The sequence below is a fragment of the Parasteatoda tepidariorum genome, chromosome 10 (genome assembly GCF_982258835.1).
Source record: "Parasteatoda tepidariorum strain Cologne lab strain chromosome 10, Ptep-v5.0, whole genome shotgun sequence".
NCBI classification, from domain to species: domain Eukaryota; kingdom Metazoa; phylum Arthropoda; class Arachnida; order Araneae; family Theridiidae; genus Parasteatoda; species Parasteatoda tepidariorum.
In genome coordinates, this window is record NC_141764.1 from 62,511,808 (window position 1) to 62,583,896 (window position 72,089).

The window sequence follows — 72,089 nt, forward strand, 5'->3', positions numbered from 1 at the left end:
TCGTTTTTTTAAATTTCTAACATGGAATTTTATTTTGCTTTAATTAAATATATTAAGGTATTTAAAGATACAAACACTATCTCTTCATCCGTAATATTTTAGCTAAAAAAATATTCTCAACTTCAATATTTTTTTTTAATTGTGAAACTTTTCGTAAAATTAAAACTAATGTTGAGTTTATTTGCTGTTTTTGCGTGTATTTTGTGAGTTTAAATAAATATCATTTTTTAGAATTAAAGAATTAGCTTAATTTACTTTAAAATTAAAATTGCAGTAAGCGAAGCTTTGTTTCTTGTTTACGTTATAAATTTTTTTTACTTATTTAATACTTAATGAAACAGAGCATAAATAATTATTTCCGTACACATTAAGAGAAACTGTTTTACAATGTAAGAATAACACGTAGTATATATTAAATATTAAGCGAATTAATATTTAAAATACCTGTTTATGTTTAAAGTAGTTCTCAAAATGAAATATAGATGGCAGCACAAATATTAATTAACAATAATTAATATTTGAAATTTAATTAATATTTAAAATACCTATAATTAAGACTAATATACCGGAAGAAAAAGTAATAAAATTATTCCTCGTTGCATTGTTTTTTGTTTTTTGGACAGGGTTCCCGAGGGCCTTGAAAAATTTAAAAAGTGGTAACGAAAATAAAACAAATCAAATGCTGATATTTTAATTTCTGTGTAAACTCCACCACTAAAAATCGTTTTCCAAAGAAAATATATATGCATGAAAATTCCAATTTACTAAACTACTTAACGATAAAGTGGAATATTAAAATAAGAAAAATATTCCATCATTAACCTAAATTTACTACCACTACTGAAATTTTTCAGGGACCACGGGAACCCTGTTCACGTTTATTTGAAACAAATAGTTTTAAATTTAACAAGAGAAATTCATTTTCAATCGGTAAATTTAGAAGAAAGTGTTATAATTAATTTAATTCACTTCTAAACTACACAAATTCATAATAATTCATAACAATTGAAGAGCTTTGTGGAAGAACCAGCTAAGCGGCAAATTTTGTGAATTTGAGTAAATGAGCGCTAAAGTTTATTCTTTCTTCCATTTTGTTTTTTCGTTTAATCTTCATGTTTTTAGTTTGTTTTGGAACTCACACAATTTTTAGGAGTCTATTTATTTGATTCGAATTTTATTATGAAGGAAGATTTTAATGATTTTTGTAAGGAATGTTTGCTTGTTTTCATCGAATATAATTTTACTTAAAAAGATAAAATAAATATACATATATTTAGGGTTGTATTCATAGAATAAAATGTCTGCAACAAACTGGTATCAAATTTTATCTAGCCTTGTTAGACCGAAAATCGATCGAAAACAATTCAGAGGCAACGTGAGCTCAACTTTCGCGGAATGGATGTTTCACCGGTATGTAACGCTTTAATTGGCGAGAATTTGGTAATTCTTTATTTAGAAAACTTATTCCTTTGAATAGACTGTGGTCAAAGCGTTATGTCATTTCGTTACATCCAAAGATAATTCTGAAAATAAATACAAGTATTTTTTATTGGCTTATTAAATTATTTTTTATTAGTGAAATATTAATTTTTATTAAAAATAATGAAGTTTCATGCAAAAAATGGTGCATTTTAATTTAGAAAAATGTTTAAAAAACAGTTTTTTCTTCTATCGTGGTGAACTAAACGTACATGATTAGTTAAGCGATTCTCATTTTTCATAATTTAGGTTGCAACTTCAAGAATTTCCACCGTTGAACACCAAACCACTTAGTGAATATGCAGCATTTTTAATTTTATTTTCAACTTCTAACCTAGAATATAGGAGAGAAGAAAACACTTCTTTAAAGAACAAAGTCACGTTCACCTTCAAGAACTCTTTTAAGTGAAACTAATCAGCATTTGCTCAAAGTAGAGGAGTAGAGGAAACTAATCAGCATTTGCTTAAAGTAGAGGAAACTAATCAGCATTTGCTCAAAGTAGAGGAGTAGAGGAAACTAATCAGCATTTGCTCAAAATAGAGGAGTAGAGGAAACTAATCAGCATTTGCTTAAAGTAGAGGAAACTAATTAGCATTTGCTCAAAGTAGAGGAGTAGAGGAAACTAATCAGCATTTGCTCAAAGTAAAGGAGTGGAGGAAACTAATCAGCATTTGCTCAAAATAGAGGAGTAGATGAAACTAATCAGCATTTGCTTAAAGTAGAGGAAACTAATCAGCATTTGCTCAAAGTAGAGGAGTAGAGGAAACTAATCAGCATTTGCTCAAAGTAGAGGAGTGGAGGAAACTAATCAGCATTTGCTCAAAGTAGAGGAAACTAATCAGCATTTGCTCAAAGTAGAGGAAACTAATCAGCATTTGCTCAAAGTAGAGGAGTGGAGGAAACTAATCAGCATTTGCTCAAAGTAGAGGAGTGGAGGAAACTAATCAGCATTTGCTTAAAGTAGAAGAAACTAATCAGTATTTGCTCAAAGTAGAGGAGTAGAGGAAACTAATCAGTATTTGCTTAAAGTAGAGGAGTAGAGGAAACTAATCAACATTTGCTAGATCCCGATGGAGCTCTGATATGTTTCCACCAAAGTATAATTTATATCAGCACTGCAAACTCTGTGAACAGGGAGCAGAATAAAGTTTGACTATCTATATCTGTCTTTCAGTCTGTGTCCAGTTCTGTCAAATATATAAGTAGGTATACGCTTATAATTTCGGATTTAACGCTTAATATTTTAAGTAAGCTCACACATCTTAAAGATTGTTGATGAGCCTTTTCCTATTTGCAAATTAATAAAAATAATCCGAAAAACAGAAAACGTTTTGGTAATTGGTATGACTGATATTAGTTAATAGGTGATGTTTTGATATCGACTATATCTACTAATATACGTATCCCTTTACCTACTATGAGTACTGTGGAAATAGGTTTTTTACAGTCTACTGAATGGAATAAGTACCGGAAAAAATTGTTGATTGGGATAATTTTTTATTATTAAGAGTTTATCTCGAGCAATAGAATTATGCCGAATGATTGTGTCCGAATATCTCTTTTTAATTTTGTGCCTGATTTTGCAAGGTGGATGTCATTACCGATTTATTTTTTTATTCAAATTTATTTAAAAGAGAAAAACAAGGATTCAGAAAGTAACAATAATAAGAAACTGAAAAAATTGCCTAAGCAAAAAATAATATTTATTTTCAACGCAACTTTACTTTGAAAATTTTACTCGGGCAGCGTTTTTGAAACATAAACTAACGCGAACCAGAAACAAAAATATTGTATGATGAAGCTGTTTAAGGGTTATTTTTTCTTGTCATTCTTAATTATTGATTCTTAAAAAAATCACAAATTTCTTCTTAATGTATGTAAGCTGCTGTTTCAGGTTTTTCATTTTCACCAATTCCCCCCCCCCGTTCCTTAACTTTGGATGTTAAGCAAGAGATTTTCTACGGTTAGACTATTTGTCGCTAAGTCACTTAACCGCTTTTTCCATCCGCTAAATAATGTACTCAAATAATGTTACTTAGTCGGTTCTTCCACTGAGTATTCGGAATGAAAAGATTTAGAAATATAAATGAATATTATATTTTTAAATAAAGCTAAAATAAAAACTTTCACCGAGAAATCTTAATTTTTTTAAAAATGTCACTTAGCCGGTTCTTCCATTAAGCTCTTCAATTGCATTAATAATTACAATCCACAATTGTTTTTCTTCTTTTTCAGTGGCACGACAGCACTGAGTGGGCTCTAGCCTTCTCTAGGAATCTTTTCTCGGCGCCTCTTCGTTTGACGAATGACCTCACACTTCTGATTTTCAGACTATCCTTGGTATTTTCAAGGCAGTCAATCCATCTAAGGCGATGTCTACCTTTTTTCCAGTTCCAATAGGCTTGGCTAGAAATACTTTTAGGCAATTTACAACCTACTGCTTTTTTTTAAGAATTATAGTTTCTCTTTTGTTTTAAGACATATTTAAAATAATTAATTGTAAATAAAGCGAATAAATATAATGCTCTCAATGAGTATATAAGAATACTATAAATTCTCATATACTCATTGTATTATATTATTAATTATATTATTATTAGAGCAATACTTATTTGTTTTATTAATAATAATGAATAGAAGCAGTAAGTAGTATTATTTTCTGTGTTTAATTTCATAATGCTAGCAGTTTTACAAGCTATAGCAGCTTAAAACCTTTGATCGTACAAACAGAAAATCTATTTTGTTCTACTACAATCTTACCATTTCTATATTTTTGAATGATACCCTGAACTCATAACAGGGCTCGAAAAGTTTTTATATGATCTGTCGGACATGTTAGTCTACCCAAGACATGCCCAATTAATATTTTACATGATCAGAAATTTTTTTTCGAAAGCACATTAATGAAAACGCATGACCATCTGCATTATAAAAATATTTCTAGAAAAAAGTAAACTTATTACCAAATAATCCCCTTACAATCGATAACGCCAGAGCAACTTTGAAAATATGAATATTAAGAAGAAATGTGTTTTAAGCAAACTTTACGAGTAAAAATTCTGAACTGTAAAAATCTAAATTTTATGACGATATGATGTAGATAACTTTTTTGTCTGAGAGCAATGATAAAAAATATACCTGGCGTTTTTTTTTCTTTCACATTTCAAACATGTATTTTTATTTGTAATTTTTTTTACATGCATTATTTAAAGCAAACTTTTTTTAATATATATCAGGTTAAATCTGGTAAAATTATCGTACAGTATGGTGATCACATTTCTGGTAAGAAAACAAAATTCTGGGTAATAAAAACAAATTATACGGTATCTAAACCATTTATTAGGTTTTTTTTTTCATATGGTAAACGTTTAACTGTTTAACGGAAATTCTAGTTTTTATTATCTCATATTTACTGAAATTTAAAATTAAAGCAAATTTAACCGAATAAATGGATTTTATGACACGTTCTAAGGTATCATGATAAACAAATTTTACCACATTTACAAAATTTTATCGCATAGTAAAAAACCTTATTTTATTGTTAGTTTTACCAAAGTCATAATTAAAGTACTTCGGTAAAAATTATCAAGTTTCTTGGTGTCCCCAAAGAGCCAGAATTACGGTAAATTCTACCATATTCTGGTAGTTTTAACGATACTTTATTTCTTAATTTAGATGGAAATGGATAGGGAAAAAATAAGTTAATTGTGTTCATCGCTGCCTTCGTCAATCATTGATTTAATATTTACTTGCGCATCTGGTCAAAAGGATAAAAAGATACATGCCTGAATTTTTACATACCCTGGCCATGTCAGGGTATATAATGTTTGAGCCCTAGCTCATACCTGGTAAAAACTGGGAATAATACTGGTATTAGTAGAAACAATTCTAAAAGAAGCTATAAATTTTTAAATAAAGAATGGTCACTTTAACCTTTCAGACATTGAAGTTGAATATAGTTAATTTTAATATTTAACCTCTGAAACTTCACGGAATAAAAATTATTAATTTCTTTTTCTTTTCTTTTGAAAACAACTTTTATTTTATCACATAAATAGCACATGGGTTTTTACGCCGCGAAAGAAAGATGTGTAGGTGTAGAATGATGGTATTTGAAACTGAGAGTTCGGCAATTTAGTATACAGAGCGCATCCAGAAGTTAGTCTTCTCACAATTTGAAGGAAATTAGTTTGCGAGCCAACCATCGTCAATTTACGAAATTATCGCGATAGTTTCCGATTCATTGAATAACATTCTACCCTTTAATTATTTTATGTCACGCATCTTGATCACAATAAACCGGATTTCCGTAAATGAAGGCAGTTGGTTAAACATTTATGATTATAAATATTAATTCAAGATTAATTCACGAACACAGAGTACTTTTCGCGATGAACTACACTTAATTAAGTTATACTTTGTTAAAATTAAAATTTTTTATTGTTTTTAATGACTTTTTACTCAAATATGCTCGAAGTGTATATTTTTACTTAACAGTAACTCTAATGTTAGTTGTTACTGTAAGTTTAAACTTCTCTCCATGTAGTAAGCTTCTTATTCTTTTTCTAATTATGAATGAAGCAAACATGAGCTTTAAAGGTGCGTTTTGGAAACTAATGGAAAGATATTTACTAAAAAAATACTAACAAAAGTGTTATAAAAATGTAAAAATAAATAAAACTTTTCACTTTAGAACTATATTGTTTCTTACAAATGCGTATTTTTTATGAAAACGCTGATGTCATCTTATCTTTGTTTGTACATTTACTTTCTAAATTTTATTCAATTTAATTTCTACTAGTCCTTCAATTTAGCAATTTAGCACAACAGATGAGTATTCCTTTTCATATAATCATTTTTAATATAATTAATTTATAGCATTGTTCTATATAATAAACAAAGCATATATCATGATAAAGTACTTAAAGACTAACAGCGTTTTGTTTATAGTTTTGAAAATTACATAGACATGCCATAAGTATCATTAGTTTATAAATGAATACCTTTAGTATTACTTAACCCATCTGAACTAACATTTAATTAATGCATTGTCTATACTAGTAAATCAGGGGAGATGATTGCACGATAATAATAATAATTATAATAATAGCAATCGCAATAGTAATATTAATAATAATAGTAATATTAATAATAATAATAATATTAATAATAATAATATTAATAATAATATTATTAATAATAATAACATTAATAACATTAATAATAATAATAGTAATAATAATAAAAGTAATAATAATAAAAATAATAACCATAGCGTTCATTATTATTATAATTTTATTCATAATATTATTATTCTTAATATTATTCTTTTTCCTATTCTAAATAATAATAATAATAATGTCAGCGTTTATTACTATCATTCTTATTCATAATATTATTAATATTCCTTTAATTTTAATATTATCCTTTTTTTCTTTTTCCTCTTCTTATCAACAACAATAATAATAATCTATCATATATTTTAAAGAACATAGTCTTATATATATAGATTGTTTAGGTATGTAGTTTTAGATATGTAGTAGATAGTTTGATAAATTTGGTAAATATACTAGACAATATTGCTCAATACAGGCTTTTGTCGATGATTGAAAGTAGATTGAAATATGGCTGAGGCTAAAAGCTGGTTTACCCGTCGCTATTCGAATTAACAATATAAAATGAAGCTCATCTCTAGTTCATCTCTCACATCTACATCCAGCTGAAGGTTTGAGATACATATTTTGACATGTAAAACTTTATCTAGTAAGAAAATTAGTATTTAAAGATGAATCATTAATTTTTATTGACATAAGCTTACCCTATATGACATTATTAAGCTTACAATTACACTATTTATTTTTAAAATATTAAAAGCTTGAAAGCAGTCTTGAAGGTTTCGCAAAGGTTTTCTCAAAGTAATATTGTTTTCAAGTAATAACATATTTAAAGAATTCGTAAGTAATAATAGGTCTTTCAGAAATCTTGTGAAAAGATTTTACTTTTCTCCTGATTTTATTTTTCTCAAGTAATAACATTTTAATCTTCAAATTAATAGTCTTAAAATTAATGATGATACAAAGTACTTATTTTTATTATTACCTTCGAAGCATCATAGATTTAGCACAATAAGACAGACGTAAACTTTAACAATATAAGTCATTTATTTTTTTTCATGCATGGATTTTCAGAGATTCAATCGGAGGCTTTTGAGATCTGACTTATTCATCATTTCTTGAAGGCTGTCTATGAAATATGATAGATGAATATGCGATATGTCATATACGAAATTGACTACTTCCTCTTTATTCTCTTCTGCTTTTGGCTACTTTTTTGTGTTCAATAGCGTTCCTTAAAAATCTATAAAAAATAACAATAAGAAATTGGGTAAGAGTAACTTGAATGTTTGAATTTTGAGCTCCATATCAGAATGATGTAATATCAATATCGTAAGACATAAAAAATTCAGTTGTAGCGGAAAAGTACACTTATGCTTGCTTGGAAAAGATATCACGCGTTTGTAACGATAGAAATTCCTATAAAGGTAAGCAACTTGAAAAGAGTATAAGTAATACCACATGATCTGACGTACTGTAGTTTGGTTCTACGGGTAAACTTTTTCACAGTTCGAACGAAAAGGAGAAACACAGGAATAGAGATTACAAAAAGTTAGCACAAGGGAAAAAGAGAGTTGACCAAAATAGTATAGGAGAAACTTGATTAAGTCAATGAACCAAAATATAAGAGATAAGGAACAAGTGAGGTGGTTGTAAGGTTAGAACATCACACTGTTAGAAGTTTCATTCTAAAATTACGGTAAAATAACCATTAGCAGCCTGTCCATCCAATTAACAAAAACTTTTATGGTAAGAAACATTATTATATTTTTACGGGTTTGAAACTATTTACAACTGGTATGGTAAAAAATATTAATTCAAAACTATGCGGTTCTGTAGCCATTTACGACTACCATGGTTTCAAAACAGTAAAAATGAAATTAAGATGAACATTGTAGTTTTGTTTTGTTTTGTTAAGCTTTTCGCTTGGTAACAGACATTGGAGTTACGTTGATGTTAAGTTCGATCTGATTCGAGAGTGATTTTCCCTGTGAATTGCGGAATGAGGCTTAATTAGTTTATCTAGTGGTGCCATCTGTCGTGAGCATTGAAGCAACCTAGCAGCTCTGTGGTATAGCGATAACGGGTAACGATTTTTGATTGGCTGAGGGTTAAAATTTATGAAAAAAATTAGACTAAAATTTCAGGACTTATCAAGAAGGAATTTAATTCGAAATTATATGCATTCTCTTATCTTGCTTTAAAAACTATTCTTGATTGTTCAAAGTATGTGCATAGTGAGTAAAAGTAATGATAGATATAACTACCAATTTTATCGAGTTTTCAGGATGTTACATAGAAAATAAACAGCTAATTCTTTTGAATAAATGTTAATTTGCTTTGGAAAAGTTTAGCTATAAAAGAAAAGATGAAAATGATTTAAGAAAGAGATATATTTTTACACTTAAAAAAGCTGAATCAATTAAACAATTACTTTCTCAGATAAGGCATATTTTGTAGTGTTCTTTGGCTGTAAAAATTAAATAAATCGAAGTTTAATGCAGTTAATATGATTTTGAGGCAGAGTGTAACGTCGGAGTTTGAAAGAAATTTTGCCAACTTAGCCGAATCTGATAATTTTCTCTTTTCAAATATTAAAGCTTCAAATAGAATCTCTCTAACTATGTTAGATTTTGGTAATTAAAGGTAAAGTAAATGTATACTGTTTTTTGCATTTTCTACAGTGAAAAAAATTAAATTTTTCATTAATGAATCGCAAGTTACAAAAAGCAAAACTTCCTTTCTGAGTCTTCTTCAAATAATTACAATTTAGTACAATTTGTTAGACAATAAAATAATATACTGCTTGTAATTTAGAACGCCTTTCAGTGATTTTTTTAAAAGTATATTTTTAATTAACAATTGCAAAAAGAAGTTCTCTTTACTTAAAATACAAAGCTAAAAAAAATCTAATTAAATTCATTTGAAAGATTCTAACATATATTTGAATATGTTGCATTACCCACTTATAAAGCTACATATTTAAAAAAAATAAGATTAATTACAGTAATTATAATTAAATGCCTTTATAGTTTAGGTCTTTTCCCAAAACTTGAAACAATTATAAAGCCATTTCATGACACAACCCAATATTGCACTCTATTAAAAATAACGAAACGGCAAATTAAGCTTCATTGTTTCGTCTCACATTATCGTTTAGGAATTTTTTATGTCTAAGCATTTAAATTTGGTTTTGTTTCTTTTAATTTATTTTAAAAAACATTTTGCTTAATTGATAGCTTCCAATTAGAATTGACGATATTGCTTAAATCAAAAAACGGTTCTATATTACAAACGAATCTTTTGTTAGGACTAATTTATTTATTTAAAAATTATGATTAGATGTAATGAGTTTAGGTTTTAAAAAAGCATAATTATTTGATTTAAAGCTTCGCTACTCATTATTAATATGAAATTAGTTGCTCCCAAAAAAACAAATAATTATGATTTATGATAAAAAATAACTTTAATATAATGTAGTAGGGTAGATAACGTAACACAAAATATAGATTTTGAATTTATCTAAGTTGATAGGGAATAAATTTATTTATAATGTTTTTAAATTAAAATAAATGTAGCTATTAAATACATCCGTAAGTAAGTAAAGAAAAAATTTGGTTTATTACGAGTAGGACTGGGCTATAAATCGATGTATCGAGACATATCGATTTAACGCATATATCGGCAAGACGATACAGCGACTTTCATTCAAGGCGATGCATCAGAAATCTGATTTAAGCCGTCGAGTAAAGACAACGAGCGCAAAACGATACAGCGATATAAGACACGCAAGGATATAAGATAACGATATAGCGATATAAGACTCTTCTCTTACGTTCCGATGTCGACTCGCGCTGTGGAAGACGATGTTCGTTTCGTTATGTTGAAATGGCCTTGATTGGTGAGCTGTAGAATCAGAATCAGAGTTTTGAGAACACATATCGTTACATCACATGTTCCTTTTCGCACCTCTTAGCTTTTTTTTTCTTTGTCGCGACTTATCTTGTAGATTATTTTCAGTGGGACTAACTTCGTGATCGCCGATGTTATCTTGTTCTGAAGGCAATCTATTATTGAAAAGAATATATAAAGAAGAGTTTCTTCATTAATTAGATAAGTTTTTTTTAAAAAAAAACTTCCTTTTAATTTTAAATTTGAAAATTATCGGCAATCTAATTCAAGTGCCCATAAAGAATTTAATTTGTTAGGTTAAATTTTTACTTTCTTTTAATTTACTAAAAACTTTTTGGATGAAACTTCTAATAACTTAACGAGTTTTTATTACTGATTTTAAATTTATAAATTTTGTTGTTTTTATTTTTAAAAATTAAGTTAAAACAAAATTTATTTTTGTCATTTGGATTTGGACATAAATCAATCAACTTTGTTTATACAAAAAAATTTGAAAGGTTTGCGTATTTTTTTCATTTTTTTAAATCATTTAGCTCTTCGTTTTATTAGAGAGTATAATAATTTTTTTTAAAAAATATTCTTTTCATATTATTTGTTAATTAGCTAAATATATTATCGAATATCACATTTTTTTTATTTTTAAGAAATTGAATCTTACTTTGTTTTTCGTTTATAATTCGGTTATTATTCAATTTAATTTAATTATTTATCTGAAATGATAAGGTCCCGCAGTGGACTGATCGTTAAGACACGGTTCCGTGCAGATCACCGAAGTCAAGCATCACTGGCTGCGGTCAGTGTGCGGGTGAGTGACCACTTGGATCAGTCTGCGTAGGGACCGAAGGTGTGCGGTATTGGACCTCGTTAAACTGTTCTACCGTAAAGTGCTCGACTTCGCGTACAGGTCGTCGAGCTACCGAAGCGGGGGTGCCTACCCATCTGCAGAGGATTAAAATTATGATGGCATGTCTTCGGATCATCCTCAGGGATGTTTCCCAGACCGTCGCCAATAGCCCATTGTGCAGCTCTAGTGTGACGTAAATGAACTATAATAGAACTATAATAACTGAAATGATAATAATAAAAAATAGAGTTTTAAAAGCGTTTTTTTTTCTAAAATTTATTTAGCACTTTGTTTTAAACATACAAATAATTTTTAACGTTTCATTTAGAAATTGAACATTACGATCGAACTTAATAATTATGTAATTATTTATGCATAATAGTACAAGAAAATATTAATTTGTATAAAACGCTTTAAAAAAAGTTTTTAACACTTTGTTTTACGCGTATTATGAATTTTATGCTACCATTATTATGATCATCATACATCATACTCCTTTTTATTGTAGTTATCATATACATATTTTTAATTATGTAGCCTAGTAAAATGGAATAAACCTTTTTCGTGCTTTGTGTTGTGTACAATAAAATATAGTTCATTTAATTTAATTCTGATAATCTAACATTTCTAATTCATTCTATCTAACTTTAAAATTCAAAATGAAAATGCATACTATTGTTTTGCATATTTTTATTGCATTATTTTGGCAACGTTACAATTTCGTTAGTCATGAAATAACACTGACGAAAACAAAGCGTGGGCAGCTCTGACAAGTTGTCCCCTGTGACGTCATTAGTATTGCTGCGATCGTTTGTGCAGAGATACCTCGTTTGCTCGCCGAAGATAGTAGCGTAGAGACATATTGAAATGTAGTTTATCCCAATTGTTTTCTTTCTTTTTTAATATTTTTTTAGCTTACCCATCGTTTAGTCAGTTGTCCTCGACTAGAGACTCGAGGTGGGCCAATCACAGGTTGATTGTTGCAGAAACTTCGGGGTTCCGAAAAATGTGGTGTCCACTCTGTGGAGACAGTGCACTGAAAGATACAGGGGTCCGCTAACCTGGTCAGGACCGCTAAAAGGCACGAACACCGGCTTCATATTTTTTTAAGACTCCTGACCAAGAGGCATAAGTTCGCAGCAGCGACGTAACTGTCTCATCTCACATCGTAACTGCCTCATTTCAGGAATAACTGTTGTCCAGAGACTTGATACAAGTTGCCTGTATACCAAGAGCTCTGTGGTGTGCATCCCTTGGTTGTGAGCCATGACCAAAAGGATGGTCTGAGAATACCTGTCTTAGACAAAGAATAATCGGGGGCCGATTCTCTTCAATGAGGAGTTATAACACACTCTGGCCCCATCCCTGACCAGCAAACACTTGGCAGGCAGACAGTCAACACAAGCTGTTGTCCGTGAGGCTAATAATAATAATGATAATAAAAAAAAAACCACAAGCTCGATCCACGCAAACAAGAGATGGCTTAACTGTCTATAAACGCACACACAATAATACACTAATCTATATCATGATCCACCAAAACACTTCCTCAACTACTCATAATAAAAATAGGTGGAACACACAACACAACTTAAACAAAACATACGTATCACACAATCAACCACGGACTGGCTCACAATAGCAGCCAACGTGACTGATCACCACACACGCCACACCACTGACCCTGCTCCTAGTCCCCGGGGACAGACAGTGAGTCCGGAGCTTTTCAGCTACCCGTGATGGCCATTTATGTTAAAAAAAATAAATAAGAAAAAAAAATACCTGTGACGTGACTAGCTATTTTATATTGTACTGTTATTGTCGATGTCCATCCTTTGAGTCTGTAATGTAACGCTGCTAGCTTATCTATGTAAAATTAAATTGTCGCTACTAGTCCGGGATAGCCTGGTCAGTGGGGTGCCGGGCCCATGTCCAAGAGTTCGTGGGTTTGGTCCCCTCTGTTCGAAGACTCCCCGTGTAGTAAATGGTGACCGATGCACGTTAAATCTGTCGAGTCTCAAAGTCCTCCATGTTCCCAAAACAAATCAATACCTCTGGGGGTACCGATCCAGGAGTTTCCTTGTCTTCTGGATTGGTTCGAAATTACAAGGCTACGGCGTTGAACATTAGTAGTCGTAAACCCAAAAATTGGGTCGACTGTTCAACGGCGGTCATAAAAAAAAATTAAAAAAAAATGATGAGTTATGATTTTCTGTCTGGACAGCTACTTAAGACGCGTTCTTGACTGGTGAGAACCACAAAGTCGATATCGACCCTCTAACATTGTTTAAAAAAACCAACTATGGTCGAGGTGCTCTGATGGTCTTGACAGTGATCGTGGTGAGCGGGCATACCGACCTTTTTGTGAACGATAGAGGTACTCTGATAGGACAGTGTTACAGTGTTTGAAACCCATGCAAAACTTTTCCGTGGAACATAAGGACAAAATTTTATCTTAATGATAACTGACTTAATGAGGTGGACGAATACCTCCAATCGGAGGGTATTCAACGATTGGATTGGTTTGCAATGTCTCCTGCGCCATTAATCCCATCGAACATGTATGGGACGGTCAAGAGTGGCTTGGTGCAAGAATGGATGGGGTTGTTTCAGGGATTATTAAGGACCCTTGCAAGCAATATGAAACACCGGTGCGAGAGTTGTGTAGCAGCTAGAGATGATCATATATCCTATTTAAAAAATTTCTCTGACTGACAGGGTGTCGGTAATATTTTGGCAAGGTTTGGCTTTATTTGCTTTGTTAGTTTTTTTATTACAAAAAAAATTTGACCCTTTAAGTCTTTTCAACAGTATATACATTCAAAACAATTGCTTCATAAAGTTATATCTTAGGGTAATGGAATGAACTGTTATACAAACGAGATTTTATCCAGTAATAAATATAAACGAGCTCACATATATATAACATAGTCAAATAATCACTTAATCGTTATTCAATAAGTGAAACAGTTTGTAACGTAGGAAGTGATGTTTGCAAATTAAATCATAAATATTTTAAGTTGTTTAGAATTCTCAAGTTGCACAGATTATTAAAATTTGGAATTGAAATATTGTCAGTCCTGGGAAGAAAAGCACGTAAAGTTCAAAAAACAAAAGAATATGAATCATTTAATGATAATATAATTGATAAATTAATTTAGATAAAGAACAACTCATTAATGTTGGAAACAAGGATCAGACTCTGCTGTAAGACAATAGCTAATTTACAACCCAGCTGCTTTTAACTACTAGCTCTCTCTCTTTTTTAATTTCATCGAAATTTTATAACCTTCATTGAATAGCCGACCCAAATTTGAGTTAACGGCTACCAATGTTTAACTTTGTAGCCTTGTAATTTTGAACTCAATCCAAAAGACAAGGGAACTCCTGGATCAAGTGCTAGGAGAAATTCCCCTTCGTAGAGGATTTTTTGATGAAACTAACCCTCATTTGCGTTACATGGAGAAGAAAACTTCCCACAGTTAGTCTGACGGAGAGGGAACTCAAACCCATGATCCGTTTACCACTCAGAATATTTTTACGTCAGCACTGTGGTCGGTGCAAGACGAGTGCGGAATTCGTATCGATCAGCCATCGCTCTATCCCTTGAGCAGCGGATATTTTCCTCTTGGCTGCAGTCGGTCACAATTATAATTCAAGCTTTAATTTCTTTTACAATATGCCGCTGTATTGGAAAAGTGATTGAATCTAGTAAGCTAAAATTTAATATAAAGTTCAACTCCCGGTGGCTGAGTGGTAGCGCTTCCGTGCCACAGGTCCTGGGTTCGATCCTCGGGCCGGGCAAGGTTGACTGAGCCTTTCAGTCCTTCAGTGGGTCGATAAATGAGTATCAAACATGCTTGGGAACTAAACACTGGGGGTTCCGCGTTCGGCTAACCACTGGGTCAAGAAAACTGAGATGGGCATAGTAGGCCTTGGCCCTCTATGGGCTGCCACGTCACTGAGTTTAGTTTAGTTTAGATTTAAAGTTCACAGAATAAACATTCTATAGCCGAAAAAAGTTTTTAAATTTTTAACAATTCTTCATTCATTAAAAAAATATTTTTCAGTTTAATGAAGATCATGCAGACTGACTTCATTTTCCTACACACCGAGCCAGTACAAATTTAATTGTAAAGAAATATTCTCTCTGTGGAATTAAGGGACTTAACCACACCAACATCACATTAAATAAATTATTTTTACTGCAAGGATAATTCTTGTTTTTTCCGGAAAGTCTAAACGTGTCTAATCGGTTAGAGTCTAATCGGTTAAGCCTAATCATGCTTATTAATGCATTCTTATATTATCGTATTCCCATTAATAACTAAATACTGTGAATACTAAATGCTAACTAAGAAGAATTTTTGCAATAATTTTAATTTATAATTAAACAACAGCCATGCTTGAAAGTATTAAACATTTAAGCAGAATTTTAATTAATCATATTTTTCATGCTTTTTTCATTATTTTGTGTGAATTTAGATAAAAATAAGTGGAAAATATTATCTTTAGCATTTTAATAATTTATGACTATGAAGTACAACATAAACCACCGTTGTCTTTTTCTGTGTTAAAGGTTCAAAGCAATATTTTTTTTTAAATTTGCAGTTGTTTAGATATAAAAGAAACAGTTACTCATCAATAAAATTTCTTTAATCTACAAAATAAATTATTGATAAGTTTTTGAATAAGAATGGAAAATTTCTAACCTAATTTCTTAAACTTAATATTCTAATGCAAATATAGTTCAGATAATCGATCAGATTTTTTTTAGTTACCTTTAGACTGTTTCTTTTTATAATTGCAAAAACACCAAAAATTTTTTTGTTTACAATTAAGAGTGTCAGAAAGAAATATATAAAAGGTACACTGATGTCCCGTCTGCGTCAAAGTGTTAATAATACTATTTTTAAGTTACTTGTGGAATGAATTTAACGTTTAAAAGAATTTTTTTCTCAAGCCTAAATATCAGAAAAAATTTCGGTTTTTACCATAATCATGTGGGAAATGAAGTTTCTTAAAACTACCGTTCTATTCAAATTTTCTTCTATAACTTTAGAAAATGAAAACCTAATAGACTTGCAAAATTTATGAAGTCTATTTTTCAAACATTTCACATTTTAAACGAAAAAAAAACTTTCACATCATGGTACTATTATTACCATCAGCGGCATTTTGCCCATCGTCGGTGGTACTGAGGTAATCTTCAGTGTCTGTACAATTAATGTCAATGTCCGTCAAATCTCCAGCAAATTAAATTAATTGATCACTATTTACGCTGGAATCATTTTTGCATCCATGATCATCGTCATTATCTTCATTAACATCATCATCATCACCTACTGCGTCGTTCAATATCTCAATAAATTCTCTGTCATCGCCAGAACTGCTATCACTATCTGAAGTACTGTTACACGCTTTGAAATTATCAAGTAGATGAAGGAAAAACTTATTTTTGTTAGCAGAAGAATAACCAAATCCATCCTCAGAAAATTCCTCATCTTCAAGATCCCGTTTTAAGGAGTCGACTGATTTTCTTGAAAGCGGTGAAAACCATTTCAAAATGTTTTTCACGTTGTTCCAGTTAGGATATTTTCGCTCCATATCATAAAAAATAATTCTACTTCCTTCCTCGGACAGGAACAATTCATTCTTAAATTCCTTGATTTCTTTGGAAGAATCCAAGCACCAGTGTAAAAGATGCATAGCAAATTCGAAGTAATAGCGATCTACTAAACTTGCTATTTGTTCCAGGCATAATTTCTTAAAATTTGCAACTATCTCAGTAGAAAATGAGCTGTATTTTAAAAACTCCTCAAAAAAATCCCACCCGTTTTCACCGGAATAACCTATTCCTTGTAATAATTGTATGCATGCCGTAGAATTACGTATGTATGATTGTTTAAAATTATTACTTTCATCTACACTTTTAAAACATCAATTCATAAATCGGTCAAAAAGTCCAAAATCACCCAAGCATTTTAATGATGTGTATATTGAAAACGTATTAAGTCCATTTTTCTTAAAGCTCTCAATCTCTTCAGGAGTTTCAATAACCCACTTTAACATTTTGTCTACTGCTTGAAACTTCTTGCCAAGAATCCATTCATGGTACAGTCCATCTCCATATTTCTGTTCCAAACTTTCTCTGAAACGCTTGATATCACAATCAGATGGAAGAGTATTTTTTGCCAAAGAATCAAGCAGAGTGAATTTACTTAGATATAGAAGCTTCCGCAGATCTTCACTTCCGATTAGGTTAAATATTAGTTCCTTTTTATCATTGACTGAGAAACTAAGTAGTACTAAATTGATTGTTTCCAAGTCTTCAACAGAAAGCAAGTTACGAATGGCGTGACATCCATTTACAATGACTGGAGACATGCGTTTTTGAGTCTTACTGGGCTTCCACGCCAAATTTTCCTAAACAATTCCACAGTGTTTCTCCCTTCTTTGATTTCTCTAACAATGTATGTCATTGTTTTAGTGTATGTGTCATCTTCAAGATAGTTGAACATTAAATTGATTGTTGATAAGAAGAAGCGTTGATATGGCCAATCGAAAAATAAAGCTTTCAGTATTGTTTCAGAATGAGTTTGAAAAACCTGGTTTTGATCCTTTAAATGAGATAACAAAAAAGCACAAACTATTAGTAAATACGTGATAGTTTTGGTATTCATATCTTCTACTCAATACTCTATTATATTTTTGTATAATTTGTTCTAACCAATTTTCTATATTAGCTTCTTTCTGATCAGCAGTCAATTTGTGCCAAAAATATCGGAGACTAAATTCATTACAAACAAAAATTGATAACGTAACCGTGTTGTGATAAATGCCGAAATTACAGTCATAGATATTACGATGATCAGTCTTCTTAATCTTACTTAATAGGCTAGGTAATTCGTCATTTATATAAGCAGTTCAATAATCTATCATATCATAACCATAATGGTTCTATAAAGTTGCTCTTTCAGATATATGTAATTTTTTTATCGAGTGGTATATTTTCCCATAAAGAAAAAACATATTCCTCTAAGCAGTATTTACACGCTAACTTATACAATTGACAAATACTGTTTTCTTGGTTTTCATTTTTGATCAGTTCTACAAGTGATCTACGTTTATCAATGATGCCTTCAGCTGTCCAATAAACTGTGCAATGCTTTTCAAAAAGATCTTTAACTTTGCAATATTCATCGTCTTTCGAATCGAAACATTTCAGCAACTGCAATCCAATAGGTCTGATGACATCAGATACTTTGATTTTTAGTAGATCAGGCAAGCTAAGATCTGCTAATTTCTCAGTTACTTTTTCTTCCAATTTATGATAAGCCTCTCTCGGTCCGGTGCATATAATTTCAGATCCATAGTGCATAGAATGCTGCTTTACGTCCTCATTTACATCGGGTTCAGTCCATAGTCTTATTGCTATTGACGTAAGAGTTATACTTTCTAAAGTAGGTGGTTGAGATATATAGTCTATATAACATACGTTTCTTGAAGACTCTATTTTCCCTTTCTTACATTGTACCTTATAAGATATCTCTCCACTTCGCTTATGTCCTGAAAGATATAAGTTCTGTATTTAGTTTATAGAAGAAATAACTCAGCAGGTTAGAGTTCGGGAAAAATAGGATATGCTCAGATTTTAGGTTTTAATTTGAACCATTTATGCCGTATTATTGTGATTATCCAGTAAGCTATGTTTAAGAAAATTTACAAAAAAAAAATCAAATTTTCCTGCAGAAATACAATTATTTTTTTTCTCTAGAATGGAACTTATAATTGTTTCAGGTATACAGGTAGTATATAACGAGAAAGTGGCTGTTTCATATAATTCATTTTATTTTATAACTGGCGTTGAATATCCGACACAATTCCGAGTTTACGACTATCAATGTTCAGCTCCGAGGCCATGTAATTTTAATCCAGAAGACAAAGGAACTCCTGACTTAAGTATTGTGACAAACTAGCCTTCGTGGTGGACTTTTCGATGGAACTAACCAGCATTTGCGTGACATGATGAGAAAAAGAACCTAAACCTCCAGGGTTAACCTGACGGTAAGAAAATTATAACCCATCACTGTGGTCGGTGCGAGCTGGAAACAGAATTCGTATCATTAAGCCACCTCTGAGATTCAAACCTGAGCCATCTCATTGGGAGGCGAACGACACCTCTTCTGAGCTACCGCGGCTCCATATAATCCATTTAATGAAACAAAAAAGTATCTTTTAGGTATTTTTCATTTACGATTAAAGACATATATCCCATTGTGAGGATTATCACACAATGCCAAACTCATTAAAAACAATTTCTATTGGGACAAGTTGCGCTAGCACGCTTTGACTTATGCATCCGTTTTGAAACCGATGTCAATGCAATATTTTTAAAAGCTTATTGAAGCCTTTTTGAGGTTAACTTATCTTTCTAAATAACACTAATAGTTTACTCTAAAACTGTAGCTACTGGAGCGATTCGTTACGACTCAGTCTGTAACAATCTGCTCTATTCTACGCACGTTGCCCTCATCCTGAGCCATGTAAAACAACCTTCAGTAAAACAACTTCAAATCGAGATTGGCATACGGTTTTCGTGCTCGAAAAAATCATTACATGACGCTTGTCTTAATGTGAAAAATGCCTTACATCTAGATTAGTATAAGGTTTATTTTTTAAACGCAAGTTTGCTCAGCTTAATTCAATCTTGTGATGAAGTTTTCGTCGACAATGTAATCGCAAATACTTACGAGCTAATAAAATCGCTTACGAGGAAAAAGCTAACAAATCTTTTTTGTCACACCAGAAACTACATTTCGATCCTGTTTTAAATTTTCTTAATATCATACACTGAGGTGACATAAGTCATGGGAGAGCAATATGCAAATATACATATGACAGAAGTATCGCGTGTAAAATATATATATATATAGGTAGTGCTCTGCCTGAAATTATATTTGTTTTCAAGTAATCTGAGAATGTTTCTGATGTAACTATGGCAGCAAGACGAAAATCAACCAACTATTAACAGAGAATAGTACAGTGCACTCCCGATTATCCGGGTTAATCACCGGGACAGGTCGCACGGACAATCGATAAACACGGATAATCCGAAAGCTCCTTTTATTAAAGAAAAATTCAATATCAGTACAAAAAATATAAAAATTACTGACATTTGCATGCGTAACATCAAACTAGGAATTTTCCTTATTAAAAAATGTGTAATGCGTCTTCGCCATATATCGATACACATATTTTACGAACCGCAGTAATGTCAACGTAATCAAATCCTCCCATATAATCTAATAAAGTTTCCACAGAGCATCAGAATGAGAAATTGTATTTCATTCATCTTCTGCATCAGTTACTATCATCACTATTTGATTTAACAACATAAAGATGTCTTCATCCGTCAAATACTGGAAGCCAGGCTCACATGCATCACTTTGAAACCAATCTTCTAAATTTTCTTCATCAAGAATTTCGAAACCTTATATTTCTTTTGCTTGTTCGAGAATCAGGGCCGTTTTATCCATTAGGCACTGTAGGCAACTGCCTAGGGGCCCCGCCACGTTCAGGGGCCCTGTGCTACAGAGAAAAAAATTGACAATGTTTCTTAAACAGTAAAAATTTAATTCAAAATTTCAATGACGATTGTCTTGCTCTGTACATTACATCGACACTATTTTAGTACATTTCTGAACGCATTCCAAATTAGATATTAATATTATGGTAGTTAGTTCATATATAACGCAGTAATATAATCGCAAGCAATTTTATAGCGGTAATTTTAACGCCGACTAATCAGATGACTATACAGCAAGAGCAGCTTTTTAAACACAACACGCTTGAAAAACGCGCAAAATTCTACGTTGTGTATGCACACTTACTGTTCTGGTACGGTACCTACCATAGGTATGTATATTCTATGGCCAAGTTACCAAAGTTGTGCTCAGAGGAAAAGAGAAATTAAAAGTTGATACATATTTGCCAGTACTAGACATGCTGTGTACAGAACTGTCACGGCGCCTAGAAGCTTAACGGGAAATAAATGATCTGTTTGGGTTTCTAACAGATTTCTCGACAAAATCCGACGCAGAAATTAGACAGGCTTGCACAAAGTTTAAGGAACATTATTTCGAGGACATTGAGCCTGAGTTTATAAACGAAATGGTGCAGTATAAATATCTTACAATTAGAAGACGCGGGAAAAAAATTGTGCCTGCCGAAGAGTCTTACAAACTGATTATTGGTAACATGGCACAATCAACTTTCCCGAATGTTGAGGTTTGAGTTCGAGATTAGTTAGATAGTTTGAGTTTCCTGTGCTGGCAACATCTTATTGTTTTTATATTTTTTTTTATGTAAATAAAAGTTAAGTTTTCAGTTTGTTCTACGTGACTTTCAGTCTGATTTGCTCTCAACAAAATCCAACATTTGGTGCCGAAATAACTCGGTAAGTCATACTGAACATTTTATAATTACTTTCGTCAAAAATCTGAATTGGAATGGCTACCGGTAGTGAAAAACTTGTAATATTTAAACGCAAACGAACAACGCTACGTACCGCCATTACGAAACTAACGACGAAATTGAACGATGCTGCTAGTACACAAACTGAAAAAGAATACAACATTGAACGTTTACAAGATAAAATAAAAGAATTAACCTTGGCAGACGATGAAATACATAATTTTTTAAATGATGAAGAATATCAGGAAGACATAATAGAATGCGAAAGATACACAGAATATGCTCATTTGGCGTTATTTAATTTCAAAAGAACAACGAATTCAATTTCTGAAACATCGCCAACAGCTGCCAATATAAATAATTTTTCAGCTTCGCCTTCAAATGTTACAGTAAAGTTGCCTACAATAAAAATAAATACGTTTTACGGCGAAATTGAAGAATTCCATAGTTTTTGGGAGCGTTTTGAAAACTGTATCGACAAAAACGAAAGTTTATCGCTGATTGACAAGCATGTTTTTTTGCGGGGATATTTAGATGGAGAAGCAAAACGAATAGTTGATGGAATTAATATAACTGCAGAAACATATGCAACAACAAAGGATATTTTGAAATCGAAATATGGCGATAAAGATAAAATAATACAGGCTCATCTCGATTATTTAGAAAACCTAAAACCTGTCAAAAATCACTCTCCAGCAGCAATAAATGAGTTATATATTGATTGTAATCGAAGAATACAGGCTTTAGATGCTTTAGGAGAAAAAACTCAATCATACGGAAGAATTTTGGCTCCTAAAATACTTCGTGCTTTTCCTCATGAAATCTGTCGTAACTGGATTGTACATGCCAAACGTGAAAATTTTGGTGAAACCGATATTTCAAAATTAATGAAATTTTTATCAGAAGAGGTCGAGGGATCAATTACTGCAAGTAATATTAAAGGTTCACTTGCTCCAGATTATCCTATTAAATCCTCCTTAGAAAATTTTAACGTGAATTCTAAATCAGTTACCAAAAGTAAAATAATGTCACCATTTTGTCCTTTCTGTGAAACTGTCGGACATTGGCCTCAACAGTGCAATGTTGTAACGGACATAGACGCGCGCATACAGAAATTGAAGACCAGTAATAGATGTTTTTTGTGCACTAACCGAGGACATAACAAAAAAAATTGCCCTCGTAGAGAAAAATTTGTCTGTTCCAAATGCAAGAGAAAACACCATACATCAATATGCAAACCTCTAACCAATGAGCAGCCTGCGGCTACATCTACAAACAAAATTGATGTATCGTCTTCCAGTTTCGTTCATTTGCAAACTGCACGAGTTTTCATTACTGGGCCCACTGGGATTACAAAACTGACACGTTGTCTACTGGATGGTGGAAGTCAATCTAGTTTCGTTTCTTCTAATCTTGTGGATACTTTAAAACTTCCAGTGATTTCAACCAGACATTTGGACATTCAAACCTTTGAATCCCCAGCTAATGTTGGCTACATGCGAAGACAAGTCAAATTTCAGTTATCAAGTATCTGGGACAAATCTAAAGTTAATGTTACTGCATTTGAAAGCTCCAACAAATATGCATCACACATACCTTCATCAACGGATGTTTCACTCTTTGCTAAAAACAAGCGAATGAAACTTGCTGATCCAGATGATTCATTGTCGAACTTACCAATTGAGATTTTAATCGGTGCAGATTACTACTGGATTGTTATGAATTCTGAAGCGCCAGTCAGGTTGTCGGATTCTCTGGCCTTGGTCCCATCAAGTTTTGGTTGGGTACTTAGTGGAACTCGATCACACGCAACAGTTTCCTTCATTTCAACGGTTCATAATGTTGATGTGGATACTTCAACTCAGGAATTAGATAATGTGATACGAAATTTCTGGAACTTAGAGAGCATTGGCATACAACCAACACAAGAAAAAATAAGTCCTCACAACTCTGAACTCTTGACGAACTTTCATCAATCTTTTGAAATCATCGATGGTAGAAGAGTTGTAAAATTGCCTTGGAAACCAGAAGTTCAACTTTCGTCGAACAATTATGAAGTCGCAATTCAACGATTTAAATCTTTAACAAGGAAAATGCATGCAAATTCAGAATTCAAAGAAAAATATATTGAGCACATGCAAGATTACATTGATAAAAAACACGTTGAAGTTGTCTCAGAAACACATAATGAAGAACGTTTATATTACTTGCCCCATCACGCTGTAAAGAAAATCACAAATGGAGAAACTAAGTGGCGTATAGTTTTTGATGCATCTTCACATTCTCCAGGTCACCCATCTTTGAACGACGCTCTTGAAGTAGGACCAAATCTTCTTCCCGATATCTTAGCCACATTGTTGAGATTTCGACTTTCTAAAATAGCAATCACTAGTGATGGGCGACAAGCATTTCTGCAGCTGAGTCTAGCAGAAAAAGACAGAGATGCAACACGATTTATTTGGTACAATACTACATATACTCCTGATGGGAAACTCTGCACTGAAGATAAAATTGTAACCTATCGATTCACACGTCTTCCATTTGGACTCGTCTCTAGTCCATTTTTATTAGCAGCTTCTCTTCGTGAATTGGCTACAAAACACAAACAAGCATATCCTACAGCAACTAGACACATTGAGAATAACACCTATATGGATGATTTTGTTACGGGAACGTCTACGGATACTGAAGCTCTGATTCTTTACCAAGAACTGCAACAACTTACATCACTTATTAGCCTACCATTAGACAAATGGACTACAAATTCTAAGATTTTGAAAGATATGTGGAAACAAGAAAACGTCTCGTTTAAGGACATCACGCAAGTCTTGGGTGTTAAATGGGATACTAACAGTGATGTTTTTCAAATTGATGTGCAGACAAAAATTGTTCAAGCATGTAAAGAACCAGTTACAAAACGCTTGCTACTGAAGTTGATGTCAAAGTTTTACGATCCTCTAGGCTTGTTTGCTCCAGTTACAGTAGTTGTGAAGATATTGTTTCAAGATACATGGCTTAGTGGTATTCAGTGGGATGAACTATTACCTCCATCTGTAGCACAGCAGTGGCACAAGTGGATAAATGAATTACACTATCTGAATGAAATATGCATCCCAAGATGGATTGGCTTTTCCGAAAATTCCGACGTTACCATACATGTGTTTTGCGACGCTTCGGAACGTGCATATGGTGCTTGCTTGTACGCGCGTCAAGCAGATGATATTTATACAGAGATCCATCTCATTTGCAGTCGAAATAAACTAGCCCCAATCAAAAGGGTCACCCTTCCGAGACTTGAATTGTTAGCTGCACTACTAGGAGCACGCCTACTCCGATACTTTTGCAGGGAAACGAACATGAATTCCCACACTGCCATACTATGGAGCGATTCTACTGTAGCTTTAAGTTGGATAAAGGGAAATCCTAACCAGTGGAAAACATTTGTCTGCAACAGAACAACAGAAATCCTTCAAAACACTACTTCAGCACAATGGCGCCACTGTCCCGGTACAGATAACCCAGCGGATCATCTTACTCGTGGTACCTTTCCATCACAATTATCGATTTTAGAATCTTGGTGGCACGGCCCGAAATGGCTAAAACATGATCCAGAAACTTGGCCTATCAAAGTTTTGTCTACACGTACACAACCTTTAGTTGAAGCTGAATCACGAAAAACCAAATTTCAATCCTCCTACGTCGCAACTACAGAACCCATCATAGATATATCTCGTTATAGTTCTTATACGAAACTTCTTCGTGTGACTGCCTGGATTCTACGTTTTGTATACAACTGTAAGACTCAGCAACGCATAACTCATGAACTGAATTGTAATGAAATAGAGAAAGCTAAAAACTATTGGATACAAACTGTACAGAATCAATGTTTCTCAGCTGAAATAAATGCCTTAAAAGCGGAACGTCCTCTGCCGAAAAAATCCAAAATTTCCTGTTTCAATCCCTTTCTCGAAGATAATTATTTACGCCTTGGGGGAAGGCTGCAATTTTCAAACATTTCATCTGACACTCGACACCCTTTATTGCTCGATGGTAAACACTATTTTGTCCATCTTTTGATCCAGCATACCCACATACGACTTCACCATTTAGGTGTGCGTATAATCCTGTCCGAGTTACGTTCAACCTTCTGGATTTTAAGAGGACGTCAAGCTATAAAGCAAGTTATTCGCAAATGCCTACCTTGCAAGCTGTTCAAAGCGAAATGCGGAAAACAAATCGAAGCTCCTTTACCTCCTGAAAGAGTTGTACCTTCTGCTCCATTTACTACCACAGGAATTGATTTTGCTGGACCCGTGAATATTCGATGTTTGAAATCAAGAGACACAGCCTGCATAACACTATTTACTTGCGCAACAACACGTGCATTACACATCGAACTTGTGTCGGATCTTACCACAGACAAATTTCTTTTGGCACTACAACGTTTTGTTGGCCGCAGAGGACTCCCACACACAATCTATACCGACAATGCTACCACTTTTCATGCAGCAAATAAGGACTTAATTCTGCTATGGCAAGTTCTGTCATCAGCTAAAACTCAGCAATATTATGCCCAAAATGGCATAACTTGGAAATTTATCGCCCCACGAGCGGCTTGGTGGGGAGGCTGGTGGGAACGCCTAATCGGAGTTGTCAAGCGATGGGACATTGTCAAGCGGAGCCGCCATTCCATCCAGCCCAAATAACAACACAAAGCTAAGAAAAATCTACAAGCAGCAGCAGGACTTACTCGACTGCTTTTGGAAAAAATGGTCTAAGGAATATTTGCTTCAATTGCGGTCATTTCATCAAGTTCGTAATCAGGACAATATCATTAACATCCGAATTGGCGATATTGTACTTCTACAAGAAGATGTCCGACCACGTTACATGTGGAAGAAAGCTAGAGTGGTGAACTTGCATGAAGGACGAGATGGAAAAATAAGATCCTGTGAGCTGAGAGTTAATGGTCACAATATAACCCGTCCGGTAGCTCTGGTCATCCCCCTCGAGGTCGACCAGGGTGGGGAGGATGTTGAGGTTTGAGTTCGAGATTAGTTAGATAGTTTGAGTTTCCTGTGCTGGCAACATCTTATTGTTTTTATATTTTTTTTTATGTAAATAAAAGTTAAGTTTTCAGTTTGTTCTACGTGACTTTCAGTCTGATTTGCTCTCAACAAAATCCAACACCGAATGTAATGACAGATTTGCAAATATATAGAAGTCTAATGATTACAAACGCCACTGGTGAACGAAACTTTTCCAAATTGAAATTAATTAAAAACTGTCTTCGTTCAACTATGCCTCAAAATCGTTTAAATTCATTGAAACGAACTTTTCCAATACATCAATTGAAAATGATGTATTGGAAAAGGTTAACTTTCAGGATGTCTTGAACGATTTTGTAACAAAAAAAGTTAGAAGAGTTAATATTTAAGCTTATTGTATGATTTTTTTAAATGCATATATTAATTACTTATATTCTTTTCGTTTGATTCAATATTTGTATTGAATAATGTGATAATATACCTATGTAGTAAAAAACAGCGTAATTATAAATAAAGTGTCGTGTTAGCGAAAAAATATATTAGGAAGTTAGAAGACGGTAGGGGGGGGGGTCGAGACGAGCATTGCCTAGGGGCTGCGACATGCATAAGCCGGCCCTGTCGAGAATACTGTTACCATATTTTTCTTGAACATCTAAAGAGGATTGTTCATCAAGCGGTATGATCCTTCTCCAAGATCGTGATAACGTAGACGATTTTACCTTTGACCATACTGCTGATATTCCATATACTGTAATCGAATAGCGAATATTGCTTCCAAAAATTTGGTAGTGTTACAGCTTCATGAATCAAATTTTTTTAATCTTGAAAATGTTTCTCTTTATATTTTTTGTGTGACTCCGGAATGAGCACGGATAATCCGCAAACCGGATAATCCGCGCACGGATAATCGAGAGTGTACTGTAGTTGGAAAAAGACGCATGAGAGATTCCATTTCAGAAATTGAGTGAGAATTCAACACTCATAGATCTATAGTCTCAAGAATACCTTATTTACGGCATGACTTCCCACCATGGACAACGTAGTGACCGACCACCTGTACTTAATGACCGAGTACGCCTACATGTGCGTAGAGCCTTCAATGTTAATACACAAGTAACATTGCGTTAAATAACCGCAAGTATCAATGCGGGACGTGTCTGTTAGAACAGTGCGACGGAATTCGGCTGTAAGGGGACGAGGCAGTAAAAGACCGACTCGAGTGTATCGAAGGTGTTGCAACTGAAACTTTACCATTTTATTAAGAATGATGATTAAAATATACTTTTATATCATAGATTTTAAAATACCAGAAAGGAATAAACAAAAAATTTCATACCGATGTTTTCCATATTTCCGTTGAATTCTTGATGTTTCTTTTTGTTTAACATTAACTTGTATTCCAAATTAAGTTCAAGAGCCCAAACCTAAAAAGTATGAAAAAAATTTACTAAAAAAATACTTTTTTCTTAATTTATCATGCATATTTCTTTTAATTAAAAGAGTTGAAAGTATGTTTAGCGTCATTTATTATTTTGATATGCTGTGTTTCCAACTTTTTCCAGAATTCCATTGAACACAATTAAAATAACACTTAGCTTTAAGCTTGGCCGATGATATGACCCTTTGGACTATACTGTCATTTTCATTCTGCTAACATTCTCACGGATAACACAATTAAGGATTTTCAACTGAGTTTAAATAATAATAAAATTCTAAAATCAGAACGGAATCTTAGAAATTTCCTATAGGCTAAATATTCTAGGAAATTTTATTATAGAAATTGTATATTAATTTAAACATATTTTTACCAATCTTAAGGTTATTTTGAATTTTATAAATTATATTTTCCATCTATATAGCACAAGAGTAGTTTTTAAGTTTCGTCACAAAAATAAATCACTAGTAGTAACTTGAAAGTGTTATTACGAATATTAACCACTATTCTAGATTATGTACTGCCGTATACTTTTAGTACTGTTAGATCGATTCCTCTTCCTGTGCCATAAAAATACGTTCAAATCATTTATACTCTCTGGATAAAATATTATAAAAAATTTATTAATATTATTAAAAATTTTATTTAACTGACAGTAAAAAATAAATTAATTAAGTAAAAACTTAACATAAAAACACCGAAGTGAAATATTATTTTTCATTCTGCATAGTAAAATTATTTACAACGAAAAATTGGAAAATTCATAGAATAAAAATGTAATCACATTAAAGATAGTACGCAGAAATAATATTTTTTTTACATGCATTGTCAAAATTTAACTTAACAAAATATCGAACAAAATAAAACAGACAAGAAAAAAATGAAATATAAGTTCATTTTTTCGTTATTAAAACAAACACGCGGTCTCAATGAGTTTTTATACTATGTGTACATATAAGAGAAAATATAGACGTATTCTCATTATAGATGCGAACATATATTATACATATAATATAAAATATAGAAATATTCGTATTATAAATGCGAATACATAAAAATAACAATCTTTTTAATAATTAAAAATAAACAAAACTCCGAAGAAGAGTAAAATAGTTAAAAAGAAAATAGTATTATGACTTACTTATTTTGACATCAATAAAACAAACATGCGCACACATTTTTCTTTTCTGTGGCCTTCAAACGCATGTATACTTAAATCAATAACAACTGTGTTTTTCTTTTCATATTTGCTCCACTTATGTGGAATATCATTGAAAACAATATTTCTTTTTTTGCTCTCGACATGAATATAATAATAAATATTTTTATGTTGCGCTTTTAATGAAAAATAGCTTTACAATTTCAATCACAAAGATTCATTGTTTTGAAGCAATGCATTTTACTGTAGATATAAATGGTGATAACGGTTATTTATTAGATAACAATTTGTTGAAGATAAAGGGTATTTATTTTCTTTATTTTTTATTATCAAAGAAGTTTTCTCGTAAATTTTTCTCTCCAAATTCTTTTTTACCTCTCAGTTTTATGAATTTCTTAGGAAAGTGGTATTAGACATTTATTTCCCAAAATAAGTTCAGTTGTATATTATTCAACACTTTAACTTTTCCAAAATTAACAGTTTGAATTATCCGAAATATTCGTCGAATGCTTTAAAAAAGGCTGATGGTTTCAAAGTACGGATTAGGTGTTGTTCTATTCTCATCATAAATTAAGAATATTTTCTCGATATTACGTTTTGAAATGAAAACTAATTAAGACTCGATTTTTTTTGTACATTTACAAAAACATAAAGTAATAAAAACCTATTTAAAATGTTAGTGAAATATAAAAGAGGTTTTATTTTTTGAGACTTTTTTATAATTTTATCAACCGAAATTTAAGTCACAGCGAGTTAGATTCAGGGCTGAAGTTGCTAATAACTAAAAAGCCCTTTTTCCTAATTCAGATGTCCAAGTTAGAGGGTCAACTAGATCAGTGTTCCACTATCATTCAATCATTATTCATTTCCACTATTCTATTAGACGATTCGTATTCTTATCCCAATAGAAACGTATTCCAATTGGTTACATCTGTAACTGATTGATCATTAATGAATTTCCAGTAAAGGAAGTGATGCCATCTTACATATATAATTATTATTTGATTTACTGAGATCTAACGGATATCCTATCCACGAAATATAGGAAGCCGCTTTAACAACGAACGTGTTGTCAAAACGAAGGTGCTTCGGCTGCCTTGTAAAACTTTAAAGTTGAAAGACAACTTATGAATTTTCAAATTTATTTATTTAATTAATTGCGTGAAAATGAAGCAAGTTATTGAGTTCACATAAAAGCATTTGAAGTGAATTTAAAGTAAATAGAAAGGTTTTTAGGGCTCTATCAGACAAATTGCAGGCAAAAATTGAGAGTTGCATTTCTATTGACTCCAATCCCGTCATCAACAAAAATTAACAGAGTGCAAGACTATATTCATAATATTGGGAGATGTGATATTCTTTTCACCATTGCCATTTTCGACTGATGATATTGACAAAAACTTCTAAATATCTTCTGCTCACCTGTTTATCTGAGACAGTGTGCGCCATGAATAGAAAACATTCGAGAATTATGTTCTGTCAGTATAAATCGTAATGATGAGACTTGTTCTCTCATGAGCTGATCTATCTTAGAGAGACTAAACATATTAGATGGTGTGATGGATGGAATCCCCTTTTATACGCGAAAAAGGATGAAGAGTTATGACGTGCGGCATTCTGATAGTCCACAAAATGTTATGACATCCTGTTTGGCCATGTGAGAAGAAATGAAATCTTAAAGAATGACAAACAGTATTGAAAAAAAAATAAACCCCAGGGTTTTATTTATTTATATTATGATACAATACATTCAAATTTACAATACAGCACAATACTTTCAATACTATGCGATATTTACATTATATATGCGTTTCCTTTGCTTTTTTATTGATCCAAGGGTTTTCCTGGATTAAATGGATACTGTCCTTTCCAACAGGGTATCACAACTGTTCGTAAATCAAAAGCCTCCAAAGAGTCCGAAAAATTGTATAAAAAGTCTCGGATGTTATCCCATTCTTGATCTTCCTTTGGTGAAATGAGTTAAAAATCCACATTAAAAAACACGTCTTGGGGATCTTTAGATTCAACAAACACTTGAGGCAAATCCAATACTTTTAATTCAATAAACAATTGAGGCTTATCCAACACTTCTGATTCATCTAACGTTTGAGGCATATCCAACACTTCTGTTTCATCACAAGGCACTTGGGCTCCATCCAACATTCCCTTGAGTTCCTCATTCCCTTGAGATTCGTCATTCCCTTGAGGCATAGCCAACACTTGGATACTGGATACTTGTGGAACTTTAAACTCTTCAGGAAGCATTTGCACATAAGACTTCGCTGTGGATGCTCGGCTCAAACGTTACGTAGCCTAGCATAGACTTCAACAGGCTGAGCAAACAACCGCAATCAATGCTAGGCAGCGCAACGTTTGAGCTTAGCATTCACCCCTACCCCACGGATGCAACAGCGTTGCAACGTACGAGCCGAGCTTCTTCTCCGGGCGCAACAGTTACCGTAACTTACAGTTACAGACCAGGCTTCAATCGCAATCGATGCGAGACTACGTAACGTTTCGCTGAGCATACATCCCACCCCCACGGATGCTACAGCTTTGCAACGTAAAAGCCAAGCTTCAGCTATGGAAGCGGTGGATGCTCGACTCAAGCAATACGTAGCCTCGCAAAGACTTCAACAGGCTGAGCAAACAGCAAGCAATCAATGTGAGGCTATGCAACGTTTGAGCTTAGCATTCGCCCCCTCCCCCACGGTCGCAACAGCATTGCAGCGTACAAGCCGAATTTCTTCTCCGGGCGCTACAGTCACCGTAACTTACAGTTAAAGACCAGGCTTCAACCGCAATCGATGCGAGACTACGTAACGTTTAGCTGAGCATACACCCCTCCCCCACGGATGCTACAGCATTGCAACGTAAAAGCCAAGCTTCAGCTATGGGAGCAGCAGCCAGCGTAGCCTCGTATCGACAGCGGTTGAAACTTGGCCTGTAACTGTAAGTTACGGGGGCTGTAGAGCCCAGAGTTGATGATCGGCCTGTACGTTACAATTAAGTAACACCGGTGGTAGAGGTGATGGATGCTCGACTCAAGCATTACGTAGCCTCGCAAAGACTTCAACAGGCTGAGCAAACAGCAAGCAATCAATGCGAGGCTACGCACCGTTTGAGCTTAGTATTCATCCCCTCCCCTACGGAAGCAACAGCGTTGCAACGTACAAACCGAGCTTCTTCTCCTGGAGCTGCAGTCACCGTACCTTACAGCTACAGACCAAGCTTCAACTAAAATCGATGAGAGACTACGTAACGTTTAGCTGAGCATACAGCCCACCCCCACGAATGCTACAGCATTGCAACGTAAAAGCCAAGCTTTAGCTATGGAAGCAACAGCCAGCGTAGCCTCGTATCAACTGCGGTTGAAGCTCGGCCTGTAACTGTAAGTTACGGGGGCTGTAGAGCCCGGAGTTGATGATCGGCCTGTACGTTACAATTAAGTAACACCGGTGGTAGAGGTGGTGGATGCTCGACTCAAGCATTTCGTAGCCTCGCAAAGACTTCAACAGGCTGAGAAAACAGCAAGCAATCAATGCGAGGCTACGCAACGTTTGAGCTTAGCATTTACCCCCTCCCCCACGGACGCAACAGCGTTGCAACGTACAAGCCTAGCTTCTTCTCCGGTTGCTACAGTCACCGTAACTTACAATTACAGACCAGGCTTCAACCGCAATCGATGCGAGACTACGTAACGTTTAGCTGAGCATGCACCCCACCCCCACGGGCGCAACAGCGTTGCAACGTAAAAGCCAAGCTTCAGCTATGAAAGCAACAGCCAGCATAGCCTCGTATCGACTGCGGTTGAAGCTCGGTCTGTAACTGTAAGTTACGGGGGCTGTAGAGCCCGGAGTTGATGATTGGCTTGCACGTTTCAATTAAGTAACACCCGTGGTAGAGGTGGTGGATGCTCGACTCAAGCATTACGTAGCATCGCAAAGACTTCAGCAGGCTGAGCAAACAGCAAGCAATCAATGCGAGGCTACGCAACGTTTGAGCTTAGCATTCACCACCTCCCCCACGGACGCTACAGCGTCGCAACGTACAAGCCGAGCATCTACTCCGGGCGCTACAGTCACCGTAACTTACAGCTACAGACCAGGCTTCAATCGCAATCGATGCGAGACTACGTAACGTTTAGCTGAGCATTCACCCCCTCCCCCACGGGCGCAACAGCGTTGCAACGTACAAGCCGACCTTCTTCTCCGGGCGCTACAGTCACCGTAACTTACAGTTACAGACCAAGCTTCTACCAAAATCGATGGGAGACTACGTAACGTTTAGCTGAGCATACAGCCCACCCCCACAAACGCTACAGCATTGTAACGTAAAAGCCAAGGTGGAAGCTACAGCCAGTGAAGCCTCGTATCGACTGCGGTCGAAGCTCAGCCTGTAACTGTAAGTGAAGGGGGTTGTAGAGCCCGGAGTTGATGATCGGCTTGTACGTTACAATTCTGTAACACCCGTGGTAGAGGTGGTGGATGCTCGACTCAAGCATTACGTTGCCTTGCAAAGACTTCAGCAGGCTGAGCAAACAACCGCAATCAATGCGAGGCTACGTTACGTTTGAGCTGAGCATTCACCACCTCCCACACGGACGCTACAGCGTCGCAACGTACATGCCGAGCATCTACTCCGGGCGCTACAGTCACCGTAACTTACAGCTACAGACCAGGCTTCAACCGCAATCGATGCGAGATTACGTAGCGTTGGAGCTGAGCATCCACCACCTTTACTTCGATCCTCCACCTCTACCTCCCTTGACAGAAACTTCCAATCAGATTTGAACACGCCTACTTGAATGGATTCCAAAGTGAATAGTTGACTTGCTACTTGTGACTGCGACATTATCCTCCTCCTGGCACGGTTGCTCCTTAGACAATATCAAACTCAATGTCTGCCTCTGTGCACTCGACTGCTAACGACAACACTTTCGCTGGAACGACTACGACTGTGAACTTAATGCAGCTCTCGCGATCAACATTCAAAAAAGTCCGGTGATCTAAACATAGCTCTCCCGGTTTCTCCCAAAACAGCAAGGAATCAACTAGTTGCATCCGTTCATCGAATTCTATCACACATATAGTTCTGGCGGGGGAGTACTGTACTGTATCTACCACTACAAAAATATAATTCCATTACACTAGTATATAAGCCGTGTTAACTTGTTTCTATGATGGGGTTAGATGAAGGTTGATATAGTCGAGATGACTCTCCCCTCACTGATACAATTTTTTTCTGTAAAATAAGAAAAGAAGTTTTTTTTTTTATAATTTGAAAGTGTATTAATTTGTCAAAGTTTTTAAATAAAAGTGTTTTAATAGTTATATATTTTTTCTTTAACTCATTTTGTCATGGAAACGAAATTGGTTTCATCTACGGAGCATAAATTCTAAAAATAAATTAAAGAATGTGTTTAGTTCATTGTTACATAAAGCTCGGCTGCTATTTTTTTTACGTATTTGTTTTAAAAATCTAAATTGTTTAATTCGTGTGGTTTTTTCCTACCAGCTGCCGTCTGCAGCTTCTTTCGATAGGCGATATTTTCAAACAAATAATTTTGCTTCCAGTAAAATAGATAATATAATTTTTGAGTTCAAATATGCTTCATTTCATAACATATTAATGATATTAAGTAATTCTGATATGTTTGAAGCGTGCAATTGTTTTAGATACTTATAGAGAGATTATTAAGAAAGGCAACATGGTTGCTATATTTAGAAATACCTTTTTAGCACTTGATGCAGGTTAGAATTGTTAAGCATATAATCTTGCAGACACACAATTTTAGTCAAAACAATACATAGCAGAAACTAGCTCATTCTGTTGCTACTACTGCTATTTCTATCACGGCACTTTTGACTTGGGAAACCTTAAATCTTATTATTATTATTAATTATCCAATTTATGATATGTTATGTTATCTGATTTTAAATTTTAATTCTATTATTTTAAACTCTGTTTACTATGCAATTTAAACTTCATTACCTGATGGTCACTTGATTACCCGATGTCTGCCATATTTTGAAGATAACTGTACTTCGTGTAACTATTTGTAATTGTTACTGCGATATGTCATTTAAATCGACTATGATATTGATATGTGATCTTGATTAACTATAAAACTATGGAGTTTTTGTGAAATTGTAATAATGCCCTCTGTAGAGGAGAGTTGTCAGGGAAATATAAAAATGATCCCAATATAAAACACTCTTTTTATGCTGGAACATTTGTGACACCTATTTTTTCGCTAAAGAGTTTGTTTTAAGACAATTAATTAGATTTGAAATTTTGAGCCTATTTCAATCGTGAAAATTTTTTTTTCCCGCCTTTTTTTTATTTCAATCAAGCGTCACAGGGGATAGAACACAGGTGATAGGATGGTCCATCTGGATCATTTAGCCTGGGTACTGGACATGGATTCAAAAAATTTGGTGGGTTCATTTGACTACCTTTTAATCATTTTTAAGCGGTACTTATTTCCAATTCTGTTTTCATGCTACGAATAAAACTAGTCAATTTATATCAGTAATTGCAAATATCGTATTGTAAAAATTTTCATTTTTCATTTTATTTTATCTTTTATTAAACCAATTTTGTTTGGTTAAGGCCATGCAAAAATTCAGGATACATTTAATGAAATACTGAGCGATAGAATTGCACGTTTTTCAGAAATGTTACGTATAATGATATTGACCCTACTAGCCCATAACTATGAATTGGGCATATAAAAATCAATGACTGGTTAGTTAAATTGCCTTATATATAAGCTTTTTTTAATATGAAATATTATAACATTCGGCCCGTGATCGAACTAATTTATAAGTGAACTAATTATAGGGCATACTGGCTATAATTAAGCAAAAGGAGAACTTTTTTCACCTAAAAGCACTTCATTGGTTATAAAGAGTCTTACGCAGAAGTTAAATTCTCTTCATTGTTTTAAATGACTTTTATTAATAAGCTGTGAAGAAAAGACGTTTAATTTACAAAAAAAAAAAAAAAAAGAAAACGAAAATAAATAAAAATATCATTAAAATAACACTACTTACAATTTTCATGCGAACTTCAATGATGCCTTCAGTCAAGAATTTTTGAGAAGAAATGACAAAGCATTTAATCAATCGAAATAACAATTGCTTATACCATTGTTAAAATAAAAGTTTACATTATTAAAAGCATACGAAAAATTTTACAGCTTGTTTCGATATTTTAAGAAAAAATAACTTTTATCTTATTGCAAAAAATCAACAACAATGCGTATAATTGTTTTTTTTTTTACTTTGTTTATTTAATAGTTAATCTAATATAAAAATGGTTTGGGTTAGTCGATTAAAAACAAGATTAAAAAAAAAAGGTACGGAAACGGTCGGTCAAATATCGTGAGAAACATCGACCCAGAAATTTAAAAATACCCTCGTAAAATCACATCAAGTGAGGAATTCAATTACGGAACTTATTCTTTAAATCTCGTCCCCCCGGGGGCGGTTGAGTGGAGTCATCTTCAATATCTTAAAAATAAGCCCCTGTTTTTTTTAATTTTTTTATCGTAGATTTAAATTTTCCGAAAAAAGACGAACCCCAATTTGACTTGGAAAAGCTGCATTTTTGTTTTCAGATATCATTATTATTTTATTTTGCATTATGAGAGGTGCTAAAGGCCCACCCATTCTTGTGTTTATTACTGTCAATGTTCAATTCTGTAGTCTTTTGATATTGAATCCAGCCCCAAAGACAGGTGAACTTGTACATCAAGCATTGGGACAAACATGCCTTTCTTATTGCCCTCTGGTTCTTGATAACTCTTTTTTTAAAACTCGCCTTTGCATAGCATGCAGAGGAAAACCACGAAAAAGTCCCATGGTTAGACCGATGGCAAAAGCATTCTAACCCAAAGTTTCCGTACGACCACTGAGAATATTTAAAGTTCATTTGAACTGGGAATAACAAGCAGGGAATAACGAACTGGTATATAATAATTCGAACGAATATATATAACAAACTGGTATAATATTTCGAACTGGGAATACATCAAGCATTGGGACAAACTTGCCTTTCTTATTGCCCTCTGGTTCTTGATAACTCTTTTTTTAAAACTCGCCTTTGCATAGCATGCAGAGGAAAACCACGAAAAAGTCCCATGGTTAGACCGATGGCAAAAGCATTCTAACCCAAAGTTTCTGTACGACCACTGAGAATATTTAAAGTTCATTCGAACTGAATAAAAAAAAAACACAAAAGCAATAAATTCGGAGATGAGAACGAGACGCTAGCTGGCGAGATTTTTGCAAGTAAATACATTCCACCAATCAGGTTTGCAATCGCATCTCTAATTTTGCTTAGGCGAATTTTTCGCATATTGTGTGCAGGATCCCTTTCGACAGCTTTGTGGTCGGTGCCAGCCGGGAGTGGAACCAGCTAAGAATACTTTTCTGTTCGGTTTTAGGTGCAAACCGGATGCAATATACAGAAGCATCAGCAAGAGATCAAACTTTTCGATGAGTTCCGGGTACCCGAACTTATTTATGTTTTATGGAACTATGACTTACTGAACTTATTTAGATTTTTTAAAAAAACTATTAAATTATAAATACCTTTGAAACGACTAAGACCTTCACTCTAGTAGCTGTCGATTGCATCAGAACCAATATAATATGACATCCTAACCAAACGTAAAGAACTTAAAGTTGCAATTCAACAGTTTAAAATTTTTTTAAAAGTCTGTCGTTCGCGAATCGAATTAATTTTCAATAAACTATAGGTTCCATATCTCTAACACCTTAACTGCACGAGTTTCGATTACTGCAGTTGATTGTGTGGAGACGATATTTCCAAACAGATAAATTTGTTTCCAATGAAAATATATATTTAAAAATAACTCGTTTTTTTTATTATCCCGATTTGGCGTCGATTGACTTAATTAATATTATTTATTTTTCTTGTGTTCCTACATACGTAAAAGTTAGTATTTAGTTAGAGTATAACTAGAAAAAGTACATTTTTCAAATTTTAATTTAGATTTAAATTTCGAAATTTGTATATTGTTGATAAGGTAATCGGTGTTTTTAACCCTATGACTACTAACGGGACTCATTTGTCCCAACAAATGTTTAAAAATTATTAATGGGGTGAAAAGCACTTAGAAACTCATTATAATATGCCAAATGTTTCAAATATCCCCTAGATGGCGCTAAAGAGTTTCTTGTATGAAATAGCATTGTGATTTTGCGCTGGGACAGATATATTCCACTAGTATTCGAAATTGGGACAGATGCATCCCACTCGTATTCTTCATTGGGATTGTTATGTCCATTCATATTTTCGCAAATGAACATAGAAAAAAGAACAAATATGAGTTGTCCAGTGTGTAATGTCGGGTTATGCAAAGATTGCTTCACCTTGTAAGCAATCTTTGTAAAAAAAGTGCCATGTAAAAAAAGTCCATATAAAAAAGTCCATGTAAAAAAAGTCCATATAATAAATTTTTCCGGAATGATAGATGTGCTTGTAGTAAGTCGATCACTACAGGTGGGACATATGCATCCCACCATTAAGTACTGCCGGGACATATATGTCCCAGACTCTAAATTGATAACCGCTTGTCAGAAAAATCCCAAATACTAAATTTGCCTTATTTGTGACCTATTTTGTCCTTTTGAATAATAAACGGGACAAAAAATCATTTTTTAAAATTCGTAGTCAAAGGATTAAAGCTTAGATTTTATTCTAATTTTAAATTTTTATTACTTCTCAAACGTCTGTTTACTATCTTATTCACAATATATATTTATTATTATATAAAATTTTCAGTATTCACTATGTTTACTTTTTTTCATTGTTCACTTATTTTACGGTCAATGCAGAGAACAAGTTCAGCTAAATAGTCTCAAAATACAGCAGATACAGTATCTCTGAAATATAGGTGGTAAAGGTGAAATATAATGCAGCTCTCACTAGTAAAGAAAACACCAACTTTTCTGGTATAAAATTGAATTGACGAGAAAAGATATTTCATGAAGTATTTTAACTTATTGTTTTCTTTCACGAATAAATCTTTATTTATTAATAATATGAGGTGCTATTTCACAAAAAAGTGGACCCAGTATTTAAGTAATGAAATCCACGAAAAGTTTAGAGGTCGAAATGTTAGACTGAATATAATTTAATAGAATTCTTACTAGCACATTATGCCGTTCATACCTAAAATATCCTCATAGCCTATTAAATTAAGAAGTATTAACACGACTCAATTATTCATTAAAGTACCTACCCACTCATGATTGGAAAATCGTATCCAACAAATTAGCAATTCATAATGATGCATAGAACGTTATGCTCTTTTCGCCTAAGCTGCCTACAAAACATATTACGGTGGCAAGCATTAAAAAGCATATAATGGCACGTTAATGTGTCTACCTCTCCATGCTTTGGAAGAAGCGTAAACAGCAAATTAGCATAAGATACTTGTATTTCCTGGATGCCCCCTAACAGGGGTAGGACGGAGTTAAGCTTTGATAAGATACTTGTAAATAACTTATCGTGCTATTGCTGTGGTAGCTAGATATGCAGAATTTGATGCTAGCTTGCAATATGTAGTATATAATAGCTTGAAAACGTTGCATACATAGCAAGGTATAGTAGAAACTAAGCAGTTTTGGTTGCTGGTACTAGCATGAATTTTGACTTGGGAATCCTAAAATTTTATTATTAATTATCCAATTTATGATCTTTTTTCTTATCTGATTTTAAATTATTTTCTATTATTTTAAATTTTTTTCTATTATTTTAAACTTTGTTTACTATGTAATTCGTACTTCATTACCTCAGATCTGATGTCTGCCATATGACAAAGACAACTGTACTTAGTGGAACTATTTGCAACTGTTACTATGATATGTGGTCTTGATCTATTGCAATATTGATTTGTGATTTTGGCCCACTATAAAACAATGGAGTGCTTGGAAATTTTAATGAAGCCCACTACGAAACGGTTCCTTGGGATATTCATCCATTTTTCCTTCGAGGTTAATATCTTCCTTACCTGTACTATGCTTGATTCTTTATCGCCTTACGAGATCATCGCCAACAAAACCAATTATTTTTATTTTTTGAAATGCCGGATGCTATTAAGGCAAAGTATGAAATAATCGTCCTGATGAGGTTATTATGTAAATGATGTGCATGTTACTGTGAATGACCGAAATCGGTGGTTGTTGACTTTCACCGGCGAATGTTGACAATCAAATTAGTCGCTTTGGTGAATGTCCGAAATATTTATTACAACCGATTTGATACGAATTCTTTCGTGGATATAATTACATTTATTCGATATTTTAATGCTTACTGACAATAGATTAGAACAAACATCAGTGTTTGGAGTATCGGGCAAATATATAGCTGGCAATGGCACTTGACTTTAAAAAAACATCAGTGTAGGGTATACCGGGCAAATGTATATCGGGCAGTGGCACTTGACCTTAAAAAAACATCAGTGTAGGGTATATCGGACAAATGTATACCGGGCAGTGGCACTTGACCTTAAAAAACATCAGTGTAGGGTATACCGGGCAAATGTATACCGGGCAATGGCACTTGACCTTAGGAAACATCAGTGTAGGATATACTGGGCAATGACACTTAACCAGACCTAGTATGACTAGACCTTTGGTAAATGTCCAAAATATATACTAGGTCTAGTGCCACTTTTGCCATAGCTTAAATATTTAAAAAAAAATAAACAAAGCGTTTGAATTAATTTTAAACTGATAACGAAATTATTGCTTTAAAATAAAAAAAATAATAATAAAAACTGCGCCAGATAAGAGTAATTGAAGTAGTTGCTTTATACAGCGCATGTGCGGAAAAATTTTTAAAAAAAAATTATCCAGGTGCATCTAAAAGTGGATGAATATCCCAAGACACCCTACGGAAACAGAGTTGTTGGGGCAATATAAGCGAGATCGTATTATAAAACATTCGTTTTGTTAGAGCATTAATTTGTGATTATTTTGTTTTAGACTTGGTAGTAAAATAATCAATTGTATGAGCACTTTTGGGTCAGTTGTCATGGCAAAAATTTATGCATTTTTTGGATTTTAGATTAACACCACGGTGGTGGCCTATCTGGGTCGTTTGACTGAGGAGCCGGACTTGGGAGGTTTTTTCCTTCAGAAGATTCGGTGAGTTCACTAGGTTATTTTTTAAGCATTTTAATGAGGAAATGATTAAATACGTATGTCTCATTCTGCTTCTTGAGTAAGTATAAAATTAAAACTATATAAGTAACTGTAAATTTTGTATAGTAAAAATTTTAATTTCTTAATTTTTTTTAGGAAATCAACGTTGTTTGGATAAGGCCATGTATAAATTCAAGATACGTTTAATGCAGCGCTGAGCGATACAATTGCAAGTTTTTCAGAAATGTTATATTTACTGATATTGACACTTACGGCCCATGACTATGAATTGGGCGCAAAAGAAATCAATGACGGGTTAGATACACTGATCCATATAAAAGTTTCTTTAATATTAAATGGTGTAACATTCGGCCAATCATAGATCTATTTATAAAGTGATTCAATTGTTAGACACACAAGCTATATTTAAACAAAATGAGAAAGTTTTTCTTTTCAGTTAAAAGTTCTGAATTAATCATTAAGAGACTTAATTTGTACTGCATAACAATTTTCAGATGCAAAAAACTACATGTAATAATATTTTGAAAATAACAAGTAGACAGAAGCCTTTTTACTTATTCTGTCTGTTGTCATCAGTTGAGCATGTCTCTATTTTTGAACAACGTTATTAGTAGGACACTAGATTTCGCAGTTTAAAAATTTTGAAATTAAGGAATATAGAATAAGGTAAAAATGAACAAAGTCCTAATACATTGACCTCAAGACCGAAAGAGTGAAGTTGTTTCTATTACATTCAAATATTCTTAATAATATGCTGTGAAGAAAAATCATGCAATTTGAACAAAAAAAACTGACATAATTAAAGCTATCAGTAAAAGGAAATCACTTACAATTTTCTTGCGAACTTCATTGTCGACTACTATCAAGAAATCCGATGACTAAATGAAAGAGCTGTTAAGATTTAAAAACAACTATTGTTTATATCATTGTTGAAATACATGGTTACATTGTTAAAGCATGCGAATAATGATACAACTTACTTCGACATTTGATACAAAAATGAATACTGGTTTGTTGAAGAAAAGAAGCAACAATGCTTGTTCGTGTTCTTTCACTTTGTTTAAATAATAGTTAATTTAGCATTAAAATGTGTTGAGGTAGTTGAGTAAAGACAAGGTACAAAAAAATATGGAAACGATGAAATACCACGAGAAATACACATCGACTCAAAAATTTAAAAATAAACTCGTAAAATCGTTTTAAATGAGGAATTCAAATACACAGAACATCCTTACAATCTTTTCCCCTTAGGTAGTGTGGGGTCAACTTCAGTAAATTCAAAAGGAGTTAGTAAATTCAGTGGGGTCAACTTCAAAAAATTATATCAAAAAATAAGTACCCTCTTTTTCATTTCAGATTTGAATTTGCTAGTAAAAAACAGGTGTTGCATTTTGGTTCATAAGTGGTGTTATTATTTTATTTTCTATAATAACCGGTGTTATAGAGCCAACCCAGGGCTCGAAAAAACTCAGAAATTTTACCCGTCCCCAAGGACGGCTTGTCCAACAATGTACCCGTCTTCCTTTGAAACTAACCCGCAGCTTCTAAATAAATAAAAATATAATTTTCTCTTATTTATTACAAACATTTATATAAATTACACAATGAATTAGTAGTTACTAAGATTGCATTATACAGTAATAAAAGAAACACTAGGTTACTAATAGTAACCTAGTATTTCTTTTATGAAATTTTAGCAGACAAAGGTCAAGTTGTCTGGAATGTCAATTTATCCGAGGGTACCGCATTTTTTAAATGAATCAAATATAACGTTTGCCAGTTCCACAATCAAGCCAATGATTTACAGAAGTTTCTGTATAGAAATCTGAAAGGGGTTTTCCATTTAGTTATATGTTCATAATTGCATTTACCGCTTCTTGTTTAAGACCAGTACGTAATGCATTTTTTTAAGTTCATTGCTAAGTTCAACAGCTGCAGTTCTCCCAGACGGAGAAAACATCAATTCAATTTCAGGGTCATTTTAGAAATGAGGCGCTAGACTCTTGTAAGATAACAAAAATTGAAAATTTATCACGAACATTAACGGGAAAATGGCCGTCCACGCGGATGTCGGATTCGAGAAATTCGTTGTCCGCGGGGAATTTTCGACCGCCGAGGACGGGCGGTTTTTCGAGCCCTGAACCAACCCATTTTCAGGTTTACAACTACCAATGTTCACCTCCGTAGTCTTCTTTTATCCCAGGCCAAAAGACAAGGGAACTCTTAGATCAAGCATTGGGACAAACTAGACAGTGTGGAGGACTTTTTGATGGAATTAACTTCCATTTGCACGAAATTCAGAGGAAAACCACAAAAAAATCCCAATGATTAGTTTGATTTCAAAAGGATTCTAACCCGTGTTCAATTTACCCCTGAGAATATTTTAAGGGTCATTCTAATGACAAAAAAAAAAAAGAAAAAAAATGAAAATCGTAAGCAAATTCGGGGATCAAAACGGGAAGCCCAACTGGTGAGATTTTTCCGGGTTTCATTCCACCAAACAGGTTCTTATTCCAATCTCTGAATTCACTTGTGTGAATTTTTCTCATGCTGTGAACAAGTGAACGATTCCTGATGTCAGCACTTTGGTTTGTGAGATATCTCTAGGAGCAGGATTCACATCTACCAGCTAGGGATACTCCACTTTACAATTTTTTCAGTTCAATCGGTTTACTTTTGTTCATTATGAAATGCACTACTAAAATTATATATGCCCAAAGAGGATTTTGAATTCATATCTTTCATAAATATTCTGCAAATTTTACAATGACTTGACTCAAATGACTATTAGAAATACGTAAATTGATTAAAAAATTTATCATTCTATTGATCAAAACAACATTCCTGGATGCTTGTTAGAACTCTTGGAATATGTGAACCATCGGTTTGGTGTTTTTTTTCCAATTATCTATGGCCTGCACTCGTTGATCTGTATTTGATAGTTTCCGGGGCCTGGGTAAATAATCGTTTTCTGTGGTGATTACAAGAGGTCATATTACAAGTTAACATTCTTTATTGATATACTATTTTACAAAACATTAAATATTTGAAATAGTAATAGGATAGATGAATAATAGAAAAACATTGCAATTCAGTGTTTTTGCAGCTACTTTGATTTACATTTACATAGTATTTTTTTTAAAAAAATGCATCGTTATATAAAGTTTGTCAGAAATTTAAAAAAAATGATACAAATAAATAATCCCGAAGAACTGAAGTGGTAACATATTATTTGATTAAAAACGTCATTCTCTCCAAAAAAATATATATGTATGTAAAAATTGGAATTAACAGTCGACATGTTTCAAGCGCTCAAAAATAGACTCCCAATTTCAAGACTTGCCAGACGTTAATGAGAAGAAACAAAAGTGATTTGAAATATAATAAACGAAAAATGGAACGTTTTCGACGAAAAATGGAAGAATAAAGGTACAAAATAAAAATGGAAAAACCACAGGAGCCGAGAGAGTTGGCTTTTATATTTCTGTTTCTCACCTTTATTTTTCTATTTCTCGTTGGCAACTTTCGTATTTCATAGTTCAAATCACTTTTTCCTCTCATTCACGTCTGGCAAGTCTTGAAAATAGGTGCCTTTTTTGGAGTACTTGAAATATGCTGACTATTGTTTCTAATATGTGTATTTTTGTAGAAAAGGAAATTTTTAATCATGTGAAAGTAAATGGTATTATTTTTCATCAGCTGAATTTTTTATGCTACCTAAATCTAACTTCCTTTTCATTGTTTTATTAATTTTATTAAATCGGAATTTTCAACTTATTTTAAAATACTTTAATCTTTATTAGAAACATATTTGCTCAACGTTTTTTTTATAAACCAAGAAACTTGAAAAAATTACACGTCACAAGTTATTTAATGGATATTTTTCAAAGAAATGCATCTCAATTACAAAGTAAAAGCAAAACCTTCGTTTGCTCATTTTAATCCCAAGCTCATAAAAAGAAAATAAAAGCAATTTTAGTATTAAGTCCATTTCTGAACAAAGTAGTATTTTAATCATTTACATGAGTTAAAATGGTTTTGATTGTGAAAATTGTTATAAATTAATAAAAAATGTCATTTTTAAAACATAAGAATCAGTTTCCTAATGTAGTTAGTATTTATTTATAGAAAATATCTCAAACAAGGAGTTGGTCAGTGTACCAGTGGAAAATTTTTATTATTATAAATTTATTGTGATGTGTACCAATAAGGAACATCTTAAAAAAGTTAAAGGTGATGTTACCATTAAATATATTATACAAAGGAATGGGTTGTAAAATTTGATAGAGGTATTCAGTCGATAAAGTTTAAGACAATAAAAAAAAAGAGAGATTAATTAAATAATAAATTTTGATAATAAATTTGGAGCATCATAAATTGATGTAAAGAAAAGGCCAAAAGTGATCGAAAATAGTGGGAGGACAATTGCTTAAGTGCCACGTGAATTAACCCAACAGCAAGGGCTCGTGGTCAAGATAAAATTAGGGGACGACTGAATAACAACTATGAAATTTATACACAACAATAAATCAGTTGCAACTATCCTCTAGTCAAATAAATACAAAAAAAAAAATGAGTTACTCACCTCGATGAACAAACATGAAGACGTCGAGGAAAGAGAAGACAAATGTCGAAAAAAAAAGCAAGGTATTCACGTTCACATTTTTTGTTTATTAAAATTTTTTTTTACAGAGGACAATCGAATACCCTGAGTGGGGGGGGGGTGTTGTTAAATAAAAAAATGGGAAGTAATTGGCCAAACTCAAAATTGATCTAAAATGAAAATGATAAATAAAAAAAAAATGGCAAAAAAATGTAGCTTTGGGGTGGTTTGGCGTGGCTCGCTGACCAAGAAGGCCAGCTTACCAGCCGCACCGCAATCCCCGAGAGAAGTGTCTCTCGTGGTACCAAAAACGTTAATGGTAATGGCGTCACTTAAGCGCGGGAAAATGCGAGTTGAAAAGCAGGAGAGAGAACGACTGTCATTGGATGGGGAATTACCACACGATTAGGTCACCACCAATCAGTGCAAAATTGTACTCCCACATACCAAAAAAAAAATGCCAAAGGGGAAAGGTCCCCCCAAAAAAAGGCGTGAACTCCCGAAAATTCTAGAAAGATCTAGAAAACCCAGCCGGAAGAAACACGTGCAAAATTTGAAGGTTACTTGAAAGTGATGGGAAAAGAAGTTAAGTGGTGACGTAAAATTAGAATGTGAGGGAAAAGAATTCGTCCTTGAAGGACAGTGGGGTCAGACGACCTTGAATTGTAAAAGGTGAAAAGGAGAAAGACACAAAAATGTGTTGCTAACTTAAGAGGAAAAGAAACATTTCCAATTCTCTTCACAGAAAAATGAAGAGAAATAATAAAAGGAAAAGTACAAATATTATAAACTATGAACGATTAAATTAAAATTAAGTTAAATTCCGGACATAATAACAATCGTCACACAACACTGTGACATCAAACAACCAACATTAAACTAAAAAGGGATTAAATTAAAACAATTAGAAAAAAACGTCACACATCACTGTGACAGTCAGTTACAGTTAATATTCTTACTAAACTCAAAAATTCTTTTTTGAGAACTATTTTTCTTTTTTATTGTTTTTAATTTTATAATTTCAACGAGAGGTAAAATGTTTATGCAGATAATCAGTGACATTAGTTTTGAAACCATTAGTTTCTGTTTTCATTTAAATTTTAAAGCACTGGACTGCTAAAAATATGCCAAATAATTTGACTCATTTAAAAATATAATTTCATTTTTATCAGCTTATATTAGTTTAAAAAACTTTAATTTCATTACAGCTTTAGTGAATAAGTTTTAAAGTTTACTGATTTGATACTGATTTTCAATAAACCATATTAGTCCAAACTATATAATTCATAATAATTTTTTTTACGAGTGAAATGTTAAAAAAAATAAAATGCAAAGTCTAATCTGATTTTAAATTTATTTTTGAAAGAAGTCAGAAATTCAGTCTGTATTTTTTTAAATAATTTTTGATTTATTTGTAATATTTTTAAAAATTAATTATTATATATACATACTAAATTCTCGTATATTTATTTGGAAACTCATGGAATTACGATTTAATTTATAAAAGCCAAAGAGTAAGCGGAATTTTTAATGGGAAAGACATACTTGCCTGTTAAATAAAATACTTTAGTTGTCTTCCAAATGTAACGTTGCCTTTCTGATTCGATTTAAAACCGTTAAATCAGAGAAGCTTTCAGTACCATTATGTAAGGCTCCACATATCTACCAATCTTATAATCGTATTACGTTGAGATGGTTTCTCATTTCTCTGAATTAACGGTAAATACGTTGATTCGAAATGTAATTTACCGTTATTCATTGTTTCTGTAGTTGATCTTCGGATGTAGAAACTTTATTCATAATTGATCCGCCAGAAATAGGCTTTTAAAAATTATTTAACTTATGCTTCTCGTTAGGGCTGCTGAGGTTTGTGGTATTTCATCATTTTCTGGCAAGATGCAGTTAGTATGAAAAAAGTATTAGAAACCCTATTTTTAATAATATGTCCCTTTAACATATTTTTTTAGTATAATCTAATTACAAGTAAAATATATATTTTGGTACTTTTTTATTTACAAAAAACAGTTTAATAGTTGCTAAAAATCTGTTAGATTATCGGAATTATATTTATACTAAAATATTAAATCTGAAAATGAAAAAAAAGAAAAAAAAAGATGTTTCTCTATTTGTATCTGAAAATTCAGCAATGATTGATTTTGCAAATTAATGAATATTCAATTATTAATTATTGTTTCTCCTAGATTTAAGTAACTGAAAATGAGCGGAAATTTAAAAAATTCTCGTTTGGAAGAGAGTCGTGTTAATGCAAAAGGAGAACACTGAACACTGCTGTATTTCATAATCATTAATTATTAAATTTGCTAAATATAATATTTGTCACTTATTTTGACTGAAATTAATACAAATTAAGGAGAAAAGTGGGAAAAATAAGTTTAATAAAAATGCTGTATCAAAGAGTTAAAGTGCCGAAACATTCACGATTCCAAAAATATAATAATAATGTGGAAGATCACACATTTTAAAAATTGAAAAAGTGAGCCTCATTACGCTTACAGTTGAATAAACAAAATTGATTAAAAATGTTTGAAACAACTTGTAACTAGCAAAAAACAACTTGCAAAATACAAACAACAACAACTTTTCTCAAGTCAAAATTCTAGATGGTTCCATCCAAACATTTTGACGGTTTATGTTGGCTTCAGTGTAATTCATGATGGTCCAACATCATTCGATGGTGACCACCATCCAACATTTTTCATTACATGTTCATGGTTTTTGATGTGCCAACAAACAACATTTCATGGTATAAAATGCTACTCCAACTCAATGATAGTTAACCATCAAGAGAAGTTTGACTGTCATGGACCAACAATACATGATGATCCGTGATGGTTCATGATGGTTCCATCTATACATTTCCATGATGGTTTAATGGGACTTCTTGTTGGTTTTCAGAATGTACCATTAAAACAATTTCGGCTTTATTATGTGGGAGGATCATAATTCAGTCTAAATTCCTTCATTGGGATGATGGTTGTTTATGATAGTTCCAACATTTGATTTCTGTGATACTACTTTGGAAATTCGTGATGGCTCAACATGAACAAACCATCAAAACAAGCTGCAATTCTTATGTTGGACCATCATAATTCAGTCCAAATTCCTTCATTGGGATAATGGTTGTTTATGATCATTCCAAAATTTGATTTCTGAGATACTACTTTGGAAATTCGTGATGGCTCAACATGAACAAACCATCAAAACAAGTTGCAATTCTTATGTTGGACCATCGTAATTCAGACCAAATTCCTTCATTAGAATGATGGTTGTTTATGATAGTTCCAACATTTGATTTCTGTGATGCTACTTTGGAAATTCGTGATGGCTCAACATGAACAAACCATCAAAACAAGTTGCAATTCTTATGTTGGACCATCGTAATTCAGACCAAATTCCTTCATTAGAATGATGGTTGTTTATGATAGTTCCAACATTTGATTTCTGTGATGCTACTTTGGAAATTCGTGATGGCTCAACATGAACAAACCATCAAAACAAGTTGCAATTCTTATGTTGGACCATCATAATTCAGTCCAAATTCCTTCATTGGGATAATGGTTGTTTATGATCATTCCAACATTTGATTTTTGAGATACTACTTTGGAAATTCGTGATGGCTCAACATGAACAAACCATCAAAACAAGTTGCAATTCTTATGTTGGACCATCGTAATTCAGACCAAATTCCTTCATTAGAATGATGGTTGTTTATGATAGTTCCAACATTTGATTTCTGTGATGCTACTTTGGAAATTCGTGATGGCTCAACATGAACAAACCATCAAAACAAGTTGCAATTCTTATGTTGGACCATCGTAATTCAGACCAAATTCCTTCATTAGAATGATGGTTGTTTATGATAGTTCCAACATTTGATTTCTGTGATGCTACTTTGGAAATTCGTGATGGCTCAACATGAACAAACCATCAAAACAAGTTGCAATTCTTATGTTGGACCATCATAATTCAGTCCAAATTCCTTCATTGGGATAATGGTTGTTTATGATCATTCCAACATTTGATTTCTGAGATACTACTTTGGAAATTCGTGATGGCTCAACATGAACAAACCATCAAAACAAGTTGCAATTCTTATGTTGGACCATCGTAATTCAGTCCAAATTCCTTCATTAGAATGATGGTTGTTTATGATAGTTCCAACATTTGATTTCTGTGATACTACTTTGGAAATTCGTGATGGCTCAACATGAACAAACCATCAAAACAAGTTGCAATTCTTATGTTGGACCATCATAATTCAGTCCAAATTCCTTCATTGGGATAATGGTTGTTTATGATCATTCCAACATTCGATTTCTAAGATACTACTTTGGAAATTCGTGATGGCTCAACATGAACAAACCATCAAAACAAGTTGCAATTCTTATGTTGGACCATCATAATTCAGTCCAAATTCCTTCATTAGGATGATGGTTGTTTATGATAGTTCCAACATTTGATTTCTGTGATACTACTTTGGAAATTCGTGATGGCTCAACATGAACAAACCATCAAAACAAGTTGCAATTCTTATGTTGGACCATCATAATTCAGTCCAAATTCCTTCATTAGGATGATGGTTGTTTATGATAGTTCCAGCATTTGATTTCTGTGATACTACTTTGGAAATTCGTGATGGCTCAACATGAACAAACCATCAAAACAAGTTGCAATTCTTATGTTGGACCATCATAAATCAGTTCAAATTCCTTCATTAGGATGATGGTTGTTTATGATAGTTCCAGCATTTGATTTCTGTGATACTACTTTGGAAATTCGTGATGGCTCAACATGAACAAACCATCAAAACAAGTTGCAATTCTTATGTTGGACCATCATAATTCAGTCCAAATTCCTTCATTAGGATGATGGTTGTTTATGATAGTTCCAGCATTTGATTTCTGTGATACTACTTTGGAAATTCGTGATGGCTCAACATGAACAAACCATCAAAACAAGTTGCAATTCTTATGTTGGACCATCATAATTCAGTCCAAATTCCTTCATTGGGATAATGGTTGTTTATGATCATTCCAACATTCGATTTCTAAGATACTACTTTGGAAATTCGTGATGGCTCAACATGAACAAACCATCAAAACAAGTTGCAATTCTTATGTTGGACCATCATAATTCAGTCCAAATTCCTTCATTAGGATGATGGTTGTTTATGATAGTTCCAACATTTGATTTCTGTGATACTACTTTGGAAATTCGTGATGGCTCAACATGAACAAACCATCAAAACAAGTTGCAATTCTTATGTTGGACCATCATAATTCAGTCCAAATTCCTTCATTAGGATGATGGTTGTTTATGATAGTTCCAGCATTTGATTTCTGTGATACTACTTTGGAAATTCGTGATGGCTCAACATGAACAAACCATCAAAACAAGTTGCAATTCTTATGTTGGACCATCATAAATCAGTTCAAATTCCTACATTGAGTATATATTATTATATATGTTGGTAACCATCAAAAAATATAATGGTATATAATGGAATTACTGATGGTTACCATCAAGAATATGCTAATCCATCAATGGAAAACAATCAAGAATTTTGACTTGGGTTGTGATTAAAATAAATTCAAAGAGACGCTTGAAAAATTATATTTATTTTCTACATAATTTTAAAACTTTAATTACAATCCAATTTTAATTTAATTATTAGAATGAAATGATTTATTTGTGCTAATAAATATTCCTTAACCCATCTTTAATCAACCTAATCTGAAATTAATCCTCCATGAAAAATGCAAAAACTTATTATAATTTAAATATTCATCAAATGTAAAGGCTATGTCTACAATAAAACTGAAACTATATTGCTTGGCAGTTGAAAATATTAATTTTGAAAAAAAACATTCTTACATATTAGTATCATAAAAGTCTTTGGAAACGACAGTTTAAGTTGCTTCAGAAAAAAAACTATAATTTTCGAAGGTTTTTAAAGTATCAAAAAAAGTTTTAACGTTAAATAAAATCAGAATAAGTTTAATAACAATATTAATTTTTTTCATCAAAATATAAATAAAATTTTGATCCAAATAACTCTGAACCTCTTTAAAAACGAAAGCCTTTATTCGTTTCGATGAATAAGCTAGTAAAATGTTTCCACTAAAAAAATTTCAACTTCAAGTGTAATTTAAATTAAAAATTATAATTTCTTTGCTTTGTGTTAATTCTTTGTTTAGTTTTATGAGTGTGTCTCCAAAAGGGATCAACGATTTCATAACCTAAAATTTACGGTTTGCTACAATCTAATTAAAAGAACATAGATTTTCTTCTCTTCACATTATAACATTAGTTACACATTTTGTCAACAGAGTACGCTTTTGTCACAAAGAAAGTAATGAAGCATTGTTTTTTGCTGCATGCTAGACTATTCCAACTGAAAAGTTTGCCTTGGTGTGGTGTCAGTTAATTTTTTTTCCAGCCGTTGTCACTGAAAAGCGTGGTTATTTCGAAAATACTGTCTTATAGTTTTGTCTGTTAACAATACCATCTGTTAAAGAATCTTGAAATTTCTAACATATTTCAAATTTTAATAAGTGTCTCACAAGCCTCTCGACGACACGAACCTTTCGTTCCGAGAGCAGAAGACAACAAGCAGCAGATTAGATTATTTTAAATTTATTTTAGTGAATTATCAAAAAATTCTCTACAGTGTTTTTTTTCTAGTAACTAATTTAGAATAAATTATTTTAATTCAGATTCGGTCATTGATAAGAATAAAAAAAATTAGCTCAAAAAATTATCAACTATGATACGCAAATAGTTTTAAAAGCTGACTAAAAATTTTTTTGTAACTACTGTTACATCATCATCATCAATTCCTTGACAGCCTAGGGTGTGCCTTGGCCTTCCCAAAAAGTTTTTCCTAGGCTAACCTTTTTCCTGCTATTGTTTTCCAGTTTTTAGATTTTAGGACAGAAACGTCTTTTTCTAGACCATCTCTCCATCTCAAATTCAGCCTGCCTCTTTTTCGTGTGCCAACTGGTCTGGCACACGAAATTGGCATTGAAAACTCTTTTTTTCGGTATGGTCTTCTTCAATTCTGATAACGTGGCCTGCTCATTTTATTATTTGTCATTTAATATAGTAAATAATGTCAGGTTCATTATATGAGTGATAAAGCTCTAGATTTGTTTTTCTAAGTCACACGCCATTTAAAAAAAAAAAATAATAATAAAAATCTACTGCTATACTGTCAGAAATTTTGAAGTTAAAAATTTTTAAAATCATAAAATTTAATAATACATGATGTTAATTGTTGTGAAATTATAGTTAATCTTATCCTTTGTTATGCAATCATTACACAATTCCAAAAATTTTGACTTTGAGTTTGGCGTGGAACAGATTTTTCTGTGAGTGTTCAGTAATTTTAAACCAATTGGAAACCCAAGCAGAGGTAGGCTCAGACTAAGGTGAATTTATAGCATTCATGAGGATATAAGAACACTAACAGGGAAAAATTGGTACACTTTGCCCAGAATGGAAGCATAATGGAAAAATATTCTGAAGAGGGCCTTGGCTCACAAAGTACTGTCGTGTTATCGACGAAGTAGAAAAATTGCGTCTAATGGATTGTATACATTTTATACGTGAATACTTTTATTTATTTTTGAAGAATATTTTATTTTAGTTATTCAAATACTGTTAATTAGTTATGAGTTTAATTTTTCAGAAAATATAATTAAGTTCTATTATCTCGAGGTAGAAATTTCTAGAATAATCAGCATTTGTTTCTTTTACTAGAAAAGAGAACGGTTGATCATATTAAGTTTAAATAAACCAAGTTAAACAGAAAAAGAAATAATAACGTTAATATTCTGAAAAAAAAAATTTTACTCAGCTATATTGAGGTTGATTTTATTAAAATAACAATTATTATTAATGAAGTGAACTAAAATATGTCTGTAGAAACAAATGAATTGTTTGTATAACTCTGTTTAATAAAATCATCCATCAAATTCTAAATATATAACATTTTTACTGCATTTCAATGTAAAAGCGTACTATTGAAATGAAGTTTCTGTTTGATTAATTGCGTATGCTTAGAGAATTTAACGCTTAAAGAGAAAAGAGAATTGTTTGAACTGGAATAATTGCTAAAATGCCAAAAGAATATTTCATTTTCGTACTAAATGTTGAATGGGTATTTGTCATTTGTTTAATTTGATCGAGTGTCTTTTTTTTTCTTAAACTAAACTATTCATCAAATTTTAAGTTTAGAATTGTATTTGTTTCATATTTTATATTTTTTATGTTGTTAAAATATCATTATTCAAATTTTTAAAAATTATGCGTTAAAATAATTTAAACCGTTTCGAATGTATTCTTAATTGTTTAATTAAAGTATTTTTTATTGCTTTTTCTCATGAATATAGCGCTTTTGTTGGTATATATATAAGGTAACCTTTTACCGCAAGGAAGCATAGTAATCAATACTCAGTATTTATTACAGTAAATTGACAGAAGATAATTCAAATTTTTATGGATGAGTAGTTTGTCAGAAAAAAAGAATATTACCGAGGTATTAGCTTTATCAATTTTTGTGTTTCTGTTTGTGCTAATTTGGCTTGATTTTTTAAATCGCACATTAGAAAAATTCAATACGTTTGACTCAATAGGGAATACGGCGGAGTTTTGATAGTAACATGTGAAGACTTGTTAAAAAATGAATAAAAAATGGAAAAAAAAAAATGCTGTAGTGAATCTTAGAAATGATGTCAGTTTTCCCGAAATCCCAGCCTATATAATACGGAATGCATTAGGCCGAAAAGCAGCACAATTTTAACCCAGCGAAATAATGAGGTACGAGAGCGTCCGCGAGATCAGGTAAAGCCTTCTGGCAGAAAGAAGGCCTTCGCACGGATTACATTAGTAGTCCGAAGAAACTACTAATGTAATAGTACTAACCGCGTTGCATAAACTTCACGGCGATGAGGAAATAAGAAAGATATCACAACCTTCGGATTGCGACACTGCGCAGTGGGGAAAATACGAAAAGTGTCACAACTTTCAGAATACTACGAAATAAGAAATATGACACTAGGTTTGTATTACTGAAGGATTGGATTTATTGTTTATGATAACCCGTGCGAAAGCCTTCTCAATTCTAGGAGGTATCAGTTCATGGAGGCAACCAGTGGTTTGAGATGTCTGACCTTGGGGTCATTATTTTTAGCTTTGGTCCGTTCTTGTTTACATGCTCGATTTTGTTTTCAATTCTTTGTTATAGGAATCTTAAATGCAAAAGCCTTAATGACTAAGTGCTAACTGTTTAAGAATTATTATTGCTAAAATGTTATAAGCCAATCATTTTTCTTTTATGCAGAACCCAACTGACTATATCCTTAAAAATGTTTATTAACAATAAAAGTTTTAAAATAAATAATTTCATTAAACTGAAATAGAAAAAAAAAATACACGACGATTTAGAATTTTTATTTTCTTAAAAATATCGAAGATAGGGAAAGAGTTGGCATATTTCATGTGCTCAAAAATAAGTGCCCATTCTCAAAACTCACGAAACAAAAACAAAAGGAAAAGGAAACAAAAGTGACATGAAACAGAAAACTTAAAAGGTTTCATTTGTTTTTTTTTTTCCAATGGCAGGCACTGAATTTTGTATCTTTGCCTATACTATGCCAAAATTGCTGCTCATTTCGCGTTACCCAGTGGGCACCTGTGAACCAAAGTCACGGAGGCGAGCAACGTTGCCCACGTCACACTGCCACAAACCCGTTTATAGGGTGGGCCACATTCACACATCATACACACACACAACAGAGGACAGCACAAAGAGAGAGAGAGAAACATCCATGCCCAGAGCGGGATTCGAACCCGCAGTCTATGGCTTCGCAGTCAGGCACGCTAACCGCTCGGCCACCTGGCCGGCACCTTTCATTTGTATGAATGCCGATTCTTCGCAACGATATAAGTTCCTCACCATCTCTCCGCAGTGCATAGTTCTGACTCTACGGTTTTCCTATTTTTGTTTTTTCGTGTTTTTTCTTATCTGCGGTTTTCCTATTTTTGTTTTTTCGTGTTTTTTCTTATCTGCGGTTTCTATAGTTTTGCTTCCCATCTTTATTTTCCCTTTTTCGCTGGTAACTTTACGTTTTCTGCTTCACCTTTCTTTTGTTTAATTATTTACGTTTTGCGAGTCTTGAGAAAGGGCGCCTATTTTTTAGAGCTTGAAACATATTGACTTTTATTACCATCTTAAATATTTTGAATCAAACGAATATTTTAAACCCAGCATATAAAACTTATGTTTGTTTTATTATTTAGTTACAATTGTAAATCTCCTCTGCCGAAACCTGTATGAAAAAGAAATGGGCTATTTGCATAAAAAGCTTATTTTTAATTTTATAATTATCTATATTTTTACATTCTTTCACACTTTCATATTATTTAGTAAGTTGGAAAAGTTGGAAGTGGCATCCACAATTTTTTTTATCAGATAGAAGTACTTTTTTGAAACATCGTTGGAGTGATTTTAAATCTGGACACAATTCGGAATGCGTGAATACAAAAATGGACTGTAACATGTAGAGTATACCATTTCTACAACAGCCTATGGTAGGCAAGGGATGTTATAGATGTCAAGGATTCCCTATTTTTAGATCGATGGCATGATAATGGCAATTCGGCCAACATTGCGCATGGACGAGTTTATCAGACGAGCTGGTACCCACCAATATGAAACTGGGTTGACTTCAAGCCACCACCGGGAATCGAATCTCGGTTCTTTCCAATGAGAGCTCAGTGCCATAACTACTAACGTAATCCGGTTCCTTGTATTTAAGCAATATTAGCTAAATGAATTTGTTTATCCGACAAGGAGGAAAATGAGATTTGCTTAAATGGTAGGTTGGTACACGTACTTAAGTTGCACTAGAACTGCACAATGGATTATTGGTGGAGGTCTGGGAAACATCCCTGAGGATGATACGAAGACATGCCATAGCAATTTTGATCTTCTTCAGAGGGGATGACTCCTCTGCCTTGGTAGCATGACGACCTGAGCGTGAGGTTGAGCACTTTACGGTAAAACAGTTACAATTAAAGTGGTCACCCATCCGCTTACTGACAGCAGCCAGTGAAGCTTACTCCGATGTTTAAACTGGGATCCATGTCTTTATGATCCGTCCACTGCGGGACTTGCTTAAATGTAAGTTAATAAATAACGGTTTCACTTCACGCTCAATTTTTTTAGCAGTTACAACATTAACTTTTGATTTTAAATTTTTCAACAAGTTTTAATAAATTTTTAGTCTTCTATAACTAATGGTTAAAAAACTGATTTTTTTAAAAATATATTACAAATAAATTTGCTTTACAACATTAACATCAGATATTTAATTTTTAAGCAAGTTTTACTAACTTTTTTAGTCTTCCATAACTAACGGTAAAAAGGCTTTAAAAAGTTTTTTTTTTTAAATTTTGCTGTACAAATATAATATTATAAATAAATTTGCTTTACCACCTTACAACATTACAGCATTAACATCAGATTTTTAGTTTTTAATAAAGTTTTACTAACTTTTTTAGTCTTCTATAACTAATGGTTAAAAAGCTTTAAAAGTTTTTTTTCTTCTTAAATTTGCTTTACAAACATTATTTTTACAGCTGAGAAATGCGTGACATTTTTAGAAATTTGAATTTCAAAGAGAAAATATATATTTCAAGCGAAGAGTGATTTCTTATAATTTTAAACGTCAAATCTGAGCAGATGAAATGGTTAGAAATAGATTCTGAAATGTCGGCGACATCAATTTATACGAGACTGTTAAAGAGACGAAAAAGGGAAAGAAATAAAAACAAAGAATAAAAAGTATTTTTATTTCTCCTAAACTTTCTCCCTTTTATACAATAGTAGGTGTCGTTTTTCATTTTGAGTACTGCTTTTTTTCAAAATCCAAAATAATAAAACTGCTGATTCTGCGAACGAAAAGCAGAATAAAAATTGAATTTTTCAATAGCTGTCACAACAACATTCCATCACTTCTATAAAAGTTGTATTTTACATATTATTACTCAACTGAAGATCTAAACATCTCAGGTTTTATAAAAATTATATAATCCACTCTCCAAAATGAAATCCTCATTTAAATGATTTAGCAATGATTAAACAATCCTTAAGCAGTATTTCGTTATTTGTATAATTATTTTCGTCATTTTTCATTATTTGACGCGATGTGGACTCGCGAATATTTGACGAAATTTTTTTCTCCCTCGTAAAAATTTTCAGTGCATTCTGGGAGTTCATGCGTTCACCAGTTTCATAAAATTTATATAATGCATTATCCAAAATGAAACCCTCATTTCTACGATTTAGCAATCTACGAGCAGCTATTTCATTATTGTTACTTTGACCTTTTTTCATTATTCGACGTAATGCTAACTCTCGAATATTAGACGAAACATTTTTGTTCCTCCTAAACATTCTCAGTGGGATCTCAGAGGGTTTCTCTGGGAGTTCATGCGTTAACAAGTTTATAAAATTTATACACTATCCAAAATAAAACCCTCATTTCAACCTTCATTATTTTTGTCACTTCTCAGTATTTGACGTGACGTGAACTCTCAAATATTTGACAAATTTTTTTGTCCTCTCCCTTGAAATATATTTTAGTGCATACTAGGATTTCACATGTTAACAAACAGTTACGCAAAAGTTACTGTATAATACAATCTTTAAAGTAACATTTAACTTCTACAGTATTATACGTCAAAAGTAGTCCACAAGATTCGAGTGAGTTTTCTTTATTCATTATGATATCACGATTCATCCTCCTACTTTTTTTTTATTATCTGAGTATGAAACTCTTTGCATTATATATCGGCATGGTACAGGAAGAAGTGGGCATAAATGATTCTAGTACATGCTAAGTACTCCGGCCTCATTATTTTATTTTATTTATTTTTTCCTAATCAAGGTTATAGGTATGGTGTATTAAACACAGTTCTTTAAACCCAATTTGTGACTGTAATTTCTTCTATTTGTCGAAATATCCACATTTTCTAAAAAAAGGATTCGTCAAAAACAAAATTTATTGAAAGAATAATTACTTATAAAACAGATTATTTTTGAAATAAAAAATGGGAAAACTCAAAAACTTTTCATCTACGACGCAATCTGGAACATATGATTCCAATTTTTCTCTCAGGGGAAAATTTGAAAGTGAAAATAACCCTTGGTGTTATTTTCACATTTTGCATATTTCCTTTCATCACTCATGAAGAAATTTGAAATTTTTAAAATTCAAATTATATGACTTAAAATGAAAAAATCAAAGCTTTGGGTAGATTTGGTTACATTTCACTTGGGAAATGGAAACGTCATTTTTTAAAATTTTATTTCTCAGAAACTACTTGACCGATTCTGTTCAAAATCGTATAATATATGTAGGTTTCAATACCATAGTGTAATAACTGCGAACATTGCGTCATCCACCATCTTGTAATATTAAAGGAAGTTGCATCATCCTCTTGACATTGAGAGGCGCCAGCCAGACCAGAAGGGGAAGTCCCGAAGGGAAACTCCCGAATTTATAATTAACTCTTACTTTATACCATAGAACACTCTAATTCTTAGTCACATGCATTCCGGAAACCACTGCGCGAAGGTAGCTCTCACGAGTCATGTCAATAACGTTTACTGTTATATCTTTCCATCCTTTTATTTCTATTAAATTGTTATGTTGTTAAATTATCGTCATTATTTACTCCTATGCTGCACTATCTCCCACACATATTTAATGAATATTCTTTCAAGTCATGAAGACCGACAGTTAGTTTGCAATAATCTGATCATTTGAGCAGAAATTAACGAGGTGTTTCATTTTTTATTTTGAATACTGTACACCTGATTTTACTACACAAAGAAAAAATTTCTGGTAAACCTTGCTATAACATACCAAGTTAAAAAAAATTATAATTCTAGTTAATAAAGCAAAAACAAACAAACAAAATATGCGGTTTTTCAACCATTCGTTTTGTAGTTTTTCCGTTCCTATTAAATTACAGTTCTCATCACTTGACATTTAATAAAAAATATAAAACCGATAAGTAAATTTAATCGAATAACTGGTTTTTTTGCTTTGTTCTGAGGTATCATGATAAATATATTAAAATTTATCCATTTACTAAATTTTATCAAATATCATAGAGCCATATTTTATTGTTAATTTTAACAAAATTAATACATAGAGCAACGGTAAAAATTATAGAGTATTTTGGGGCTCCCATAGATCCAGAAATGAGCGAATTTTACCATATTGTAGTCGCTTTTACGAAACTTTTTTTCTCGGTGTACCTACTAAGTATCTCCTATGGATTCTCTCTTAACTTTTGTTTTGGAATTGGAATTGATAGAGGATTGTTATTTTTCTGTTAAATACAATTTCTAGCTCATTTTGTGTACTTAATCAAAAAATACTTTTACAATCATAACTAATGACTTACACAAAGGGTAATTTGTTTTTACTTTATTGCTGTTTTTTTTGTTATATGAAGGAAAAAAGGAGTGAAATTGAATTGTTAAATTTAACATGACGGAATGAAGAAACTATTGTATAAATATTCAAAATTAAATAAAAGATATTTTTTTACCCTAACAAAGCAAAACATAAGGAAGTGAACTAGTTTAGCAATGACTTTTATTTACGAATTGAGCTTTTGTTTATTACAATTCGTATTGTAGTTTTCATCGGTAATTCTTAGTAATTGTATTTACTTTTATAAAAAAAAGGAAATGTTATTACAAATTAATTCTTGAGCAGAACAGAAGGTAAGTTTTTTTTAAAATTTATTTTTATTTAATTCTAGAATTTCAGTTCAGTAATTTTCGTTTATAATACGAGAGAGAAAAAATGAGGTAATTACAATGAGTGTAACTGAAACAATGCATCAAAAATGAAATCATGAAGCAAAAAATAAATTAATTAAAAATAAGTTGAAAGTGATTCTCTTAATATTTGTGACCAAGAGAAAACCAAATTAAAAGTAAAAAAAAATGTCTTCCTTTATTTGGTTTCTCTTAGATTCATTGAAAATATAGCAAACCCATAAAACGTATCAAATCATGCAAAAATAAATACTGGAATGAGTCAAATGAAAATATGTCAAATGCACGATAGATTTTGCATTTACAAGGCACTATGAGACTATCAGCACTAGCGTTAACCACTAATAACTTTCAATAAGTTCGATAAATAATACAATTTATTAGATTAAACAAACAAAACAGATGTTCAAAAATCAAAGAATATTGTTCAAAGATTTAATAAAAATTGATGAAGGAAATACTTTTTAACAGAATAATATATAAATTAATCTAAAAGAAAAAAATTGATCTTTTGAAAAATTAAAAATTGTGTTTTTTTTTCTTGAAACATTACAGAAATTTGTTAATTCTCTTAAATTCTTGAGAAAGTTTGTAAGTTTTTCATTCACGTTTGATCAAATTTGGTAAGTGTTTTGAAAGCGATGTAGTAAACATTTACTGCGACCAAATAAATAAATTATTGAAAATCTTTCCCCTATTAAAGAAGGATGTTCCATATTTCTTCAATGTATAGTTATCGTTAATGAATAGTTATTGTCAAGGTATAGTAACATTTTTATTAAAAACGTTGTATACAAGAAAAGTATACAAGAAATTTTTTTAATGTGGAAAATGCAGAAACATTATTTAAATCTTTCATTTAATTAACGAGATTAATCATAGAAAATGAATGGTTTGTAATAAAGTTATTTGTCGGATGGAGTTAGCATTTTGTTAGGAGACAATACGTTTTTGAGAAATTTATTAATCTTTGCACTGAGTGAGGTCAATATTCAGCTCAATAATTGATGTTCAGTACATAAATTTTCTATTCTCTCTTAAAAATTAATTTGTTGCTAAAGTGCGTAGATTCGAACTTAATATTTAAAGATATTATAAAATTTGAATTAAAGGCATTTATTACAGATAACTTTTCTGCATGCAGGATACATTTTTCTACATACAGGATACACTATTCTACATAAATAAAGCATACAGGATTCGTATTAAATAACAAATGACAAAAACGGAATAAAAGCTTCATTCGAATTGATTTTTTACTGCAGTTTGATTGCTTAACTTATTAAAAATATACTTGTATCTAAATGGTTAAGAATAAATTTTTTTTAAGCTTATCGAATAATGAAAAAAATATTATTACTTGCTTTGTGTATATTTAAAAACAAAAAACAAAAAGTATTAAACAGCACAAATAAGCACCATATTATCGTCTATTTCTCAAATATGAAATACCTCAAACGCAAAATGTTTCAATACGTCTCCCACTTAATGCTATCTGAAATGTGTTTGGTTTAATTAACTATGGGCTTTAGGTATCGCAATTGTCATTAAATATTTAATTATTGAAAGGAAAAATTGTTTATTTTTATTAAATTAGACTGATTCAAGAAGCTGTCTTTATTTGTGTCTGTTAATAATTATAATTTAGGTATTATTCAACATGTTGATTTTTATCTATTTTGGCAAATTTCTCTGATGAAAGAATGTGGTCAAAACTAACCTGAATATGGTAAAATGTACCTTGTTTCTGGCCCTGTGGTAACACCAAAATTTTTACCGAAGCACTATTTTGATAAAATTAAAAATAAAATATGGTTTTATAAAACTTTTTACGTCATTTTAAAGCATGTAGTCTTACATGGAAAAGATAAAATTTGAGCGAAACGACTCTGAGAAATTGAATTTTTAATACATGACTTCTTTAAAATTTAATTTTTCAAGAGCTATTCAACCGACTTTGCTCAAACTTTGTATTTTGCCGTGTAAAATTACATGCTTTAAAATGATATAAAAAACTGTATACCTTACAGTTCAAAATGTTTTCGACTGTTATTTAATAAAATAATAAGAAAACAATTAATATTAACTAAAGTTTATTTCATGAATCAAATTATCTTTGGATAAAGAAATTTTAAAATTGCGGGCAAATTTTTAAAAATTCGCTTAAAAAGTTCTCATATGACAAAATACGCAAAAAAAATTAACATTAAGGGGTACAAACTTTGAACCCGTCCTCTGACCAAACTACGGGGACCTCCAATATTTTGGGGGTTAAAAAGCGAAATACATTTTAAAAAAAAAAGGCATGCTTATTTATAGAAAATACGTTTCTGGGTTTGATTTCATAACTAGAAATATCGTCAGTATTATTTAATTAGCTTATTAGAGGTCACACCCTCGAACCATTAAGATTGAGTATTAAAATGTGAAGATCCAATTAATTACATCAAAAGTTATTCAGGGTGGTCTTTTATTGGGTGTTTTCTTGGTGGTCTTTTCTTTCAATCCAGCATAATGTTTTGGAGAAAGCTCTATCTTAGCTTTAGTTTTTTTTTTAAATTGAGAACTCCGAAGGCTTTTTAAAATGAACACTATTTTTTTAAGAAGAATAAAGTGCGAAAATAGAATTTAATAATTAGATTTACTGAAAGTTAAGCAAAACGTGATCAATTGGTATATTCATTGTTACACATTTTACAACCTTTACTTTAAATAGAAATGATAAGTAATGCTGCGCTAAAGTTTCGAGGGGAGAAAATTGCAGAAACTAGAGAATTATTTTTGGTTTTTAATGTTTTATTTCATTTTTAATGATCCAATTTTTATATTTCTTTCCATAATATACTTTTTAAAAAGTTAATTATTTTCACCTTCTTACTTGTTTAATTTATAAGTTTTATTACGAATCATGTTTTTTTTCTTTAACTTAATACATTCATTTGCAATGCACAAATGATTAAGGGAAATTGTTCAATATATAAGTTTTATTATGAATGTTTTTTAAAAATAGCGGGGATCATTAAAATCTTCCGCTACATTTCATAAGGGGACTACAAACATCGCAAATACATTTCTGATACTTTGGAAATCTAGTGCTGTATTATATTTATGACATATGAAACTACTATTTTTAAAGAAGAGAACAGAACAGAAATTTATTTTTAAAATATCAAAGTCTATCTCATTTCTTTGTAAAAAACTGTGGTGTAAAGGTTTTTTTTTCCATGTCAAGTTAACAAGTTCACGGAGAAAAAGCAATCTGATAAAACTACCGTTTTGTATGATAATGACATTTCCCGAAAAACCCTTCCGAATTCTGATAAGGAAACTAAAATATATGGTATTTAAAAATTTATTTGATAGTTTTTCCGTTCATAGGGTGATAGTTTTATGAAAATTCTGATTTTAACAATATTGCTGTAATATTGAATATGGTTTTAAAATTTAGTAATTTACAAATTGCTTTCATTTAGTAAAAAAATAATTTAACTAAAAATAATTTAAATAATTAAAAAGTAAATTTATTAGTATTTAAAAAAATAATTAAAAAGTAAATTTAACCGAATAAATGATTTTTATGCCATGCTATAAGGTATTATAATAAAATTATCAAATTTTATCACATATAATGGAACTTGGCACACATAATTTTTATCACACATTATTGTTAATTTCACCAAAACTATTACTAAAGCGCTTTGGTGAAAATGTTTTTACAGGTTCAGTGTTTTTACAGAGCAAGAAACATAGTAAATTTTATCATATTTTGATAGTTTTGACCACACTTTTTGATCAGTGAGTATGTGTGCATCCTAGATTAATAATTCTTACTTTATAATGAATCGTAAAAATAACTTTACTTGCTCATATATTTATCATATCTTACTATTATTATAAGTTTCAATGTTACTGTATTCTAAAAAATATGATAGCAACTTTACACAAAACACAAAATCTTTTCTTTTTTTGTGTCTTATTTTGCTTTGCTTTCCTTCAATTCACCAGGAATTATCATCTGTTCTTGGTGTAGCGAAGTACCAATAACCACGTAGTGGACCAGAATGGCTTCATCATGATAAGCGCCGTACGTAAAAGGTTAAAATTTATTTCGGTGTAAAGTTGCCGGTATTTCTCGGATTTTCTTTTACAGTGTACAGTTTTCCTTTTCTTCTGTGGATTTTAAAATGTTTTCTACGTAACGAAGTTAGCCATGGAGGCTTAGGGAATAGAGCGTTCGCCTTCCAACGAAGTGATCCAGGTTCAGATCCTAACGATGGCTGTTTGATACGAATTCCTCACCCGGATCGCACCGACCACAGTGTTAACGTAAAATATCCTCTGTGGTAGACGGGTGATGGGTTAGAGTCCCCTTGCCATCAAGCTAACCGTGTATGGGTTTCGTCATTTTCCTCTCCATGTGATGCAAATGCGGGTTGGTTTCATCGAAACGTCCTTCACGGAGGCAAAATTTTGCCCAAAGCTTAACGCAGGAGTTCCCTTGTCTTCTGGATTGGGTTCAAAATTATTATGCTACCGAATTGAACATTGGGTAGACGTAGACCAAAAATTGGATCGGCTGTTCAACGACGGTTATAAAATAAAATATATAACGAAGTAAATGAAATGTAACACGCTCAGTAGGTTATATAGAATCTTTTGAAGCACATAAATTTATCGCAACAGAAATATCTTTAAAGTAATATGCATGATATTATAAGTAATTAATAAATTAGAAACCTTTCTCAAGTGACTTGAATGTGACGTTTTGTGCTTTGTAGATTAGAAACTATATTATTGAGCACATTTAAAAACTCATGTACTTGCAATTCCATTTTGTATGATTGGGCATTAGAACAGTGCATAAAATTTTTTTAAAATTAAAAATATGACTCTTCACTCTCAGATATAAAACTCTCACTTTTGACGATTCAGCTGTTGAGTATTAAAAGTTGAGCAGTCCCGAAATCACCTGATTTAAGAGGAAACGTTAGCTCTCAAATATAGTACGGAAATGCTTCTTCAACTTGGAACCTCATCGGAGTGTATTGTGGGAGGAAATAAACAAGAATGAAGACTAGACGATCGAAACTAGACTGACGAAATAAGCCCAACTGCTGTTTGGTGGGCAAAGGAGTTGGTCTCATATCAAGACGATCCCAGGTTCAAATCCCGTTCCTTGCGTGTCCGCAATTTTTCTCTCTGTTATATTTGCCATTGTGTTGTTGGGTGTCTTGTTCGTTGCTCTCGGAAAAATGATCAACAATATCACCCGCTAGATACCATGAGACATTACGAGTGCCTATCTTTTATAGAAAAAAAAGAATGGTGAAACATTTCTTCACTTTTGACGAATTTTTTTTCATCGAAGAAGTAACGATAGTTATATCGTCACTTTGACGAAATGTTCATCCGGAGCATATACCAGGAAACTGTTTCGTCAAAACGAAAAAAGTTTCGTGAAATTTTAGAGTCCAGTTTTGTCAGTGCTTTAAAACTAATTTTTTCAAGACAAATTATTTATTTATTTATTATAATATTCGTTAAATATATTAAATATAATTTATATACATATCTATGTATACTATTATATATTATTTTTATATTTGTTTAATTATTAATTATAATAATTCGTTTCCTTAAATAAGTGATGATAGTTAGATCGTCATCTTGACGAAATGTTCTCTCGCAGCTAATACTAGGAGGGGATTCAGTCAAAAACGAAGAAAGTTTCGTGAAATTTCAGTGTCCATTTCTAGCATTGATTTAATACTAATATTTTCCTATGCAAACAAAGAAACATACTTGAAAGCGTAAAGGTAGCGGTTTCGAATCCCGCTGTTACACTGGATGTATTTTTATGCTGTCCTTCTTCGTATTGTGCTATCTGTCCTCTTATTTGACAAAAGTTTAGAAGTCTAAATTGAGCATACAACCCTGCAAATGTATGTAATTCCAATAAACAATAAAGCATACTTGAGACTTCTAAAATTGTCATACTTCCGTATATTTATTAGCTAAAAACATCATATATAAAGCTTTCCTACAAAAATATATACATTTTCCGAATGCCAAATGTGTAAAATAAACTAAGTAAAAAAAAAAATTCAAATAAAATTCGCCCTGAAGTCAATTTTAAATTTTTGTTCCAGTTTTATTTCTAAGCATTAATGTTAACAATTTAGTTTAAAACTTACCTTTTCATGAGGGTGGTTAAAGTTTTCTTACCACATATTTGATGTATGGTAATGTGGGCCATAAAATAAACTGAGCATGGAATGACTTTTATCATCGTTAAAAATATTTTTAAGCATTGTAGTGCATAAGTCAGCTTTTCACAAACTGTTGAAAGCAATTACTCTCTTACAACTTTCTTCAGCCATTAAAAGTACTAACATAAATTAAGGGAAAGTACTTCGAACTTTCCAAAAAGCACTAAAAATAGAATTTTCAGTAATAATTAATTTTAAAGGTCTTCAAAATTCATTCCATTCATAAACTTATTTAGCCAATGAAGTTTTAAAATATTGACGGTAACTTTCTTTTTAAAACATGATATAAATCATATTAATGTTAAAATAGGAACAAGCTTAAAAAATATTGAAATTTATTGTACTAATATTTATTCTGCTAATTTGAATATTTCGTATTTTCAATACGAATGTTTCGTATTTTCGTATCTCAATACATAATCGTTTACAGATCGTATTTTTATATTCAAATGAAGAAGCATAGTTGTAACTTTTATTTTAAAGTTTTAAGAATTTCCAAACTTATTTATTAGCTTTATTTGGATGCTTATTTATAACTATATTGTAACGTAAATTTGCTTTTTCTTGCATTTATTAAACAATCATATTTTCATATTTTTTTTACGTCTTATGACTCATTTTTGTTTCCATGTAGCAAATAATAATTTATCAAATTAAATGATTTAATTACTATGCATTTTTGATACAATTTCTATTCATCAATACAAATTTTTTAGTAATTAATATTTATCTTACATAGAAATTAAATTAAACTCAGTGGTAGAGGCATTCCAAGAAGGAGCAAGGCCATCAAATATTCTCGTTCTTGGCCTACGAGATTCAGGAGCAGACGTTCCAGTTGGGTGGTCAGCATAACACTGAACCCCAAGTGTTTACTGCCCAAGCAGGCTTGATACTCATTTCATTGGCCCATTGAAGAGGTGAAAGACTGAACCAATCTGACCCGCTCTGAGGACATACCCTTATAAAAGAAAAAGGTGTTTCTGAGGTTGTTTTGAGGTTGATAGATGCAAAAAGATACACATGAGGTAGAAAATAATGTTATGTTTTGCACGAAATTTAATCTCATTAATAAACCTCAACTTCAACTTCATTTACCCCTCACAAAATCAACCTCATATATTACTCAGAAATAATTTTAGATTATATCAGATGAAATTATTCATAGCTCAAATATACGTATTTGCTTGAAGTGCAGAAAAAATTAATACGCACACCTCAGAAACAACCTCCCTCAGCTGGTTGCTCTAAAGTAGATTTCCTTCAACAGATTCAGTAAATTCATGTGGGAAAACAACTTCAAACACTTCGCTTATACACCTTTAGAGGTTGATATTTTAATTATGTTTTTGAAATTAACTTCAAATTAACCACAAATCGCCTTTTTCACCTCAAAACAACCTCGTGTAAATCTGAAAAACACCTTCATTTTTGAAAGGGTAACCTCATACTTGTGGTATCGGAGTGCTACCAATTTTGCATACAAGATACCTGAAAAGTCGCCACTTTCAAGTTAAGTGCGGTCTTGCAATAACGTTTCTCCTATCCAAAAGTTTGAACTCTATCTATTTATGAAGGTTCAAACTCTTGTAATAATTTTCAAAGTTATCAATAATTTTAAAATTTTTTTTACTTCATTTTAAGTTGCTCAGATTAGTTACTGCATGACAAGTGAATGTACATTTGGAGTAAATATGAAAATTGCCTAGAATAAGAAAGTTAAAAACACATTTCAAGATTATTAAGTATTATTTTAAGTAAAATGTATGCAGTGGAATAAATGATAATTCTCTAGTCATAATATTTTATTTTACAACCGTTGTTGAACAGACGAGCGAATTTTCAGTTTATGACTTCCAATGTTCTACTCCGTATCCTTGCAATTTTGAATCCAATTCAGAAGACAGGGGAACTTCTGGATCACCTATTGGGAGAAATATATTTGCCTTCTCTGAGAATTTTTCGATGGAACTAACCAGCAGTTATGTTAATGGAGAGGAAAACTACGAAAATCTTCCATGTTAGCTTAACGGTAATTGGAATCTCCACTGAGGATATTTTACGTCAGCACAGTGGTCGGTGCGAGCTGGGTCCGGAATTCGAAAACAGCCATCGCTAGGATTCAAACTCGGCTCACATCAAACGGAATCGAGAGTTCTATCACCTGAGCCACCACGGCTCTCTATCCATAATATTGTCAAAAGCTGATTAAAGTGATATTTTCTCGAGAACTAAGCATCTTTTATACGGTGGCCATTGCATTCAACGTCTTAAAATAACAACTCAACATTTAAAATACGCAATTTTATGACTGTCAACTGTCAAAGGCACTTTGTTCTAAATAATATTTGCTCTTTTATTTAATTTTATAACCAGCGTTAAACAGTGGATCCAATTTTGAGTTTCCGGCTATGTATGGTAAACTCCGTAGTCTTACCGGTATATGATGAAACAGGTACTCAGAATGCTAGGTAATTGACCGTTTCATTATTTACATTTTATTAAAAGAGTAGAGTCGGAAAATTAAGAAATATATCACACTTGCATAAATATGTGCACCCAGAAAACAAGGGAACTCCTGGATCAAGCATTTGCCTTATTAAGTATTCTAGCTTTCGTGTGGTTATTTTTGATGAAAATGACTCGTATTTGCGTTACAAACAAAGGAAAGCCATGAAAATCTCAGGTGGGCTAGAGCATGGCTAGCATGGGTTGGAATCCTCTAGCCCTTTGGCTAGAGGATTCTAAATGATCAGTCTACCATTGAGGATATTTTACGTTAGCACTAGGGTCTCTAAATGATCAGTCTACCATTGAGGATATTTTACGTTAGCACTAGGGTCTCTAAATGATCAGTCTACCATTGAGGATATTTTACGTTAGCACTAGGGTCGGTAAAAACCATGTGCAGCATTCATATATTCAATCCAGGGCAGGTATTCAAGCCAGGGCCACCTTGTTTGCAGGCGCGAGTTCAAGCCCATGAGCAGCCGTGGCTCTGTTTGAACCTATTTTTTCCCCTTTATAACCGGCGTTGAACAGCTGACCTAATTCTGCGTTTACAAAATTTAACTCCGTATCCTTGTAGTTTTGAATCTGAGAAAGCAAAAGAGCTTTAGGATAAAACAGTGGAACAAACTAGCCTTTATAGAAAGAAGAACTAATTTATATTTGCGTTACACGGAGAGGAAAACCACTGGAACGCTCGACGGTCAACCCGATTACAAAGGGATATAAACCCATGATCCTTCTACCACTAAGGATCTACCAATGTGGTCGGTGCGAGTCAGGAGCAGAATCCGTTGACCAGATTCTGATTTTCACTATTACAAAAAAAATGATGACACGCTTTTAACTCATATGACTAAACGATTACAGACGTGTGCCATTTTAAAAAAAGGCTATGGACCACGAAACTGAATCATAATCACTCACGCAATACTTAATGATTCTTCAGGAAAAGTTTGTATAAACAAACAGTAACAATACGAGAAAATAGTATTTTAACTGTCTTCTTAAAATTATTATGTGATAGTTATTTTAAATGAAACATGTAATGTGTTTTTTTCCGAGTATATATTTTTTAATCACCATTTAAACAAAATATCTTTCTGGGATTAAATTTTTAAACAAAGCGTGAAATAAAATGAATAAAAATAATCTTTTGCTGCTAACTTTACTTGTTTATAAATATAAAAATATGTACTTTTCATTTTTTGAAGCCTAAACGATTTTTTTTCAATATGTTATCAACGTATGCTTTTATTATTTTTGTGCGTACTTATTATATTTTGTTTATAACGTTTAAGGGCTTAGAAAAAAATCTCAAATGTAGCAGCACAATTTAATCTTTACAAAAAAAAGAGGACTCGGTAACATTTACAAAAAAGAAGTTTCTTTCTTTACATTTTGTGAAAAAGGATTCTACGAAATCGTATTCACAACTTCGCTTAGAGGCACAGCTTTTCATTAACTGTGTTATTTTTATGGAATTTTTTTCCTATTTTAATTAGACGATACTAAAAACGAATTTCTTTTCATGAATAAAGTATAAAAAAAAAGGTTATAAGTCAATTATATAGAGATAAAAATAAAATGAGCATTTATTTTTTATGGTTTTTTTAGATAAGAAGATTTTATAAATGTATAATGTATTTAAAAGAGATGAGCTTTCCAAAACTTTGCATAGATTTTAATTTTGAATTTATAATTTTTGTGAAGTTGTTCAATTATATTAAAAAAATCGTTAAATATTTTTTAGCACTCCATTTTAAAAAGAAAGAGAATTATCATTCTTCATACTGTAATAATATTTTCTTTTAAATTTTGAAAGGTTCAAACTTCATCTCTTGGACAAAAATATTATGTTTAATGTCATAATTTTAATTTTTTCACATGACATTTTGGTGCTGTTTGAAAAAATTAGTGCATGCTGTATCATAATACCATTTCAATTTTCTGCAACTTTAATGTTGTGCCAAATTAAACCATATTATGGTAATTCCTAAATTTATTTACATGATACTAAGGTTCAAATTAAATCAAATCATAATTCAGTTTTATATTATATGAGAGGAATAAGAAATTTGTACTGAATTATATTTTAATGTATCGATGTTATGGTTCAACATTGATTTGTTATTTCAAGAGTATACTTCACGA

The 72,089-nt window shown here is 32.3% G+C and overlaps 1 long non-coding RNA gene across 2 annotated transcripts; it reads right to left on the reverse strand.

Annotated features, from left to right (window-relative positions):
* Positions 1–16,453: 16,453 nt before the first annotated feature.
* LOC107444220 (uncharacterized) lies at positions 16,454–47,018 on the reverse strand. 2 transcript variants are annotated; one of them, XR_015429961.1, is made up of 4 exons: positions 46,257–47,018; positions 42,502–42,562; positions 28,211–28,298; positions 16,454–18,919 (listed from the first exon to the last, which is right to left on the reverse strand). It is a non-coding gene; the product is annotated as an uncharacterized LOC107444220 (long non-coding RNA). The 2 variants fall into 2 exon arrangements; XR_015429962.1 differs by lacking the exons at positions 42,502–42,562; positions 46,257–47,018 and adding an exon at positions 29,451–29,727.
* Between the last annotated feature and the right edge of the window lie 25,071 nt (positions 47,019–72,089).